This window comes from Natator depressus, chromosome 4 (genome assembly GCF_965152275.1).
Source record: "Natator depressus isolate rNatDep1 chromosome 4, rNatDep2.hap1, whole genome shotgun sequence".
Taxonomy (NCBI): Eukaryota; Metazoa; Chordata; order Testudines; family Cheloniidae; genus Natator; species Natator depressus.
This window is the reverse complement of record NC_134237.1, coordinates 90,262,005-90,322,952: the sequence shown is the minus strand read 5'-3', so window position 1 is coordinate 90,322,952 and position 60,948 is coordinate 90,262,005. Positions and strand designations below refer to the sequence as shown.

Sequence of the window (60,948 nt, the reverse complement as noted above, 5' to 3'; positions counted from 1 at the left end):
TTGTCTTTCTAAAGCTATGTCTACACTACCACAGTAAGTCAACCTACACTACACAACTCCAGCTACGTGCCTTAGGTCGAGTTACCGCAGGGGGTCAACAGGAGAAAAATCTCCCGTCGACTTACCTTGCTCTTCTCGTCGGGGGCAGAGTACAGGGGTCAACTGGAGAGCAATCTGCAGTCAATTTGGCGGGTCTTTACTAGACCTGCTAAATTGACCTTGGGTGGATCAATCTCAGAAAGTCGATTCCTGCCGTAGTGTAGACCTGCCCTCCCCAACAGTAGTTGGTCCAATAACAGATATTACCTCGCCCACCTTGTCTCTTTGTATACAATATTCCATAGACAATTCTCTAGATAGGTTTTTGTGTGCGTTTGTTCTGAAAACTTTATTTTAGAGGCAAAGTGTTAAACTGATTGAAATTTCACAAGATTAACATTATTGCTTAAAGTGCTTGGATCAATTTAAAAAAATCAAAGTATATAATTAAAACATAAGGCTAAGCAATATTAGCTACACAAATAATTATAGAAATACAGTAAATAGTACAGTTACTGAGAAATAGAAGACAAATAAATTAAAACAACACTGATAAAAGGTACTAGAGTAAAATAGGTATAAAGAATCCCCTAACATTCTAATACACATTAAATTGTAAAAGATAGTGCTCAAACTCGTTGGCCACAAAACAGAAAACAAGAGACAAAACATTAAGGACCTGTTGCCGAGTGGTGCAGAGTCACTGGAAGTTGCAAGTGGTCAGCACCACTCAGGATCAAGGCCCCGGTGCACAATATCATAACACATAGGGGTGCAAATGTATATGAAATGAACAGTTTGAAGATAAAAGCCATGTGTAATAAAATGCTAGAATCCATTGTAACCTTGCATAAACTCCAGTTACATCTTCATTCAAGTCTTATGCTACGGCTACACTGCACCACAGGACGGTCTGTGGGGATATGTATTGTAAAAGCATAGCATTTTGATGCAATCAACTGATCCTTGTGGACACTGCTGGTGCAAACTAAAAGGTACCGAGTTTGCATAAACGTAGTCGTCTTTCAAACAGGACTACATTAATGCAAACTAGCCTTTTAGTTTGCACCTACAGCATCCACACAGGGCGGTTAGACTGTAACGTTTTGGTGCACTCTACAATTAACACCCCTGTCGGCAGCACTGCAGTGCAGCAGCATAGACAAGCCCTTAATGTCTTTGTTAAATTCAATGCATAGGAAACATCTTCTGCTTTTTAATTTTAACTGCTAAGGGAGTCAGACGTTAAAATGTTAGTTTATTGAACCACATCTGTACCCTATTGAAATTGGATGAGTATTGGGGTGGTTGTGCACATCTTATTTTCAACTAGATATTCTGCTTTCATTGATCCTTCTTCCTCACTGATCCCTTCTTTTGTCCCCATCTATTATGTTCCAAAAATAGAAAATGTATAATATGCTGACAGCTTGTTCTGTGATACATAAAATTTGGGTCTGAGCTTATCCTCCAAGATACCTAATTTACACAGTGCACAGTAACAGTTCCTTGGGTTTAGCGGAATACCAACAGAGAGTAAAAATGTTCTTTTCTATCAGTAAGAACATGTAATAAATTGTGGAGATGAACAAGTAACAATGTTACACAGAAAATACATCTCATGCAATGGCACACAAAACAAGTAATGAACTTAAATTATTCTTGGGACTAATCCAGTTAGAGCTCAATAAACTAAAGATCACATTATACAGGAGCACAGATGATCTGCTACAATTTTTTTCTAAAACTGCTGGCTAGAAAAGTCTTGATTGTCCCAGATTTTCTCCATTCTTTTCATGATGCACTGGAAGTAAAAAATATAAGTATATAAAATGTCTGAAAAATGTACCATGCATATATTAAAAATCCAGGTAAAATAAATTTACATCATCCTGCAAGGCGCTGAGCACCTTGGCCCCAATCCAGCAAATCACTTACAAATGTGCTTAACTTTAACCAAGTGTATAGCTTTATGGACTTCAGTGGGGCAACTCAGATGTTAAAGTTGAGCACATGGTTAAGAGTTTTGCTGGCTTGGAGACAGGGTGGTGGATGGAGTCTGAACTGACAATTAGGACTGCATCACGATTGCAATTTTTTTGATTGACAGACAAAACAAATACACAGTAATTTAACTGGTGCTAAAATATAGTTCATGTTGACATATGTACTTTGTAGTCTTTCCATGATTTCTCCTAAGTTGAAATCCAGCCATTGATTTTCTACTTGTGTTACATCATTACTGTAAATCTCTTCTTGAGTTAGCAAAACCCTCTGATTTAACAACCCTGCAGCACTTTCATATAACTCCTCTGGGTCCCCCTAATGTATCACAGAAATGTTGATGGGCATTTTTTTTAACCCATAAAGTATGAAAAAAGCCTGCCATAATAATTGTACTGTCAAGGAATAAATTGTAATTATCTGAATTTATTATCCAACGTAAAGTCTTGTCTTCCAGCCTGGGAAAAACAAAAATGTGCATATGCTGAATCTTAGATGTTAGTGTTTAACTATTGCTGCAATACCCAAACCTTATTAACATAAAAACCATTTCCTAGAATCCGACTCATTTTAAAATAATCTCTTTATGTACAATTGTTCTTTATACAAACATCAGTCCCGAACACTCAAGTTATACATTGCTGTTTTGATTTGTTGTAAAGTTTCTCACACATCCTAAAAATGTATGGCAGCAAATTGCAAAGTACAGAATGTTTGTCTGACCTTGGTTAACTTTGATCTAAAAAGTGCATTTATTCACAACCAGAACACCGTCTCACTTGCCAGGGAAAAGATGGCCACATTTATTAAATGGAAAGATGTGAATGTTCAGAAATATTCCATTAAAGAAGACAAGTGATTTTACTGAATTTAGGGCCTGATCCAGGCTCCATTAAAGTCAATGGACTTCAGAGATTATTGAAACCTCTTATTAGGCCAGTCTAAAATTAAGAAACATCATAGTCCTCAATGGTGAAACTTCCATCCCACTGTGAGTAAAAGAAAAAAGTGCACTTGTTTGGACTCCAATCCTCCAACCTTTACTCATGTGAATGATCCCATTGGAAACACTTGGACTACTCGCATAAGAAGAGTTGTAGGATTAGATCCTGTGTCTGATCTGTTGGATCAATACAATAGCATGATAAATTCACAAATCTTTGAAGATGAAAAATCCGGTTTTGTTTTTCTTCCAAGGTAAAGTGCTATACTCCTTAGGTTTCAAAACGGTCACCGATAATTCCAAATAAATTTCAAACCATGTTATACCAGAGGCTAACATTGCATGCTCACTAAAATGTAACAAAAACAATTTCACTTTCACAATAGATTGTAACACAAGTAAGTCGTTCCCCCCCCGCCCCCGCTCTCCCAGGAGAAACGGAGCTATCATATTCAACATTGGTTTTAAACAATATTTGTTGAAATAAAAGTGACAAAACTACAGTTGGACTTCTAAAAAAGTACTGAAAGTGACACTTTCTAATAAATATACAAAGTTAAAAACACGTAACAGTAAATATTGTGAGATGATAATGCTTCTTTCTAGAATTCCTCCCCCTCTCTTTCTCTCCTCTCCCCCTAATAGGGCCAAATCCTGGTTCTATTGAAGATAACAGTAGTTTTACCAATTGTCTTCAGCGAGATCAAGATTTGATCCTTAAAGTCCATACGCTAAATGGTGAAATATTATTGTCAAATCCACCAAGTCAGCTGTCAGACAGAAAATTACTCTCAACACACTATCAATCCCTTCTCATGCCCTACTGATACTTCCTCCTACCCTCCTTCCTTGCCAAGTATTTCCAGTATTCCTTGTATAGCAATTTATTAGCTAGAACACGACCAGTTGCCAACCAAGTTTGAAAATTAAAACATTAAAACAAGTCACATTTTGCCTTTTGATATCTCTAGAACCATGTACTTTTTAACCTTTCTGATATCACAGTGATTGAGATGTTGACAAACATGACTACTGATGCTGAGCATGGTCAACACATCACTGCAGGTGTAAACTATGGATTATTACATAACAAGTGTTCTACCTTGATAAGCAATGGGCCTTGTCCTAGGTGCCAAGTACCTACCATTGCCACTGATGTCATTTGGAGCTGTGGGTGCTCAGCACATTGGGGATTGAGCCCAATGATAGTTGTTGTATCAATAACATTACTTAACTAGACTATGTAATGCTCGCCCTGATGAAGGAGATGTTTTGTATGCACAATATTGGAATATATGCAAACTCAATAAGCATACACACACATTCTGTTCTTTTTGGCAGAAACATATGATTACTCCTTAGAAAAGTACCTCATATGAGGAACCTCTCCCTCCACTTTTCCCCACAAAACCCTCAATGCCTCTGTAGCTTTTAGAATCAAAATGACAAGCTCAGCTTATCTGTGCTTTCTCATCAGGATAAACAGGAAGACTGGACGCATTGTATCATCTTGCTCCAAAGTGATTTAAATCTCCTTATGTGAATTGTAGTCTTGAAGTTACCCATTTAAAGTTTTTAATAACCCAAAGCTCAAAGGATTTGGGAAGAATAGCTTTCTAGTGGTGGAGAGTAACATGTGACAAAATCCCCGATGAAACCACAATTCCAATGGATATAAAATAGATTTTTTTTCTACACCTAAAACGGATAACAATACATATTAGTACATATTTAAAGGAATGCTTCATAAAGAGATATCCCAAAGCTATTTAGAAAGTTTAAACAATTTGTCCTAAATGTAATGCACACTTCCATAGAAAATACTATTCTAACTCAGCTGGATTTCACAGATGACCCCAAATCCTATTATCTGTAAATGTTAGTCCATATAAATTTTACTAAGAGCTGACTGCAATTCATTCTGAGTCATACTAAAAAATCAAAGTGCTGAATGTCAGAAATGAAGGGTTATAGTCAAGAACACAGAAACCATTTAGTAGAAGAGAAGACATATCATTGTTCGACTATTCAGGATGTGCTCTGTGTAAAAGTCATAGTTGACAGTGCTGATCAGTTTTCTCCACTTGCAACATTTCACAGTTCTCCAAGTCACTCTCTTGACTGATAGAATAAAATATAACCAGATTCTGAATTTTTTGATATATCAGAGGTCAGACCATAGAATTCTTCAATAGCTTGAGCATCTATTTTCTGCAAAAACAAACAGAGTTGTTTAAAATGTTTGCTAAGAAAAAAAATTAAGCTTGGATTAAAGGAATATAAAAATGCGAAAACACGTATGTAGTTATTTGCCTCAGGGTAATGATTAGCAAGTTTCGTTAGTGATTCAAGAAGTGAATAGGCAGTTTAATAGTTTAGGAGCCAAATCCTGCTTGCTTCACTCATTGAAGTCAATGGGACTACTTCTCTGAGTAATCCAAGCAGGATTTGCCACAGGTAAATGGAGAGAATCTTTTCTCTGTTACATAATAGCAAACACAGGTAAGATGTGATTTTAATTTTCTAGAAATGTAATGGTAGAACGGTGCTAAAATAGCGATACTGCACTTAACTTTTGCCTTCCTCTAGGGGTCCTCTACTCCCCTCCTTTTATTTTCCTCATCATTGTGTCTTTGGGGACAGATTCTGCTACCCTTATATTTAAGAAGTACCATGCTCTCTCCTTCCAAACAACTGGCCTGATTCTGATCTCACACCAGTTTTACTCTGCTATAACTGCAATGAATTTACTCCTGACTCTCACTAGTGTGAGATCAGAATCAGCCCCTAGTCTTGGCAACATACTGCAGCGATTTTTAGTGTCTGCTTGAGACACTACTGCACTATGAGCAGAAGGCATCTGCACCAACTGTAGGCCAGATTCTGCTCTGATTTATAGACAATAGGTTGTGCTGAAAGGTGAACTTTCAGACTGGCGGGAGGTTACTAATGGAGTTGTGAGGCACCATCAACACAAAGGAGGATCTGAATATTGTACAGGAAGATCTGGATGACCTTGAAGATTGGAATAACAAAAGGGATAAAATTCAATAGTACAAAGAGCACAGTCACACAATTAGGGTCTAATAATAAGAATTTCTGCTACAAGCCAGAGATTCATCAGTTGGAAGTGACAGAGGACGAGAGAGAACTGGGTGTGTAGGTCAATCATTGGATAACTATTAGCCACCAATGTGATGCAGCTGTGAAAAAAGTAAATATGATCCTAGGATGCATCAGGGGAGGCATTTCCATTAGAGATAGAGAAGTATTAATGCCATTGTACAAGGCACTGGTCAGACCTCATTTGGAATACTGTGCACAGGTCTGATAAGCCATGTTCAAGAAAGATTAATTCAAACTGGAACAGGTGCAGAGAAGGGCTATTAGGATGATCAGGGGACTGAAGGGCCTAGCTGATGAGAGGAGACTGAAAGAGCTTGGTTTGTTTATCTTTTCTTAAACTGGGGGGAAAGGGAAGGGGGAAATCAAGTCACTACCAAAAGCTGATGGTCTCTGAATGGTAAGCCACACCAAATGGACATGGGAACTTATACACCAATAATCTTCTCATGATCATCAGCATACTGACCTCTACAATGTCATCATCAAACAAAAGCCAAAATCCGTGACTTTTCACAATGGTAATATAATGCCCACGATTAGGTCCACTAGAAAAAAAAGTAATTAAAAAAGAATCAGATATAAATGGGCTGGTTTTGATAAGTCATATGTTAAATAGATATTATATTTCCACTGAAGTCCCTTGTAAGCCAGCTTGCAGTGTTAAGTAGACATGTGCATTCTTCTTTCTCCTATACTGGGTTATCTAAAATGGGTGGTCAACTGAAAATTGAATGCCCTCTCATTATCTGCATTATGGTAGTTTATAAATCTAACTAAAAAGTAATTGACAATTAGTTGGTGGCAGACATAAACGATGACATATTTTCAAAATTGCTCAATGGAATTTAAATAGGGAGAAAACAGGCTGATATTAAACATGGAAATGCAATTATGTATCTTCTTCCGGGTGGGGAGAACAATTGTTCATTCTTTTTGAGCTTTAAGAATTCTTCCAGTTTTTTCTATGCTTGACAATCCCTCACATCCAAGAACTCCTATTATAGCTACGATTCTTCATTCTAACCAATCATTACCAGTCCTTAAAATCAGCCAGCTGAAGCAATCACCAGTTAGTACAGAAAAAAAAAAAAAAACCATTGCCTCCTGCTAGGGGCTGAATACGCTGTCTCCACATACTTCCAGCCCAACAGAAGTAAGACACAGAGGGCCAGATTCTAATCTTCGTCACACTGGTATATAAACAGAGTAACTCAGTTTAAATTACTTGGATTTACACCAGCTTACAAAAATCTGAGTGAGATATAGGTATTTCATATGGCAATGCAGAATATTACTGCTATGAGTCTGGGCTGGCCTATAATTATATATTTTTTTGTCCTAAGTATTTCATCATAATCCAATTTTAGGTAATCTAAAGTTGGTCTCAACTATGTAAACAACTTGGCACAGGCAGACCCTGGCTTTCATATGCTATCCCATTGACTTCAATGTGACTTTGCACAGTGGTAACGGTCTGTTTGTTCAAATGTGTTGCAAGATCAGGCCCAGAGTCAGCATTCTAGATATACATGTATTGGCAGATAGCTGAATTAGACAGCTTGATTGATCCTTTTCCATGTCTCATTTCTGTAGTCCTATGATACCAGTTTCAAGCAGAGGTGGTCAGGAAACGGAATTTGACATCCATGAAGAATTTGAGGTTTTTCAGAAATTGTGTTGTCTTAAATTAGGGCGAAAAGTCAAAACGTTGAAATTTTTTTGCAGAATTGAAATTTTGTTAAATCTTGTTTTGGAAACAATGAAATGTTCCTAGGAACCTTTTTGGTGTTTCCCAAACAAGTTTCCTTCCTGGCTCCCGGGGAGCCCTGCCTCTACAGTAGTTTGTAAACTCCTCACCAGGTGGGCTGGCTGGCTGAGGAGCCTGGGTAAAAAGCTCCAAAGACAAAAGAACCCAAAATGCATTTTTAAAATCTTACGATTTTTAAACCAATCTCAATAGATTTTGAAGCCTGACAGATGATTTTTGAGTGTTCGGAATTGGCAATACCACTGGTCTAATAATAGGTTAAATACACCGGAATGCACTTTACCTGCCACAGTGAACGACAACAGCCACCAAGTCATACATGCGATCCAAGTTGACAGCATCGCTGGATGTGTTGAAGAGACGCAGCTCCAGAGGAAATACCACACGGTAAGAGAGTTTGGTGTACCTGTGTAACTGCTCCATGTACTTGAATCTCTTGAGGTGCAATGCAAGGATCATTGGCAGCTTTTTTACTCTCATCCTGTGAAATCATTAATAAGGGTGTATATTATGAAGTGCTGCTCAGATCAGTGTCATTCTTTTCTTGCAATCCTAGGCCTGCACATTAGAAATGCACTTTGTAAACAGAGGTATTCTATCAGCAGTAACTGGAGACCTAAGAGATGTATGAAGCAGCTGTTGTGCCACCTCTAGGTTTCAAGGTCCATATGGAGGGTACGTGTGTGGGAGAGGGTTGCAGCCACCAGAGGCCAAGAAGCTGCAAAGAGGTTCAGAAGGAGGTTCACTGCAGCGACAGGGGTATCATAGGCAGGAGACCGGGAACGTTGTACAAACACAGAAGTTGGAGGACTGGACTGTAGTTTAATGTATCAGTAACACACTGAGTGAAGCTACACTTCAGCAGTCATTTAAATTTCTACTAAAAATAGGTCTACGCTATGATTAAAAAAAGCAACCCATGCCCCAGAGAGCCTCAGACCTTCGCCCTTGTGGGATCTCAGAGCCCAGGCTCCAGACCAAGCCCGAATGGCTACACTGCAATTTTATAGCCCCATGAGCCCAAGTCAGCTGACCCAGGGCAGCTGTGTCCATGCTGCAGGTCTTTTATCGCAGGGTAGATGTATCCTAAGAGCTCAGTTTACCTGAACAGTGATTGAACTGCATTATTCTTTACCCACCTTTTCTGTGCCTCTTGTTTACTGCAGCAAGTTTCACAGTAGTACTTCTGTTCACTACATAATGTTTCTGTGTTGCTGAAGTCTCTGTAAATAAATATAACTATCAGTTCTTAGGTTTCAGAGTAACAGCCGTGTTAGTCTGTATTGGCAAAAAGAAAAGGAGTACTTGTGGCACCTTAGAGACTAACCAATTTATTTGAGCATAAGCTTTCGTGAGCTACAGCTCACTTCATCGGATGCATACTGTGGAAAGTACAGAAGACGTTTTTATACACACAAACCATGAAAAAATGGGTGATTATCACTACAAAAGGTTTTCTCTCCCCCCCACCCCACTCTCCTGCTGGTAATAGCTTATGTAAAGTGTGAGCATAAGCTTTTGTGAGCTACAGCTCACTTCATCGGATGCATACTGTGGAAAATTCTTAACGTTTCTTGAAACTTCCTCCAATATCACACTTGGACTGATGAGCTGAAAAGCCAGTAAGACACAATGGGTGAAACACTGGTCCCACTGAAATCAATAGGAGTTTCATCCAATTTCTAAAACATGCTGTTTACATCACAGCTTATACTTAGAAAGGCCCTGACCCAGCAAAGCCCTTAAACCGTACTTAAATACCTGAGTAGTCCCATTGACTTGAGTGTGACTGCTGGTGCTTAAACCTGAGCATGTGTTAAAGTGCTTTGCTGGTGGAATGTTAAGAATTACTTTTCTTTGTGAGTACGAAGAGTTTTGTGCTGCTACTTGCTTCACTCTGGCAATTACTTCACCAAACGAGACTTTTCAACATTATTCAATTCAACATGCATGCTTCCATCCCATACATGTAACTCACACTGAAGTTCATGCCAGATGTGTGTGCATAAGGCACTCCTGAGGGAATTCCCTGCCAAAAAACATAAAAATTCTGTGCACAAATTTTATTTGTCAATAAATAAATGTGGAGGCTACAGCATGGCAATGGGGAGCAGAGGCCTCTGACTGTGCAAGGTGGGAGATCAACCTCTGCCTCTCCCCCCAACCCTGGGACACGGACAAGGACCCTGACACAGCGCAAGGGCTGGGCCTGACCTAGGTGCACCACGTGTGGGCAGGCAGGATCTAAGTGGGGAGGGGCTTAGTCTGGGGGGGGGGGATCCAAGTGTGGGCTCAAAAAGGTACTGTGTGGGGCAATCTGGGTCTGAGCAGCTCAGTGGGGGGTCCGAGTGCGGGGGCATCTGGCTGCACAGGAGTTTGTTGTGGGGGTTCCAGCTGCAGCAGCAACTCTGCAGGGGGGTCCAGGTGAAGGTGTCTCAGCAGGGCGAGGGGATGGGTGTGGGGGGATGAAGCTTGGCGGGGGGTGTCTGGGAGAGTGGGGCTCAGTGTGGTGGGGGTCCAGGTGTGGGGGGCTCATCGGGGTTGGGGGCTCAATGGATGGTAGTCTGGGTGTCCAGATGTAGGGGGGTGGGACTCAGTGGGGCGGTCTGGGTGCAGGAAGGTTCCAATGCAGGTGGTCGGTGTGGGGGTTGGGTGGATGGGGGAGCAACTCCCCATACAGTGACCCCTCTCCCTGCGGAGGAGGAGAGATGGGGGCAGGAAGGGGGGAGCAGAACTTCCTGCAGCCGGGGGAGGTTTCTAGGGGTGGGTCTGACCCAGCCAGGCTGCTCCTTGCAGGGGAAGAGAAAGTCCTGTCCTCTGACACCTCCAGCCAATCTGGGACTAGCAGCTGAGCCTGGTGCATGGTAGGAGCCACCAGCCAGGGCATCCCCAGCCTCCGCTTGATTTACCTCTCTGCTGGCTGCTACGGGTGCCCAAAACAATGCACCTGCACTGCTGGGGAGGGATATGTGACCGCTCTTGCGGCTTTCCTTTGCTTCCCCATCAGAAAGTCATTTTTCTGTGGGGAAGTTAAGAAATCTGCAGGGGACATGAATTCTGTATGTGCACAGTGGTGCAGAATTCCCCCCAGGATTAAAGAGCTCCAGGACTGGGTAAGGTATTCCCAACAGATGCAGCACTTAAGACACTCCTAATTCTCCCTCATGTGACTGAACCAAAAAAGACTTTGAATTCTCTTTGTGTGGTTTTTCATAGGGAGCAGAGGGGAATTTTTAGATACCTACACATGCACACTCCCCACTCCAAACTATTTCCGGATTAGCCCCATCTGGATAATTTAAAAAAAAAAAAAACCTACAGGTCTCTCTGCAAGATTTATCCAACGGTCAGAGAAGTGCCTTCTAAAATAGAAAGTGTGTTGGTGTTATTTAGTCATGTAACCAATATAAATAATATCTTTTAATGGGATAAAAAAATTATAACAAAGAGACTGGAGTTGAAAGTTGGGATCAAATGGACTGAGTCAACTGGCCTTTATAACTTGGAATGGAAATAAAAATAATTGATACATAATTCATTTTGTTGTTAGATGAATTCCTCTCCTGCTCTTTGCCAGACCTTATACTCAGGAGAGAAAGATTATGCTGGAGGCATGTATTTTTTGGAGCACTTAAAACACATAAAGACCTTTTCATCTGACCAAAGACAGAAATAACTAGAAAAGTTTCATCTGCAGTGGTGAAGAAATACGTTTTATTGAAATACTGAACAATTTCTATTTACTTGTTCCTCTTTTCAACATTACAGTATCTACATCATGAAGATGCAGAAAAAGCAGTTATTGTTATAGAAAACAGGCAGTGAAATTTAGTAACATAATTTGAAGTTCCCTGCTGAAAAAGGCTGCCAGAGGCGTTTGTCCATTTTATCATGAGTGACACAGTATAATAAAAGCGTCAAAGAGTCCTGTGGCACCTTATAGACTAACAGACTTTTTGGAGCATAAGCTTTCGTGGGTGAATACCCACTTTGTCGGATGCATGTGGGTAAATACCCACTTCGCCGGATGCATGTACATGCATCTGACGAAGTGGGTATTCACCCACGAAAGCTTATGCTCCAATACGTCTGTTAGTCTATAAGGTGCCACAGGACTCTTTGATGCTTTTACAGATCCAGACTAACACGGCTACCTCTCTGATATGTAACAGTATAATAATGCAGCTATGTAAGGCCTGTGTTCTAGCTTTACAAATGTTTAATTAAAATAGGGTTTCTCTTTCTTCCAAGGAGGGAGTTGTGGTCCTTCTAAAAGGCCATCACAAAGGATGACAACTGTGGGTTCTCTGCCTTGTGTGTTTTGTAGGTAACTATCTGTAGCCACCTTCTCAAAGATTTGGAGTATTTTCATCCTATTATGTTTCTGCAATGGAGGATGAAAAGGCTACTTAAAAGCATGTGGCTGTTATACATACGCTGCTGGGGTTTTAGTTATGTCAGTACTGTAAACTACTGTATGTGTATGGGAGGTTGTCCAGCAGGGCTACTAAACTTTCTAACTTTCTGTTCTAGCTGAAAGACATATGATACTGGCAAAGTGTAGAAGGAAAGGAATGGATTGCACAGATTCAAATCACAGCATTAGGAAGGTTCTCAGTTCCAGACTGTACCCTTTATTGAAGAACTATGTAGCCTGGAAGACGAGGGGTCCTTTTAAACAATATATTTCTTATGAGTTTAACAACCAAGAGGTTAGATAAAATATTAAGCTGTTTAGAATATCTAGTATAACTTATTTGTGCAATTTGTTTTTTTACATATGGTTGATTGTGATACAATTTTTTGTTTAAATCTCACAGGCAGGCACTCAGAAGTATAGTTTAGGGTACTTTCACATACAGGTATTAGATAGTTTTCTAGAACAGCAGTTCCTAACAGGTTTTCCAGATTTTGGCTGCAGAAGTCAGTGCTGCCTGCCTCCTATTTACAGTCTTTGTATACTCTTCTATTTGGAGAATCCTAAGTGCTATTGGGAGTTTGAAAGCATACAGCTGAAGGAGAGATGATCAATGGTGGCACATTTGGGCCCAAACCAGTGACGATGGTCAGGAGCCTAAAGTATCAGTGACAAAAGACTGAAGTACCAATACCAGTGTGATTACCAGTGGTCAAGAACACTGCTCTAAAAGAATAGAAAAAAAGACATCCTGTTTTCCAAGGCAAAGTCCTTTATGGTCACAAACTAGCTCTACTGGTGCAGACATATTATGTTGATGAGCATCAGTACAAAACCCTAAAATAAACTGGCCTGAAACTGAAAGGGAGAATTCTCCAGAATCCCGAGTTTTGAAATGAAATGGTAGTTACTGAGCAAAGCAAAGCATAAGTAACATTCCAAAATGCAATAACAATCCCACATCTCCAATAGTCTGTGGAATGGTTCACTTGCATCTGATTCAGGAATCTGTTTATATCCTAGTTGCTGCTCTTTCGGTGTGTTTTTAGGTGTGGTATACTATGTAAGGAGGTCTCTCCGACACTTAGACTTCATTTGAAATGTATTTTTAAAACTTCTAAGTAACTTTAGACCCTGAAAGACTATTTTGGCCTTCTGATATTATTTAATTAAAATAACATTGTTTTGAACATAGATACCTATCTATCGTAGTTGGTGCCAGGACTCATGATATTTTAAATCCATCCAGTGCAGTCAGTCCATGTGAACCTGGAAATGGTATTTTTTTAAAAATCTTTCAGGAATAATGGTTTAAAAATTGTCGGTTTCTGGTGCACTGCAGCTTCCCTACACAATTGGAACTTGCAATAAAAGTCAAGATTCCTTTCCCTCTATAATTTTAAGATTACAAGCAGAGTAGCAGATTGCAATTTACAAAGCAGAAAATTAGATTTTTAAAACGCCTTGTTTCTAAGGTCTCTGGGACCAATTAAGCAAAGCATACGCTTAACTTTTAGTATGTTTAGGACATAAGTCCTAAAGCACTTGAGCATGGGCTTAAAGTTAAACACATACTTAAATCCCACAGAAGCAAACGGGTATTCAGCAGCAACTCTTCCAAGTGAACCAGATGATCAATTTTTTACCCCAATAGGGAACTGTATTTTCTCTCTCTCTCTCTCACTCACACACACACTGAATTTAAAGTAAATTTCTTATTAAAGGTTCCATTGCAGCATGAACATCCAAATTATTCCCTTTTCCTTTTGCTCAGCAAAAGCTCAGTTAACACTGAACAGTTTGTCTTGCATCTCATCACTCAGGGATATTCCTAGAACTTTTACTTTCAATCTTTACTGGACTTAGAGAATCAGAAAGAAAACATGATTTAGGAGAGTGGTAGAAATGTTTCCCAAACAGATACATTTATGAATCTTCCATTCATTTACCTTAGACAGTGCGTAATAGATGTGTTCTGCTCCACGTCAACAGAGAGGTCAAGAAAATCCTCATCTTTGCTACTAACCTATAGGAAAAAATACATATGTAAAAGATAAACACACGTCTAAATGCACCTGAATCCCATATACAAATTTTCCACTTTAATCAATTACTACAAATACAAATTGTACAAAATAATTAATTTTAATATTTTACAGACAGATTTCTGGCTTTGTATAAATAGATTCCCCATGTCAGTCAGCAAGTCCATTAATCCACCTTTCACACGATTTCAGTTCAGTTTCTGGCACTTATCCCAACTCACTGACCATGACCAAGTGACCATCTATCTCTAGTCCTCAAAATGGCATGGCTTTTCACCACCATATATTTGGAGAAGCCAAATTTTAGTTCATTTGTGGTTTTCAGATGCTCATGCAAGGAAAAATAACTGATGTAAATATAAAGAATAAGGGTATGTCTACACGACAAACCTAAGTTGACCTATATTAGTAATTACTGCAGTGGTGCATGTCTACGCTACCCTCCTTGCATAGGCTCCGGGGCTGGAGCACCCACAGGAAAAAAAAATTAGTGGGTGCTCTGCACCTACCGACAGCTAAGCTCCCTTCCCCACCCTGCCTCACCTCTTCCTCTGCCTCCTCCCCTGAGCACCCACTGGCGCCAGTAGAAGTCAGCGCCTATGCCTCCTTGGGTCAGTGGTGTGCATGCTCACCAGGAGCGCTTTCACCAACCTAAGAGGGGCAGTGTCAGGGGCGGAGAGACCAGCCCCACAGGCTCCCACTAGGCTCCCCTCCCGCCCCATCATTCCCTGCACAGAGCATGGGGGAAGCCGCCCGGGACTTCTCGCACCCTCCCCGCCCTTCCCCAGTGGGAGCTGAGGGAAGCCACCTGGGGCTTTCCTGCTGTGAAATTGACAAGGCAGCCGATGTAAGGGGGACAGTGTCGATGCAGACATTGTGTTGATTTCACTACACTGACATAAGCCTTATGCCTCTTGTGGCAGTGGAGTTAGGATGTCGGTGCAGTAGGGCACTTACATTGGTGGCAGCAAGGCTGTAGTGTAGACACTGACATAATTAGGTTGAAATAAGCTGCCTTACGTCGACCTAACTGTGTAGTGTAGACCAGCCCTAAGTGTTTCACCTCTTTCCCCTTAAGATGCTCCTATAATTTATACACATTGTTCTTCAGAGTAACAGCCATGTTAGTCTGTATTCGCAAAAAGAAAAGGAGGACTTGTGGCACCTTAGAGACTAACCAATTTATTTGAGCATGAGCTTTCGTGAGCTACAGCTCACTTCATCCGATGAAGTGAGCTGTAGCTCACGAAAGCTCATGCTCAAATAAATTGGTTAGTCTCTAAGGTGCCACAAGTCCTCCTTTTCTTTTTACACATTGTTCTGTGATGAATTTTAAAACAATATGAAATGACTTTAGCCGGTTTTAAATTTTTTAATTGTACATTGTACCAGAGCTTACTTGCATCTTTTACATATAATATACTGCATTATATGCACACAGCTAAAGATCTACATAATTATATTCACCTCCTGTGGACAGGACTGAAATGAAAGTGCAGTGGTTGGTATAAATCAAGAATGGGCATGCATGGAGAAATATCGTGTCCACCAAAATGGATACTATGTGATTTTGTGTTCTTTCATCTTCAGGGACAATCACAGAGGTAAGCATAGCATGTTTGTTCCAGATTTCTAGTTGCTATTTTTTAATCTTTAGTCTTGCAGCAAGATCTGGTTGGAAAAAATTCAGTAGAATAGTTTTCCCTCAGAAAATGCAGTTCCATAGAAAGTGAAATGCTTTGCAAAATCATGCCTATTTCATCAAAATTTTATTTCAGACAAAAAAAAGGGGGAAGGAGGGAGTTCTAATAATATTGAAATGTCCCATTTAATTTCAATATTTTTAATGAAAAATTTCAATTTTTCCTTTAAAACAACTTTGTTTTGAATTTTTTAAATTTTGCATTATACCATACAGTGACATTAAAATTGAAATGAAATGAATCCTGTAATTGCGCTAACATTTTTGATCAAGCTCAAACAATTTTTCCCCTGTCATTTTCTTTCATGCATAATTTTATATGTTCAGGTTTCATTCCAAGCCAAATGAAAACAAAAATTGAAATCTCACAATGCTCTGCAAAATGGAATTTCTGTTCTCTGCCCTGCTCTGTTCAGGTCCTTTATAGGCCACCTTAAAGAATTTCAGTCAATTACAGGATTCAAATTTGGGGCAGTTGTTGGAGTGGGAGGTGTTTAGGGTCATGGTTTTAGTTTAGCCTATTTTAGAATTGCCAGCTGAGAAATCTGGATTGGGATTCAGACTTCTCCAAAATTCAGGAATGGTCAGGTCTTAGGTTTTAATTGGGACCCATCACCAATCAACACAGAATATGCCTTAGAAGAGTCTTGAGAATGACAGACATGAATAAATCTTCCTAGGATCTAAGTTTATTGCAAATAAGAGAAAGACCCCCCGGCCTTTGATTCATCCCAGATCAGCAACCACAGAGGTTCTTCAGTATATAAATACATATCACATGTTTAAGATTGAAAATATGCTCTTTTCAACTGTCTCCAATATTCATGTGTTAGCCTCTTATTTCATTATAAGTACAAGAGGTTTAGGCTGGTGGCTGAGGGAAAACTTCAAAATCCAGAAATGCAGCCATGTATTCGGCAGCTCTGAAAAACACTGAGTTTGAAGCAACATTGCCACATGAACTGATTTTGGGCATCTTCATGAAAATCAAATCCTGTTTATTCAAAAAAAAAAAAAAGTAGTACACACTGATTGAATACTCTAAACTGTTAGTAATACCACGTGTGTCTGCATCTCATTAGAATAACTTGAGATGGGACTGAGAAGCAAAGTTCAAATCTAGATCTGGATCCAAACTTCTCCAAAGGTGGAGAGGGTTGGATCCTGTATTCTGCTGTGGATCCATATCACAGAGTTGGATCTGAGCTTGGATTCAGATCCCCAAAATTCAAGGGGTTCTGGAATTAATGTTCTGGTCTGGGTCCATCTTTAAAGTAACCACCAACCCCTGAACCCATGGGAACATGTTTTGGGATGAATTTTAATATTCTCAAAGATGTGGGTAGCCATAAAATATGTCCAAATAAAACTAACAGCAACTCTTCAAACAAAAATCCCCTCTGTGACCAACTCCATGCAAAATGACAGGAAACAACAGGACTTTTCAACAATTGTCTCTAGTGTAAACACACAGCTAGAATTAAAAAAACCAGAGGAACAAAACTTTAGAGAACATTTTGTCTCTGCTGCTGAAACTAAGAGCCAACTAAAGTCTGTCTGGCTTATCAAATTTTAAAAATTCACGTAGATACCCAGTCTTTTGGCTTGATTCTGTTACCACTGAAGTCACTGGGAATTTTGCCATTGGTTTCAATGGTGCAGTTTCAAACGATTAGAGAGCCTGGGAGGAAAAAGCCTGTTGATCTGGAAGCAGAGTGATATATACTGTACTAAAATTAACTGGAAAAGTGGATTCAGTCTGCATTCATAAGTAAGAATAAGACTGCCTGTATCTGAATAACTCTGTGTAGATTGTATACTTGTACCACATCTTTTAATCCATTCTATTGCTTTCCAAAAAGTATGAGAGACAGTAAATAAATAAAAAAAATACATAATCAAACTAGAAAAGTGTATGAATATGTTTTTCCTGTAGTCACAGGAAGCTATAGGATCAACCTTCCTATAACAACAACAGGAATCCTCGGAAGTTAATTTTTCCACCAAATCTTGGACCAACTGCAGGGCTGACAACAGGAATGAGGGAAAGGGGGAAAATTGTACCAGGATCCCAAGCTCAGGGGGCCCTTCAAAACATCTGTGTAAATAAAATGAAATGGGAGTGAGTGGGACCCCAGTGAACATGATGTTCCAGGGCCCCAGATTTCTCTCAGTGGCCTGACCCACTGTAAGATTTTACAAATAGGGTATTTTGTAGTTCTGCTCAGCTAGTTAGGGCAAAATCCTGGCCTAAGTGGGAATTTCCCTGAGTAAACACTGAATATAAATTTAGGATTTCATCTCAAAAGTTTAAAGGGACATTGTCAATTTAAAAACCAGCCTTTGGTATTTTTTTTTAACCTACTATTGTTACTAGGGTTATTATAACTGAAATACATTAGAGCAAAACACTGTTTTTCAGTTTTTCCCATTGTTTCTTCACTTTGGGCAAGATTCTGATATTGTTACTCTGCAAGTAATCTTATTTAGTTCAAGGAGACTTTTTGTGGAGTACAATGCTACTCCACATGAGCAGGGGCAGCTGAATCTGGTCCTCTATGCATTTGACAGCACTTTATACCAATTTCCACTGTTCTCCCAGAATAGCCAGTTTCCCTGTTGTTTGCATGGGTCTTTCACACAACAACAAGGGAGAGCAAAACATTTTTTAAATAGGAAAGTGTGATTGAAAAACTACAAAAATTGGCAGGGAACTCACTCTCAGGTATATTAGGTGGAACTATTTTACTCATTTTTCAAACTGACTAGTTTTCAAGTTGACATCCTTTTAAAATACTGAAAAAAAGCCTGATAATGTACAGTGTGTTGTTAGCAAATACTTTGACCGTTAATGACATTCTTAGGGATGCATTAGCACTATTTGATCTTAACTTTGCCACTTGTGAGTTATGCAGTTATCCCTAACTCATGGAATAATGAGGCAAATTCACTGTCCACAGTTGCAGCAGCCTCTATATATACTTAACTGTTTATAAATACGATGGCTTGAATGAAAAGGGTGTAAGATTAGTTAATGAGGTGTCTAACTATATATAATAACTGCAAAGTTTGGGACAGGTTAGTCATGTTTACAAAAATGTATTTTTGGAAAATAATATACTCAGTCCAAGAAGTGAAATTATACAGGAATATCCACATTTCTCAGGTGGCAGAACAGATTCACATATTTATACATATCTATCGATCTATTAGCGTGTAAAAATATCAACCACCCCAATGCTTACGGTTTCACAGTTCAAACATCTAGTTTCGTTAGTCAGTGTTCCCTGAAAAATCTCATGCACCCAGGTGAGTTCTTGTTTATTGTTCTCTTCAGCTTCATTCATGATGCCATTTTTTAGTTTCCCATTTTGCTTTTCCTGCTTCTTCTCCTCCTGCAGGATGTCTGCAATGGTGTTTAGCAAGTAATTTAAAAATTCATGTGCATCTTGCTGCATGTAGTTGTCAAAGAGATCTGCAAAGGAGAGAGGCAGAATTGTCTCTTTCTAAAGTCCCTTTGCTCCGTGCAGGAAAGGATATACTGACATTCAGGTTTTGCTCCCAAATACAATTACAAGCCCCAATTCAGGAACGTACTTACAAACGTGCCTAATTTAAACTTGTGAATAATCCCACTGAGTTCGTGCTCTATGTTAGGAACGTGCTTAATTGGGGCGATAACAAACATGGGTGAGGATTGAGGGTGGGAGAGTCTGAAAGATGGGGGGGCTTTTTCAAAGAGATATTGTTTTCCCACAGTAATTTGGTGAGTGCATTGCTCCTAAAAACATTTCCTGAATCTTTGTTTCTGTCAGTAAAGCTCAATAAATCATGGGCCAGATGGTGCGGCTCACATGCCCAGTCACAAACCAGAAGGAAACTCATGGGAGGCATCTCTGTGGTGATGTCATATGAGATGTTCCTATTTCAGAATTTCCTTTGAATTTTTCCATCAGCAACTTGGTTTGCCCCTATCCCGCTCTCTGCTGAAGAAGCAGGAACTTCTGTTCCCCAAATATATGTATTTTTATCTCCTACAACCCCCTCCAGCCAAGATACATGTGAATCCCTTCCCAGGGGGTTCCCTCAGAGGCACAGGGCTATCTGTGTGTAGACCCTTTGCATTGGCTCTTGGGCCACACCCACTGATATGGCGCCCGTGCAGAATGAAGCTGTGTTACCAGGACTGCCTCCGCCTCTGGTGCCCTTGAACCCGCTTAGAAGGGAATCTCCCCAGAAAGAGTGGGCACTGTTTCTCCTGTGAAGTCACTATTTCTGGGAATGGGAGGAGCAGCAGATGCAGCTCACTGCATGCGTGCACATACTGAACCCCAGGATGTTTTGGGCTAGTGGATCTGTACTATCCACAAACCTACTGGTCACACCACATTCATTCTTCCAGCTGCCCAAAATATCCATCTCCATCGTACTGTATAGAAAGCCACTGCAGAGCACTCCTCTGCAATGTGCAGAGCCCCTCATCCATACCCAACTGTCTGTTGCTGACTTTCTACAGCCTGCCCCTCCGTGCAGTGGAAATATCAATAGGGCAGCTGTGCACCCATGGAAGATTTGGCCCTTAATTGCAAATCCTAGTATGGTTATTGCCAACTACAACATTACAGACACACACACACGCACACGTATATGTATACACTAAATAATTAATATTTAAGAAACAGAGAATTAAAAGCTTATTACAAATCTAACCTGATTGATTGATTAATTTGACCACACTGCTAGGCATTACATGAGTCTCTGAAAAGAATCAGAGTTTGCACTCACCGTTCTCCTTTCGTAACCTTGAAATGAACTTCTTTGGTGGAATCACTCCAACTTTTTTCTTCTGAGTAGCAATACTGTGGAAAAGGTCTGCCAGGCATGTCAAGAGGTTTTCCTTCTTTTTCTGTTGGGCCTTGTATGCCAACACATTCTCCCGAAATGGCCGGCAAAAATACAATGCCTGCAGCACAGAGTTACAGTAGCAGGTGTTCCCAAACTGCCAATGTAAAAGCAAAAATGCCCTGAATCTCTGTGCAAGGTAATATAAACTAATCACTTCATTCAGCCTCCGCAATCTGCACCCCAGTAGAATACCCCATCAATTACCACGCAGCTGTTGCCTGAATATAGGTTCAGTACCATTTACTGGTTGTCATGCAGCAAAAACAAACTATAAATATTAAAAATTCTTAACTCGCTAGGACTGACCATAAAAGCTCCAAATGTAGGGCATCGGTTAGATGGTATTCACTGCAACGAGAGTATCTTTGATAAGAGTTCCTATAAACCAATATGCTCTGGAATGGCCCACTCCTGTTCCCGCTGAAATCAATGGCAGAACTCCCAGTGACTGCAGTAGGAGCAGAACTTAAATCAGTTTCATTTGGGACATGAAAAACCCCCTTTAGACTGGATGCTTTCATCAGGTGAATAATGCTTTCTGACAGATACACCTAAGCATATGCCAAATTTTAACTCCATTCCCATTGACTTCATGCATCCTGATTTTAAAAAGTAAATATCAAAGTGGGGTTTTATAGCTAGAAAAAGGTATTATTTAACTTTACTTGGGGTCAGGGAAAGAAGTGGTTTATAAAATGTTAAAACTACTCGGATTTCACTAAGCTGTTCTCCTCAAAGGGTAGATGTCCTAAAATGTTTGACTTAGCAGCAACCAACTTTCAACATATTAGCTAAAATTTCCCCTGGAACACTAGGAGCACCCTCCCAAATTCTAACCTTAAATCAGTGTTGCACTGGAGATCATTGAAATTAAAGCAGCATCAAACCATAAAAGAGTCTGTATGGTTCTCATCACAACCGCTCAATATAAAACAGGAAGTATATGGTTCACCTCACAGAAATGGTACTTACATTGACCAACCCAAAGTAGTGTTCATTGATTGGAAACTGCTCTGGACCAATGTCTTTTTCCAGAGCAGAGGCATTGGTGCCCTAAAAGGGGGGGGAAAAAGCCAATTATCCTCCATTTCAGATTCCAAAATAAAAGTTATGAATAATCATCAGATGGAAACCATTTCCCCTTTCCTGGGAAAAACTAATCAAGCTAAAGCTGGCAGTAGGAATGGACAATCTGGGAGCTGCTCAGGCCAACAAAGATATTTGCATTTCTAGATAATTGCCTGGCTGGCCTGATCCTGTAGTCTCAAGTAATGGTTGATTTCAGGCGAGCAGGACACTGTATTGATAGCCTCCCCACCATAACTTCCCTGCATGAAGGAGTTCATGTGGTTTGAGGAGAGGCAGAGGAAACAATGTTCATTAGTTATATTCCCACTAAGACAAGTAAATGAAAAGCAGAGTGCAGGATCCTTCCTTTCTGAGTTGGAACTGACAACCATATAGTTCCCTTTACCCTTATCTATTGATCATTCTATCATCCAAAAGCCCAGTCTATCTCCCTGCTGTATATAACATGCCAATATTTTAAGGCCAGGAGGAACCACTGTGACTGCCTCATCTACCTGCATAGCACAGGCCATGGAATTTCACCAAGTGAATTCTGCATCAAGCCCATAACTACAGCATATCTTTAAGACATCCAGTCTTGATTTAAAGACTTTGAGTGATGGAGAATCCACCACATCCCTAGGCAACCTGCTGCAACACATAATAACCCTCACGGTTTAAAAATTGCACCTTATTTCTAGCCTGAATTTGTCTAGTTTCAGCTTCCAGCCATTAGATCTCATTGTGTCTTTTTCTGCTAGATTAAGCAGCCCTTTATTAGATACAGTCCTCTAATATCAGGTACTTAAAGATTGTGATCCGTCACTTTTCAACTTTCTTGTGATTAAACTAGTCTCACTATAAGGTAGATTTTTGTAATTATTATTGTAGTTCTTTTCTGAATCCTTTCTAATTTGTCAACATCTTTTTTGAAAGTGTGGACGCCAGAACTGGACACAGTTATTCCAGCAGTGATCTTATTAATGCCATATGGAGTCGTAATGGCACCTCCCTTTTTCTATTCGATATTCCTGGGTTTATAAATCCAAGGATTATGTTAGGTCTCTCAACCACTGCTTGGCACGTGGAGCTCATGTTCAACTAGTTATCCACCATGGTCCCCGAGTTACTTTCAGAGTCACTGCTTTGCAAAGTACAGTCCCTGATTCTAAGGGTGACCTCCATGGATCTATCTTGCCTGGGATCAGTGTCAGGCTAATCAGCCTATATTTCCCCAGGTCATTCCTTTTACCCTTTTTAAATGTTGGCACATTAGCTTTTTTCCAGGCCTCTGGAGCTTGCGCAGGGTTCCAAGATTTGTTCAGTACAAATATTACTGCCTTAGAGAGCTCTTCGGCCAATATCTTTAAATATGCCGATAATAGGTTTCAGTGATTTTTTTAATGTTACTTTTTTTTTCTAAGTCTGATCTAAATTTCTGTACTACTCCCGTCATCAGCCAATTCCTTGTCATACTGGATTATTATCTCCTGTCACTCACTGAAAGAAGCTGTTTCTTTTCAGATGAATCAGCGGTCTGAAAATTGACACAGATGTTGTTGGTGACCCTGAAACCTTCCAAGTAAAACAACTTGCTTGAAGTTAGTAGCTTCCAATACAGTTTCAAATAACTTGCATGTCATATCCCTTTTTCAGACCCTTCTACCTCCCACACCCTTCATCTTAACTCCCAGGGGGCAAGTACATGTTTGAGTGTGTTAATATTTCCCAAATGTGCCACCTGAAAACAAAATACTTTACTTCATTTCTGTCAAGCCACAATGGGGCTCAGTTCTCCAGTTCGTTCTAGCAGAGCTCAGATGTAGAGGGGGTGTGGGTGGAGGAACAGGGAGCCAATTGTGGTTCCTTGATTGTCAGCCACCTTGCCGCAGCAGAAGTTAGAGCAATAGGGGGTGCACTCCAACTTCTGCCACTAGCATGCAGTCACATTACACCAGTAGAGGAACAAGAGAAGTGGCCCCCTTTTGCCCCCCGCAATTCCAGCCATGCCTTTGTATTCTCCCTATACTGTGGGGTGTTAAGAGAAGCTGGCACAGGAAATATCAAAATGAATTAAGTAGCTGCAGTTAAAGTTGCAGTTTAAGTTCATCTTATTGTCCAATAGACTTTCTTCTGTTATGTGACTAGCATTCAAATCACCCCTCGACAAAGACAGTTCAGAACATTTTTTTAGCTTTGCAGAAAGTTTCTTGACCTATAAAAAAAAAGTCTAAAAGGCCTTAGGAAATAAAGACCTGTAACATCCCACTTTTTTTGTAACCCACTGTGTAGAGGGTAGGTGTATCATTAAACCTGTAGAGGGCAAATGCTATGCTTATAAATTACTCCTGTAGTGCCCACTTGTCAATTCTCAAAGACCTGACTCCATGGTTTCTTATTTGAGAGAATGCCCAATGGCATGGACAGATCTTTCTATTATTTAAAATATCTCCTAAACATTGTGAGAAACTGCAAGAATCAGGATTTAATAGATGAACCACCACTGAAAATCAAGTAGTCCATGATGTGCACTAGCCAGCTGTGTATTGTGCAATCTGAGCTACCCCCTTCTGTTTCAAAAGTAGGCCTTGAACATGGCAATTATACACTATACTCTACATCATCTTTGGAGAAAATAAAACAGGGAGAGCCAAATTTAGCCATCGGGTAAGCTAACACAACATCCACTGATTTCATGGGGAGTTGTGGCACCTTACATCAAGGGTGAATTCAGTTTGGTAGCTACTACTTTAAGGTGCCTGAGAAGGTACTGTCAAAATTACATAGAGAGTTTGGAAGCTGTAAACTGCTGAAAAGTCTAGAGAACTGATTTTTAATAGCAGATGCACTTCCCATACAGAGGAAGAAAGATCTATATAGCATACATTAAAAAGAAAAAAAACAAACTCCGACTTTACATTGTAAATGTTTAGGATAGGAAGGCTCCCCAATAAGCAATGGAGCTCAGAGAAGAAGGGAAAAGTTTTGACATATCCCACGTAGGCCATGTCTACACTAGGAACATGTATCATATTACAAGCATTTAACCAATGTTTCAACTAACATGATGTTAAACATGATTTCACCCCAGTGTAGAAATAGACAAATCATGTTTAAAAAAACATGTTAGTCATTGTGATTAACCTACCCTAGAGTTATCCATGACCAATTAATAATTTTTTAAATCATTACTGTCCTGGTTACATAGGGTTGCCAACTTTGGTTGGACAAATTCATGGAGATTTCTTTAATTAAAGATTAATCTTTAATTCTTGGAGACTCCAAGAAAATCCTGGAGGGTTGGCAACCCTATGGTTATACTCAAAGCAAAATCATATTTATTAATATACTAATTAAACTGTATAATACATTTTCCCACCGTAAACATGATCCTATTCTGTATCTCCACCAGGAATTTTGGCAAAGTTTTCCTAGTATTGCTAATCCAATTCAGTTCCATCAGAAGTAGCAACGGTGGGAGTCCTAATTATAGACCAGGATCCTGCATTGAGGAGGCCCTACAGAGACAGACACAGGACTGGGATTTTAGGGTGTTAATTCCCAGACAGGATTCAGAGGCAACAGATTTGGTGAGCTGAACCTATTTAGCTTAAAAGAAGAGCATGTTGCTAAAGGGGGCTGTGGTGACCAGAACTCAGGGCATGGAGCTCTTGGGAAACAGACAAAGTACGCTTATAGTTTGTAGTCTGGATGAAATCCTGGCCCCACTGAAGTCAATGGGAGTTTTGCCATTGACTTCACTAGAGTCAGGAGTTCACCTTTAGCATTTTGAAATTTACTGCTCATAAACCAGCATGGAAGGAACACAACTAGAGACTTTTGTCAAGTTTGTGTCAGTTTGGGTTAAACCAAGACTTCTGCAATAGAACCATAGCCAATGAATGTGCTTTAATCTTTTCTCTTGTTTTGTCCCTGGCCCTATTGCACTTGAGTTTGCTAAATATCATCTCAACTCAAATGGCTGATAATGATTTTTGCACTGGAGGGCCACGTGAAACAAGAAAGAATAGAAGATTTACTAAATTATGATTGTTCATTCTCAAAATTATTGTGGAAATAATGAAGCAAAGACCAATATTTAGTTTATTGCATACATAAACCAACAGCCCCAAAAAACCCCAAACTGATGAACATGATTAAATCAGATTAGATTGTAAACTCTGCAAGGCAAGGAGAGAATCTTCTCATTTGTTTGCAAATACCTAGCATAGTTTTGAGAACTGTATAGTTAATTAGTTGTAATTACTTTGCCTCCTATTTTGATTATGAGTCTTCACATTCTATCCCTTATTTTATAGACTACCCTGGAACACTATCCAAGTATGGCAAATTTTTGATATGTACTCTTTGGGAGAAGGGCTTATCAGCTACCTCCAAGGCACAAAATACTGCCTTTTGGACAATGTAGTCTAGGTCATTACTGTACATAAGTGCAAGAGGCCAATTAGTTGAGAATCTCAAGAACAAGACTAAAATCTGAATTCTTCTCATGGAAGTATGTGCATAGCTCCCACTGACTTAAATGGCAAAGAACAGCTGTCTACGGAGATACTGCAAGATTTGTGTTATGTCTGGTCTGATTTCTTCATTAATCATTTAGAATAGAGTAATACCAGTCATGATACAAAAATGATATAAAGAATCTGATATTAAAAATATGGGCAAAAATATAACAAAATATTTGTTTTTGAAAAATATAAACTAATGTATCTTGGGTAAAATAATTAAAACCCAGATATTTATTGGGAGTTAAAAAATGGAAACCAGTGAATCTGAAAAACTAGGGACAACAGAGGATGCAAATTAGATATGATTTTGCAGTGTGATAAAGTTAAGCACATGCACGTTTGCTCTAAATACATGAATAGTTCTACTAAAGTCAATCCAGAGGGAAAATTAAAAGTTTTTTTAATGTTCACTTCAGGGAGCCCAACAAATAGATATTCTTCTGAGAAAATAATATATTAGAACTGTAAACTCAATATTAATGACCATGGAGAAATAAAAGGGAAGATGAGAAATAGTAATAGGGTTGCTACTGCAAGAGAAATGAAAAGTACAAGAACATAAGAAAATGATCATGAAAGACACAGATAAAAGTAAACTGTGAAAACAAACATTTAACAAATAAATATATAAGGAGCAAGAGATTAATGAAAAGAAACTGCCACTGAGAGGAACTAAGGGTCAGACATGGCTGGGAACGAAACAACACCTTTTTGCCTTACTGTTCATTAGGGAAAGTGAGCAAAACATGCTAGAAGTCAAGAAGTTTCCAGGGGGAAGAACATGAAAGCTTAAAACAAATGAAGGGTGACACTAGAACTGGTAAAAGAGAAATTATAATAAAACTAGAAATGGCTGCAGGGCCAGGCAGCCCTCATCTCAGAATTTTGAAAATGGTAGTCTATAAGAGGGGAGGAGAAAGAAAGAAAGAGATGTAGACCTTTCTTTCTGTGTGTAGCAAGCCAGCCTTGCCTGCTAACAGCAGTGCAATGTAATAGGGAGGAGAAAGAGCTATTGTGTGTAAAATCAGAGCTCAGCTCCCAGAGTCAACATGAGCAGAAGGGGAGTGCAGACAAGAGAGAGTACACCTTACATCCCACTCAAGGTATTCCTCCTAACAGACACACAAAGTAGCACTGACAAGAGTTAGGCCTCATCTACACTCAGGAACAACTCACTTTCACCCATCAGTGACCAGCAATCGGTATAGCAGTAGTAGCACCGACAAGGGCAGGCTGGAGTTTAGCTGTTTGAAAAACAGAATTCCCGTACCACAGGAAATTCCAAGAGTTCCAGATTTTATTTCATCCCAAAATGGAATGGAAAGTTGAAATTCAGAAATTTTCATTGAACAAAATATTTCAAAAAATTTCTTTTCAACTTCAGAGCAATGTTTCATAAGATCCAAAGGTTTTGTTTTGACTTTCACTTTGACTTTTATTATACGATATTATAAAATATAAGATAAACGTCAAAATTATCAAATTGAAATGAAACATTTTGATAATTTCCCATATAATATTTTGATGAAATCAACACATTCAAACAAAAGTTTTTATTTAATCAAATTGGCATTTTCTGATGGGAAAACACTCCAATGGAAAATTTTCAACCAACTCTACAACTGAGTGATTTGGGGTTTGCCCCGGCTGGGAGAATGAAAAGGGATGAGCCAAACATATTTCAAATGGGTGCAAGGAAGGAAGAAGTGAACTACAGATCTATAAGGCGGGAGAGCTGCAGAAGGAGCTTGATCCCAGTTGGTCACAGGCAGCTGAACCGTCTCCTGAGCAGCTGTCACTGCCTGGGCTCCCCCAGCTCTGGTTCCAACAGGAGGCTGCTTCCCAATGTCTCCTTCCCCATCCTTGATGCCTCTGAGCCCAGCACAAGCAGGTTCAGCTGCCTCTCCCCTCAATCACTGCTCTCTGATGCTCTGAGATCAGAGGAGAGAGTCTCCTTCTCCACTGCCTACTGCCACTGCTGAGCCTGCAGCACCAACACCCCAGAGGATAGGTAGCAAGCAAGCTCAGAGAGGAAAGCCAACTGCCTAAAACTGGGTGGGGAAAAGGGGTGGAGAAAGAAGAGGAGTGTAAGTGTCCATAAGGAGAAGGCAAGAAATTCACAAGACAGGACAGGGAGGGAAGGTGGTCATAGTGGGAATGCACATGCACAGAAAGGTAAGTTAATGAACAGACTGACTGACAAGGTAATTCAGCCCTCGTCACCCAATGAGTTTGACACCCCTGTTTTAAACTAACTGATTAGGGACAACATAGAACAATTGCAGAGGAAAAGTATGGATAGTCTTCTTATCATATGCACAACATGCCTCAGGTGGCACATGACCAGGATTCATCACCAAATTTGATCCGCTGGTTGGCTCATTAGCTTCCCCAGCCTGCGCTGGGTACTGACAGGGAATGTGACGTGAACGCTGATCCATGCCCCCCAGTATAGATAGTGAAAATTATTAACATGGAATTATACAAGGTCTCTTATTTTTCCCTCACCAGCATCCTTCAAAAATTTACCAGTTTTTCCTTTCAGTATCTCCGAACTATGTCTCTACCTAAAATGAAGGGGCTGGAGAGGGAAAAGTAAGTTTTTAAAATAAAGTTGTGTCAAAATTGAGGCCAAAGTTTCTAAATCCGGTTGCCTAAAATTAGGGACCTACTACATATGGTTTGATTTCTCATAGGCGATGAGCATATGCAGGTAAGGGTGTGTGTGGTGTGTGAGAGACCAAAAACTTGGGCAAGGAAGAAAAGATGCTTAATTATTTGTACTGTACTCTCATTTATAGAGATGGCATTCAGAATAGTGGCAGTAGAAGTATATGAGGAGTTTTTCTATCTCAGAATCAGAATTCATGACAGAGTAAAGTGGACTGTATTATTTACAGTCCAGAAAAGAATATAGCAGATAGTGAAAAGAAGTTAATCAACCTTCAAAGTATATCAGCCTGCTTTTTTCTAATTTTATAATAAGTGCCATAAAATGCACTTACTATAATAGCTGCAGCAGCAAAACAACTAACCAAAATAATGTAATTTCTTTTGGCTGAGCAAAGCTCATCAGAAGAAACAAGTTGTATGTATAAAAATGATGCACACTGGAGACCGCACTTCTAAAAACTGGAATCTAAATTGTGCCTGCAACTATATTTTCACAACTAAATGTTCACAGTGCTTCATTAATCTACCCATAAATAATTTCAGATAGCTAGTTTATTGCCTAGACAGCGAGAGACTGCCCAAAGTTTTTCTTGTTAGAAGAAATTTCCAAAATTAAAATGGTCACATAATCTGTTCTATAATAATTTTAACCACTATCAAGTATAATGTCAATTTAAAACTCATGGTACTAACCTCTGCACCTCAAGTATACTTGTGTTGCAGAGAGCAGAATCTGGCTCAGAACCTGTGTTTATAGAAATAACTAGAATTTACATCGTTTCCAGAATCTAACATTTTTCAAACTTGTCTCTGTAGCTAAGATCCTGATATTGCTAACTCCCATCATTCAAACAATCCTGAGACTTTTAAAAATAATAAAATATTGAGTTATTTTTAATCTGACTTCTGGGTTTTGAACTTTTCATGGTTTCACGCTTTCCTCCACAACCACAAGGGCTAGAAGCTTAGTTTTTTAATGAAAACTGGGATTCTCATGCATTCACATAACTCCTGGAGCTGGCCTGGGACTTTAAGAAAAGCACCAGTTATTGTGAGACTTGATAAAATCTTGAGCTGGAAAAACTAAAGCCATGCTTATATAGAGTAGAGAACCAAATTAACTTGAAGGGGTTTTTTTGTACTGTAACTTGTTACTGAACTCATATTTATACATTGTATAGGATTACCAAACAAACATGTCAGAGTCTACTGTAACTACAATGTATGTGACATCTGTGATACATTGTATGACAAGAGATCCTCACAAGTTGTGTCATTATACCACTGCATGAAACTGACACATATCATCTTTCAATGGAGATCAGGTGGTTTCAAACACTATTGAAAAATGTTGGGAAGGGGATATAAAACCTGCTTTTAGCAGGACAACACAAAGGTGTATTTCTCTTGTTCAGAGCAGAACAGAGCTTGTCAGGTCTCGCTACACAAAAAACAAACAAACATATACATTTAATAAATGATTAGATGTAGTTCTTACACAAGACAGCAACATTCTCTATGCTGCAACCTGAGCTGAACTCAGAGTCCTAGGCCGAATCAGAAGGCCCTCAACAGAGAAACGCACTGCAGGGGATTTCAGTAACAGTCTAAAAATTCCAACATGCTTATTCACCTCTGGACCAAACATTCGATGCTCTAATCACACTGGTTGTCTTCAAGGAGCTTTACAGAAGAGGATTACAATGCAACTTTAATATGGGTACAATATGAGTAAATACAGGTACTAAAAATAAAAGTCCCTAATTTCACCTGGACTCCCTTCAGCTGGGGTATCATTAAGGCATGGACATTCCCTAGAACCGAGTTTCTCAAATATATCATACTATTCTTCCCCAAGCAATATTGCTAATAAACACTTTTATATCACCTAACATGATTAGAGCACTGTACACACATTTGACTAACAACTGTTCATAGCATCTGTCAGGCATGTAAGAAGAGAGAGTTGGACTCCCCTACAATACATCTGAGCAGAGCGGGTGGATCCCACCAGTCACACAAGAATCCCATTCACTTCACTGCAGCACCATGTGAATGCAGGGGTACACCTGTGCAGAACAAGTTGCAAAATCAGGGCTTTAGACCTCACCTACCAGTGATGACAATTTTGTTTCTAATTGTGGGGACAGTACAAAGAGAAAGCACGTGGCCTTTATTGGTCTGTTTTGGAAGTTGTGGGTTTATTTGTTTAACACCTGGACAGGGATATCTGCTAAGTTCTTTTACTGGGTCACTTCTGCTCAGTTAGTGTTGCCAACTCTTTTGCTTTGGGCTCAATAAATGAGGACTCATCTATTGAATATGCAGTACTAGATTTTTATTTTTTATTTTTAACAAGTTAAAATAGTCTCCTTCACACACTTGTTTCCCTACACCTGTTTTGGCCTTCCTGGAAGAGGTCAGTGCCTCGCCATAACCAGGAGACCAGACTTACAATTTGACATACTATACCCTCAGGCAGCCAATTAAATCATAACAAGCATTCTTCCTGCGACTCTGACTAACCCAGTTAGATCCAGCCAATTTCACGCTGTTAATTCTCACTGTATTCGTTTAATCTAGAGACCAGCATTTAAAAATTTCCAAACAAAAAATCCTTGATTAATAGAGGACTACAATCCAAAACCTATAATCCATCATTACATGACAAATATTTATAGCAGTGTAGGTGAGCAAACACCAAGTAAGCAAGGGTTTTTATTCCATGCATTCTGTGTACACACCTTTAAATGGAAGGGGAACTAGAAGGATAAAGGGAAAAGAACAGAGTGAGTTTTTAAAACTCCTTTCAACTAGGTAATGAACTCTAAATATATTTCTCCTTTAACTGGTTAATTCTTAGGCCAAAGAAGAATTGAGCCATTTGGTGTCAAACACTGAGATATGGTCTGGGATTAAGACCTGGGCATTAATAGTTCTAGCTGGAATTTATAATAACCGATCTCTAGGGTTGACTTAAATCAATCTTCATTCACCCTTCTCCAATCCCACTCTTAGTGCCTTTTTCTCTCCTTTGGATTTTATGTATTTTGTTCTTGTCTTCCCTCCATTTTATTTGTGTCAGTCTCTCTCCTCCCTACTTCTTACTTCTCTTGCCCCTCTGTTTTGGAAGCCTTTTATGATCCACTTGCCTCCCCCTGCAACAGGCCACCCACTGCAGCAGCCCTCCCATATAGGGTTGACATAGCTTCCTCTGGAGTCCATTGATAGAGCTCCTTCGTTCAGCTGAAAGTCATTGGTAGAGAAACAAAGCATTGTTGCAACCCCAATACCATGAAGGGAGCAAGAAACCAAACTTGGTCCTGAACATGAGGCTTCACTAGACCATCCCCTTCTTCTGTTCTTGTGACTCTTTCCTGTTTGAGAGTCTAATTCTCCTCTTTAGTCCTACATTCGTAGGATGCTATTTGTACAGCTGCCTACTGATGGTGGCAAGAGCAAGTAAAACTGATGCAAGCCTAGTTGGTTTTGCTCTGTGGTTCTTCTAGACCTTGGGGAAAGCACAAATGCATCCCTCTAAAATAATGTGGGTAGGTGAGGGTGGAAACATAGGATTCTTAAGACATCATGCCAATGTTAAACTCTTGTAGCCCTCTAACAATCTCCAGCTTTATTTCATGCGGTGCTGTAGCATGCAGTCTAGGCGTGATCGCACCCACCATTCATCAAACACTGAAAACTGAAGCCTGCCTATAGGGTAAGGTAAGTAACTCCAGGTTTTCTCCCCAAATACTGTATGGTTTCCTATATATTTCTTTGTAGTATACTTGCCTCCTATTCCACAGGGTTAAAAAAACAAGAACAATGAAAACTTTAGGAAACCACATTGGGGAGGGGAGGCAAGAACCCAGATTATTTTACCCTAGGGATTCTCAACCTTTTTCATAATGTGACACCTAAATTCAATCCTCCAGTGATGCACCTCAGAACAGGTGCTCCAAAGGTGGCAATGAGGACCTTCGAAAAGTGGGGGCGGGGACATTCCTAGCATCCAAGAATGACTGGTTGCAAGTGACTTATCAAACCGACTTCAGCATAAGACTGGAGACATTGAATGGGAGCAGACTTACAACCCTCACCCCCTTGGACAACTGCTGGTGACCCCCAAGGGAATCATGAGTCACAGGTTGAGAACCACTGCCTTACCCTATAGGCAGGCTCCATTCTCCAGTGCTGATGAATGGTGGGTGTGACATCACCAGCAAAGGGCATGCTGGGGCACCACATGGAAGGAAGCTCGCAACTGCATGTAACTGTTCTTGCAGAACCTGAAAACAAGGGGGGAAAACATAAACTACAACAACAAAGGGTGTTGAAATGTGTTCTTACCCTATTTATTTTGGGCATTTATCACCTACCCCATAAATTGCTTTCTTTTGCAGCAGGTCCATTAAAACCTTTGAGCCCTTAAACTATAACCAAACGAATCTTAAAAATCCAAAGGCAATGTGGTCTAATAAGCAAACCCCAAAATCTGTAGAGTCAAAATGAAAACCATATTCAAATGTGTAAAGAAATCTTCCTGTCATATCTTATTGGGGCTAAAAGCAGCAAGACCCAACACAAACTGAAATGAAACAATGTTTTAAATTTATTTTTCTTACCTTTTAGACTGGGGGGGCTGAAGTGTTTCGAAAATATAACAGAAATATCTTGGGCCAATGCCAATTCTCATTTACTGTATATCCCCTGCAATCCCCATTGGTGTATAAAATCAACACAGATTCTGATCCTGTGGCCATTTTCAAAAATGGGTGCCTACGGCTAGGCTCCTAAATCCACAGTCATAAGCCTAAATAAGTGGCTTGATTTTCAAAACAGCTGAGCACCACCTGCTCCTGTTGACTTCAGCAGGAGTCTTTGGGTGCTCAGTGGATTTTAAAATCAGGCCACTTTTTTTGGAGCCTCAGTATGGATTTAGGAACCTACTTTTAGGAATCCAGTTTTAGAAATATTGGCTCAAGTGTTTAATTGGGGCCACAAGGTGGGGACACAAGCTGCAAAGTTGTCAGCCCGTGTCAATGTCACAGGACAAAGGATGAGACCCTCCACTGTTCTGAACTCCTTGCCATACCTAGATCCAGTGGGGTGGCTGGACAGCTGAGCTCTGAACTCTCCCATCGTTGGGGTTTGGGGAAACAGGATGAATGTCTCCATTCAATGCAAGGAGTCAGTAGAAGCTCTTCAAGCCATTGACTACCCTGTTTTGAATTAAATCTCATGCTTATCTTTACATGGCCTTCACCCACTCCCAGATCTCACCAGCCTCCAGCGAGGGGATTAGACAGGAATAGCCATAACTTGACTCCCCGGTGCACCTGGAGAGGAGTCTCCTCCCCGCCCCTTCCCTCCGCCCATTCTGATGCTGCGCCCCTGGGGGTTGTTGAGTTGCGACCCCCGCCCCTGAAGCCAGCCCGCAGGTCAGCGAGTACTCACCATATTACAGATGGAGGCGATGTTTCTGACAGTCATTAGTCTAAAGGTTGCAGTGATCCCACACCGCCATCTTTATAAGGTAAAAACAGACATGCTCATGGTTGGAAGATCGCGGGGAGGGGAGGAGGAGGACCCGAGGTTACGCTGGGGGGCTGGGAGAAAAGTCGGCGGAGGGGGGTAAACACCCGCTAAACCCCCCTCTGCAGCAGGGAGGCAACTAGCGGAAAGCGCCTCGACTCCTCCCGCTCCTGCCTCGAAGCCCAAGAGCCGCCGGCGGGCGGCGGCTGCTCCTCCGAAGGGCTGGCCAGCAGATTTAACAGCGCTGCCCTAGCAGCCGCAGCCGCATCCCTCCCGCCCCCGCTCCGCTCGCTCCCCCTTTACTGCATGGGGAGATCAGCCGCGCCGCTGTGCCAGCCAGGGCCGTGTTAATCGCCCCCTTCCTCCGCCTTCCCTGGCGGCCGCTGCTGCCGCTCTTCGCTCCATTGCCGCGCGGCGCCCGGCGATCAACTTTGACAGCGCCGGCGACGGGCAGGTCGGCGCTGGTAATTGGCGTGCCCCGGCACCAACCGGCAGAGCGCGTCCCGCGGAGGCGGCTGGTGCAGCAGCCAATGCGGTGCATGGGCGGAGAAGGCGATCGCTCCCTCCTCGCTCCCCGCGGCTCAGGCGGGGCTTCCGGGCGTTCTGCACTCCCCAGGCTGAAGGGGACTTGGGCCCGGATCCGTAGGTGCTGGAAGTAGGGGTGGGGTGCGGGAGGTGCTGCAGCACCCCCTGACTTGAAGGGGTGTCCATTACATACAGGATTTACAGTTTGGTTCAATGGCGCAGAGCACTCCAACTATACACATTGTTCCAGCGCCCCGCCCAGATCCTTTAGTTCTGACAAGTGCAAAAGGAAATTCCCGCTGAATTGAAAGGGACGAAAGGATCTGGCTGGGAGCCCCAGGAAGGGGAAGTGCGCCCCAGTCCCCATTTGCGTCTATGATGTAACAACATAAAAGCACAAGGCAGAGCTGCTGAGGGGTGTTAGCTGGGGAAAGGTCGTTTGCTTTTAGATTTATTTGCTGCTTCAGTTGAGTTGTTTGTGATGTGTGCTAAGAGAAATACAAATTTTATTAAAGCTAATGTTAAAAAATATATATATATAATACATAGGTTGGGAAAAGTGTCTGTACATCTGGGTATAGTGCTTAGATTATCCACAAATATAAAGTTAGTTTTTAAAAGTCATACAATACATAGAGTACATAATCAGCAACAACCCAAATTTTAGGTGACTAGATTTAACTATACAGTTTAGATATTATAATCTGAATACTCGGGTACATCACTCATGAGAAGTTGTACAGAGATTTGCTTGTGGAAAGCAAAATATATCAATGAGTGGAGATTGTCCCTCCGTAATTGAGAATTAGATTAGTTGTCTATTTAGAAAATACAATCCGTGCCTACTTAGCTGACCTATACAGTCCACAGATATTTGTGTGAAATACAGTAATATGTACCAATGTTTTGAAGGCTTAGGGGGCAAATGTACAGATTGCAATATATAGATGTATAATGATAATTATTAGGGCTGTCAGTCGCAGTTAATTTATGCCATCAATGCAAAAATATTAATCGCAGTTTTAATCACACTGTTAATAGAATACCAGTTGAAATTTATTAAATATTTTTGGATGTTTTCTACATTTTAAAATATATTGATTTCAGTTGCAACACAGAATGCAAAGTGTGCAGTGTCTACTTTATATTATTATTTTTATTGCAGATATTTGCACTGTAAAAGTGATAAACAAAAGAAATAGTATTTTTCAGTTCACCTCATACAATACCATAATCCAATCTCTTTATTGTGAAAGTGCAACATACAAATGTAGATTTTTTTGTTATGTAACTGCACTCAAAAACAAAACAAAGTAAAACTTTAGAGCCTACAAGTCCACTCAGTCCTCCTTCTTGTTCAGCCAATCACTAAGACGAACAAGTTTGTTTACATTTATGGGAGATAATTCTGCCAGCTTCTTCTTTAAAATGTAACCTGAAAGTAAGAACAGGCGTTCACATGGCACTTTTGTAGCTGGCATTGCAAGGTATTTACGTGCCAGAAGTGCTAAACATCCGTATACCCCTTAATGCTTCAGCCACCATTCCAGAGGACATGCTTCCATTCTTATGACGCTCATTAAAAAAACAATGCATTAATTAAATTTGTGACTGAACTCCTTGAGGGAGGATAGTATGTCTCCTGCTCTGTTTACCCACATTCTGCCATATATTTCATGTTACAGCAGTCTCGGATGATGTCCCAGCACCGGTCGTTCGTTTTAAGAACACTTTCATTGCAGATAGGACAAAATTCAAAGAAGGTACCAATGTGAGATTTCTAAAGATAGCTACAGCACTCGACCCAAGGTTTACAAATCTGAAGTGCCTTCCAAAATCTGAGAGGGATGAGGTGTGGAGCATGCTTTCAGAAGTCTTAAAAGAGCAATACTCCAATTCGGAAACTACAGAACCCAAACCACCAAAAAAGAAAATCAACCTTCTGCTGGTGGCATCTGACTCAGATGATGAAAGTGAACATGCATCGGTCTGCACTGCTTTGGATCATTATCGAGCAGAGCCCCTCATTAGCATGAATGCATGTCCTCTAGAATGGTGGTTGAAGCATGAAGGGACATATAAATCTTTAACCCATCTGGCACATAAATATCTTGCAATGCAGGCTACAACAATGCCATGTGAACACCTGTTCTCAGTTTCAGGTGACACTGTAAACAAGAAGCAGGCAGCATTATCTCCTGCAAATGTAAACAAACTTGTTTGAGTGATTGACTGAACAAGAAGTAGGACTGAGTGGACTTGTAAGCTCTAATGTTTTACATTGTTTTATTTTTGAATGCAGTTATTTTTTCTACATAATTCTATATACAATGTACAGTCAATCTGTGGATCTCCTTGCCAGAGGATGTTGTGAAGGCCATGACCATAACAGGGTTCAAAAAAGAACTATATAAATTCATGGAGGATAGGTCCATCAATGGCTATTAGCCAGAATGGGCAGGAATGGTGTCCCTAGCCTCTGTTTGCCAGAAGCTGGGAATGAGCGACAGGGGATGGATCACTTAATGATTACCTGTTCTGTTCATTCCCTCTGGGGCACCTGGCACTGGCCATTGTCAGAAGACAGGATACTGGGCTAGATGGACCTTTGGTCTGACCCAGCAGGGCCATTCTTATGTTCTTATATCTGAAAGTTCAACTTTCATAATAAAGAGATTGTATTACAGTACTTGTATGAGGTGAATTGAAAAATACATTTCTTTTGTTTTTTATAGAACAAATATTTGAAATCAAAAATAAATATAAAGTGAGCACTGTACACTGTGTTCTGTGTTGTAACTGAAATCAATATATTTGAAAATGTAGAAAACATCAAAAAATATTTAAATAAATGGTATTCTATTATTGTTTAACAGTGCAATTAATCATGATTAATTTTTTGAATAATGCGATTTATCGAGATTAATTTTTAAAATTTCTTGACACCCCTAATAATTATACATTCATTGTACTATAAGTATAACATTTAGCTTTACAAATATTAACATTTGGTGAGCATGTATGTATATACACATTCATATTTATATAGATATAGATAGATAGATATAAATGAAGATTAATATACAGGCTCACATACTTTATAGCACCTTCTATCCAAGGATCTCAGATCACTTTACAAGCATCAATAAATTAAGGCTCACAACACTCTGTGAGGGAGATTAGCACTGGTATAACAACTTTGCAGATGAGATAACAGGTACAGGATGTTAAATTACTTGCCTAAGTCCGCACATTAAGTCTGTAGGAGAAGCAAGAATGGAATTCAGTTATACAGACTCCACATCTTGGGCTTTAACTCTCATTGCCTTCCTCTCCACTTTTTTAATTAACACACATTGTATAAACGATCACCTGAAACGTATTACCATCTTATTGTTCCTCCTCTCTGTCAAGGGAGTGGTTCAAATGAAGAAAGAGAACTTTAAAAAAGAAACCATGCACTGCAAACATCACTATGCAGATGTGAGGACATGTTTTCCCTATGCCCTCATTCTCAATGATAAAGAAATAAAAATCAGGAAATTAAGTATGGCAAATTTGCACTAGGGTGCCTTTTCGACCACAGCTTGATACTGGAGTATAGCACCTTCAATCTGTAGAGGCCTGAACCCGGCAGACCTTGCTTAGGCAAAACATTCTGAAGTCAAAAGGAGTTTTTCCAGAGTAATGACTTCAAGCATAGCAAGATCAGGCCTTAGATCATTAATTAAAATCTGACACCAGTCAATAGTGACTGAAAAATTAAATCTTACCATCAACATGCCATTAGGTGGCCTAAGTAAAATAAGTTGCTGGCCTTAGTCCAGTTTCTAGTGGACAGGTGCCCACGTTACAAACGTCACCATCAAAACTGGCATAAATTGTCAGTCTTAGCCTAGGCCAAGGATTGAGTAATTGTGGAGACAGAACTACGTTTTTATCCATGGTATCTTGAATTAGTCATTCCAAATCATGGTGGATTTACATTTGAAGGGCAGCGTGAGGAAACCTGCACTTCTAATGTCCACTCTGTGGATAAAGAGCCAAGGTTTTCAGGCCACCTTCTTCCACAAGCACTAAATTAACCTCATAAAGAACGTAACATAAAGAAACACTGAAACAAATTCATCTTAAGTGTAATTCCATTGACTTCATGGAGTTACACTACTGATGAATTTGGCCCCATGTCTTGAAGTCCATTAAACTTTGAGGGCTGGATTCTCAGTTGCACCAGGCTCTGCTTGGCACAGCTAAGGGGAAGTGGAGGAGAAGCAGAGGTAGCATTCTACAACCCACACCTCAATCCTAGGGCAGTTGAAGCCTGAGTTAGCCTCCAACTCACACTAGAGCAGCCAGTGAGAAGTTCTAATACATACTAGCTACATAGGGGTCATTTCAGCAGCCCAGGATCATTTGTATGCTCTATGCTTTGGCCATGCCTTCCTTCCCCAAACCCCTTTTCCCCCAAGCTGATTGAGGTAATTAGATAGTCAGGCTTGAAAGCAGGGTGAGACAGAACCAATTAGCCCATCTGCTCAGAAGGATAAAGAGACACAGGAAGGGAGTGCTGGGTGAGAGGAACAGGGCTAGCTAGTCTCAAAGGCCTCCGGGAAGAGACTTCTGCTTATCTCAGCTCCTGATGTGTGGGCCAAAAGTACATAGGCTATATTAAATAGACTGTTGTGTGGGGACTGTAGTGGTGTTGGTGGAGGGAACTCAAATAAGTGGTACTGTGAATGCACAATCAGTGGAGTCTGTGCAGTTTCTGTGGGGCAAGATGACAGGCGCAAAGGTGCACCCTATTACACACACACACATGCAAATAAAGTGCTGATTGCCACAAACATAAGCCCAGATAGAATGAAATGTCTTTAAAAACAGAAACTACTAGATACCTGTGCAATTACAGTCATATTGAGCTTAGGTTTCAGAGTAGTAGCTGTGTTAGTCTGTATCAGCAAAAAGAATGAGGAGTCCTTGTGGCACCTTAGAGACTAACAAATTTATTTGGGCATAAGCTTTCGTGGGCTAAAATCCACTTCATCAGATGCATGCAGTGGAAAATACACTAGGAAGATATATATATACAGAGAACATGAAAAAATGGCTGTTGCCATACCAACTCTAACTAGACTAATCAATTAAGGGCTATTATCAGCAGGAGAAAAAAAACTTTTGTAGTGATCATCAGGATGGCCCATTTCAAACAGTTGACAGGAAGGTGTAAGTAACAGTAGGGGAAAAATTAGCTTGGGGAAATAGTTTTTAGTTTGTGTAATGACCAGGGGTGAAAGTAAGTTGAGTGACTTACCGGTACGCTGGGGCCAGCTCTGGCCCCCGCAAGGGGCAGGGCCTAGGGAGGAAGGGGCGGGGTTGAGGGGGAGTCAGAGCCAGCCCCAGCCCACCCTGTAAGGTAAGTGCTCCTCCCCCCTTCTCCTCCTCCTCCTCCTCCTCCCCCACCGGGGTAGCAGCAGCAGCCCCCCGGCCTTCCGGGGGTTATTTAAAGGGCCTGGGGCGCCCCTGCTTCTACTGCCCCGGTCCTTTAATTAGCTGTCGGAGGCCTGGGGAAGTGGCTATTTAAAGGACTGGGGTGGCAGAGGCAGCTGGAGCCCCAGTCCTTTAAATAGCCCCTGCTACCCCAGGGCTCTGGGGGCTATTTAAAGGGCCTGTGGCTCCCCTGCTTCTACTGCCCCAGTCCTTTAAATAGCCCCCGGAGCCCTGGAGTAGTGGCGGCGGGGCTCCAGCGGCTATTTAAAGGGCCGGGGCGGTAGAAGCAGGGGAGCCCTGGGCCCTTTAAATAGCCGCCGGAGCCCCGCAGCCGTTACCCCAGGGTTCCAGCAGTGGGGCTCTGGAGGCAATTTAAAGGGCCTGGGGCTCCAGCCACTGGGGCTCCAGCCACAGGCCCTTTAAATTGCCCCCTGGGGAAGCCGGGCTGCCCCAGTATGGTGCACTGGCTCTTGCCGGTACGCCGTACCGGGGTGTACCGGCTTACTTTCACCTCTGGTAATGACTCATCCACTCCCAGTCTTTATTCAAGCCTAATTTAATGGTGTCCAGTTTGCAAATTAATTCCAGGTCCGCAGTTTCTCGTTGGAGTCTGTTTCTGAAGTTTTTTTGTTGAAGAATTGCGACATTTAGGTCTATAATTGAGTGTCCAGGGAGGTTTGTGTTCTCCGACTGGTTTTTGAATGTTACAATTCTTGACAGCTCCTTTAAAAAAACAAAGCAAAACCACAAAGCTGAATAACAGCATTCCACAACTCTTGATTTAGCTTTTAACATTCAAAAGAAAAATCCAAAGCCTGCCTCATGTTTCTCCCAATCAGAATTGTTCAGGTGAGGGGTGCTTTTCAGGAACAGGAATTAAGATGGAAATTAATATGAAACATTTCAAAATAAAAGATACTATATTGAGATAGGGCCAGTTTTATCTGAAGGTAAAGCAAGAAACATGAAAGAAATCAACCTTTAAAACTTTATATAACAGAAATAATGGGGTGAGGGAGCAGAAGGCTTGAATGAAAGATGAAAAGATCATCTAAAAACCATTTATATGACTGTAGTTGGTACCAGAGAAAAAATCACGGGGTGGCAGGACTGTGAAAGGAATGAGTGAAATGTTTATCGTTTACTAAGAAGTGATACCACAAAATGGAAGTCCTCGTTATATCTGTAAATTCCTCTCAAACCAAGGCTTCCAATCAAATTCCCCTTTTTAACCTACAAGGCATATTGTTATCTGCAGTGCAGATCTCTATCGGATATTGTATAATCATTCTGTGCACCAAACTTGCAGTGACATCAAAGAGAGTCCTATGGACAGGATATAAGCAGAAAAATAAATAGCAACATCTGGAATATGATTCAGAGAGAATTGTCATGCAGTTGACTATCTCAAAGATTTTAAACAGACATTTCACCCCACGCTCGTTTCAGAGTGTAGGGTATTTATTTATTTATTGGTGGATTTAAGAAAATAAAAGAATAGTGCAGATGCTCTTGCTCCACTTTAGTTGCAGGGTATCACTGACTTTATTGCTTTTCAGCTAGAGATAATTTTAAACAAGAAAAAAGCAAGACAATATAGTAGTTAGAATGGTGTTTTTCTGGCAGATCTAGAAAAAATTATTCTTGTGGCTTTTTAATGATAAAAAAATGATGTGAAAAGCAGCCAAAACTAGTTCCTTAACAGTTTCGGAACAGTACAAATAAAGAACAATGAACAATTGTTTCCACCGTATTAAAAATCAAAGTGCAAACTGCTCTATCTCTTCATAATGAAAAACTAGCTGTGTTTCCTTTCTGTAGTAAAACAAAGAACTATTTATAACCCAATAGTGCTTACATAATTTATGAACCTCTGCATTTCCTTTAGATCAATCTTGGTCATTTGGCTACAAAACTACTAACAAAAATGCTACTTGAAGCCTCTTTTCTGTATAAAAATAAATGCCAATAGCAAATATTCCACCAGGCTAACAATGCTTTGGACTTATGTAACACTCTCCAGATGACATTTGAAAGGTGTGTTTTACAAACATTACATTAATCTCACAACACCCATGTGTACCAAGTATTAGTCTATTTTACAACAAGGGAAAGTGTGGAACAGAGAGATTAGTGACTTGCCCAAGATCACACAGGAAAGTCTGTGATGACGGCAGGAAAAGAACCCAGATTTCATCCTGTGCTACAATCACAAGATTATCCTTATCCTCTAGAACAGTGGTTTTCAACCTTTGGAAATCTCAGACAGAGTCTGCAGAACCCCAGAGGTCCGCAGACTACAGGTTGAAAACCACTGTTCTATGGTAATGACAACCTTTTGTGGACCCCTTGGACTTGGTCTGTGGACCAAAGGTTGAAAACCACTCCTCTAGAAATATTTGAATCTTCTACTGAAGGATTTTTTTTAATTTTTATTACAACAAAACATGGTTCAGGAATGGGTCAGCTGCTAAAAACGTGCTAAACAAGAAGCAAAATTAGCCCCTTTCATACTAAAGGATTTGTTTTTAAGCTGTTAAAAGAGCATTCATTAGGAGTTAGCAGCCAAAATCATGTACAATATTTACAAATTTAAGAGTAAGAGAAAGTGGACATTGACTCGTTACACTAACAATACTGAACGTGTGTTTGGATTTTTTAAAGTTTTCAGGTTTCATATCTTCTATAGAACATCAATGTAATTTCAGTTAAAATAGTCAGGGTTTGTTGGAAGGAGGGGAAATATGTATACTAACTGAAGTACCAGAAGGACTAAGAATACATACATAAGATGAATTCTTTGGAATACAAAGGTTATTTATATTGGAGGCTGACTTTTTTTGCTGGGTGAGATTTTTCCAAAATCCATCTATTACTTTACCACTAATGTTCATAAAATTTGTGTCAGAGGGACCATCACTGTCAGTGGGGTCTGAGTTGGGTGTGGCTCCTATCACTCAGAGCATCAGTTGAGGGAAGTGGGAGAGGCACACTTCAGCAACACAAGCCATTCACTTATGTCCTCAAATCTAGATTTTTGTCTTGAAATAGAGAAGTATCTAATAGTCTCTTACTAGTCCAAATTAAAACAATCAAAACATAAACCTATATGTTACATAAATATCGGACCAAATCCTTTATTGCCTCTTATTCAGGGCTGTATTATGCCATCAGTTTTTAAGTACATTTCATCATTAATTTCAATCGGAAAGACTACTTAAAAATTATTGGTATGATATAGCTCATACTACTCAGTTTTTAGTCCTCCTAAAGTCAGTGGGAATTTGAGTAAAGGCTAATATAAAAACAGCAGGTGGAAAAATATATGATGTTTTCTTCATGATGTTTCCAACAGATTGTTTTTGGGTATTTAGTCCCACCATGGAGCAGGCCAGGAATCCATTGGAGGATAGGGTCAACTTTATGGCAGTTCCTAATCTCAACTGCCTTTCTTAAAGGGTCTGAAAAGAGAATAGATATTTTCCCAGATGCAAAGGGTGGTTATCTGCTAGTGTTACATTGTCTCTCCAGCTATTGCTACAAAAAAGTAGTAAGTCTTACCACCACCTCTTATAGCTGAATATGATGCACAGAGAATTAAACTCTACTGTTAGAAATATTGGCCCAAATTCATCTCCGAACATGGCCACCTTGGTTAACTGGTGCCATTAAAATTACACTGGGTTGTAGTGAGAAAGTATTGACAGTCTTTTGAAACAAATGTTCTTTTTATTCTTTCCTTTGAGACTGCTATTTCAGTAAGAAAACAAAACAAAGCCGAAGCACCTTAGTTTTTTGTAGTTAAAATATAACAAGATTTTTTAAAAAATGAAAGATTACAAAATGAAATAGATGCAAATATATTCACGCCAAATATAACCCGGCCTGGCTAAGTCAATAAAATGGATTTATATTTTTATGGCAGTAGCAGTTATCAGGTTTATTCAATAAACAGTCTGTTTTGAACAGCCTTTACAATCAGTTTGGTGCAATACCCTAGGGGTGCGATTATCTCATAATATACCTACTCCTGCTTCTACTCTTCTGCTTAATTACATGTCATAAATCTTTGTTCCTTATGTAAATTAGTAATTTTGTACAAAACATAACAACAAGGCACCTTTTGCATATGGAACTACGCTTCATCTGTTTACATAATATTTATCTTTAGTGGTGCTCCACTCAATTAAAAATATTCCCTGGCTTCTACCAGGTGGAAGCTTGCATACTGTTGCAAAAACAGTCTCTTCACCAGGTAGTTTATTCAGCAAAGAAAAGCACTGGTGAATTTTACAAGTTTGTTTCTTAGATATGCAAAATGTGCTTTATAAGTGCTAATTATTAGGCATTTTGCACAAAAATCTGAGCCAAACCCTTCAAAGTCATTAAAATATGCAATTTACCAAACAAGAACAAACATAACATAAAATTAAAGTTTGTAACAAAACTGCAAAATGCTGTTTGTCTCTGGCAAGGCCATCCGATGAAGTGAGTTATAGCTCACGAAAGCTTATGCTCAAATAAATTTGTTAGTCTCTAAGGTGCCACAAGTACTCCTTTTCTTTTTGCGAATACAGACTAACACGGCTGCTACTCTGAATACTAATGTTGTTTGCCCTCTTCTCCTCCTCCAGATTTTTTTTTACTCTAATCTATATATGCTAATTGTAGGGAATATAACTTCTGGAAACAAAATTAAGAGGATATATTGACAGTATGTGGGCTGTAAATGGAACCTGATCTATTTTCAGCATGATTTTAAAATAACCCTGTAGTTGCATGCAAATTGTAATATAAATTCATGAAATCATTTTTTATTACAGTAGCATCTAAGGGTTCAAATCAAAATCAGGGTCCCATTGTGCTAGATCAGGGGTGGGCAAACTTTTTGGCCCAAGGGCCACGTCTGAGTATGGAAATGGTATGGTGGGCCATGAATGCTCATGAAATTGGGTTTGGGGTGCAGGAGGGGGTGAGGGCTCTGGCTGGGGGTGAGGGCTCTGAGGTGGGGCCAAAAATGAGGTGTTCAGGGTGCAGCAGGGGTCTCTGGGCTGGGGCAGGAGGAGGAGGAGCAGGATGAGGGACATGCCGCTGCTCCTGGGAGTGCGTGTACGCATGGAGCGGTCCCCGACCCTGCTCTCTGGCTGGACCACGGGAGCAGCTGCAGCTCCACTCCCCAGCGGGAGCTCAAGGGCCGGATTAATTCGGCTGGCAGGCCAGATGTGGCCCACGGGCTGTAGTTTGCCCACCCCTGTGCTAGATACTGTACAAACGCATATGTAATAGACAAGGTTCCTACAATGAATGTCCCAGTCCTACAAATTATTCCATGTGGGTATATCCCTGCAGTCATCTATCTGAGCATAAGGTTTGCTCACATGGTGCACCTGCCGAGACTAGGCCTAATTTGAAAAAAGATGTAACAAATGACCATGACAAAGTAAGGAAGTAGGGAGATAATGAATATAATATCAAATAGTGGCATAGTTCTTGCACAACTTGGTGGTTCCAACTCATCTGAAAGACTTTTTTTTAAATACATAAAAGTCTGCAGCACTTTCTAATCATCATTTCATGTCAGCAATTAGGACATATATGGGTAACTTTCTAATCTATCTAACTTTTTATACCGTCACTGTAATATCTGAGTGCCTTCCAGTACTGCATTAAGCTACATGACTGCAAATCTGTCACATTGTTTGTGCTCCCAGTGGAATAGAGTTTCTTGTTTTGGTAGTGGTTTTTTAAAAATACACCTGTTTCTATGTGTTATATTAGAGAAGGTAAGGTCAAAGAAATGTACTTTGCACCTGGAGCAGAAAGTGATGCAGTTTATGATAGTCCTTAATTCCCAGAAGAAGGTTGTTTCCCACAGATAAGCTTTACTCTTACTACTAAGGTTAAGATTTTGTCATAGTTATTTTTAGTAAAAGTCACGGACAGGTCACGGGCAATAAACAAAAATTCACAGAAGCCCACGACCTGTCCATGACTTTTACTAAAAGTAACGGGAAGGACTTCCCTGAGGGGGATGGGACTGGAGCCCAAGCCCTGCAGGGGGGATAGGACTGACAGCCCGAGCCCCACCACCCACAGGGGACTCCAGCCACCGCTGCAGCCACTGATAGCTCCAGCCCTGCCATTGCAATAGGGGCTGAAGCCAAAGAAGTCATGGAGGTTCGTTATGGAATCCCTGACCTCTGTGCCTAAACCATATCCTTACTTATTACTGTTCCTTCGTGCCAGAGGAACAAAGTTTTCAACTGTCTTCATCTCAGAGCTTTAAATAACCTTTTAGGCATCCTGAGCCCAGGCCACAGAGTGCTTTGAAGATAAGGACTGAGACCTTAAAGTTGATTCAAAATTCTATGGGAAGTCCATGTAGAGTAGAGAACAGGTGTGATGTGCTCATGGTAGCCTGTGTTGCTGAAGAGACGCGCTGCAGCATTTTGTGCTAATCATAGTTGTGCAAATTTGAGTTTTCTAAGTGCTAAAGGTTTCATGCCCGCATCTATTGCATTGTGGTAGTCCAGCTGAGAAGTGACAGCATGAATAACTGAGGCCAAATCCTTGTCCTCCAGGATGAGATGGAGTCTCCTAGCTAACCGGAGATGGTAGAAAGTGTTATTTGTGGCTGTTGTAGGGTGAGAGCTCAGCTTCAGCAAATCCACGAGTACACCTGACCATGGACTGACCTGACCAATTGTGGATGTGAAAACTTCAGTCACAAGGGACTGCAGGATGGCTGCAGACTCCTCAAAATACTTTCCTCTGCTGACCAGCATCACTTCCTTCAGTACTATTCAGCTGGATTCAAATCAGTGACTTAAAGGTGAAAGGTTGCAGAGTAGCAACCATGTTACTCTGTATCCACAAAAAGAAAAGGAGGACTTGTGGCACCTTAGTGACTAACCAATTTATTTGAGCATAAGCTTTCGTGAGCTACGGCTCACTTCATCGGATGCATTCAGCTGTAGCTCACGAAAGCTTATGCTCAAATAAATTGGTTAGTCTCTAAGGTGCCACAAGTACTCCTTTTCTTTTTGCGAATACAGACTAACATGGCTGCTACTCTGAAACCTGTCATTAGACTGGTTTCAGAGTAACAGCCGTGTTAGTCTGTATTCGTAAAAAGAAAAAAGAAAAGGAGTACTTGTGGCACCTTAGAGACTAACCAGTTTATTTGAGCATGAGCTTTCGTGAGCTACAGCTCACTTCATCGGATGCATAGCATATCGTGGAAACTGCAGAAGACATTATATACACACAGAGACCATGAAACAAAACTTCCTCCCACCCCACTGTCCTGCTGCTAACAGCTTATCTAAAGTGATCATCAAGTGATCATCAAGGAAGGCCATTTCCAGCACAAATCAAGGTTTTCTCACTCTTCCCCCCCCACACACACACACACAGACACACCTACAAACTCACTCTCCTGCTGGTAATAGCCCATCCCTCTTTGAAACCTCTCTTTATAATGCGCATGATAATCAAGGTGACAGACACCGATCCCCAGCTCGTTTTCAGAGCTCTTACAACCCCGGCGAGCCTGGGGCGAGCCTGGCGGCAGCTGTGACCACACCGAGGTCTCTTCCTCAGCGGCTACCCTCTGGCTGTTTGCTGCCAGCTCCCTCTCGGCGGGGAAGGGGGAAGTCCTGTTTTCCCGCCCCTGGCGATCCCCCAACGCCCGACGTTTGTGTCACGCCATTGATGATCTGGTACGTCCCAGGCCGAGGCCCGGCCCCTGGCCGCAGCCAGCCCCGAGCAGCATCAGCTAGCGGCCTAGCCCAGCCCCCCGCTCGGCGGTTAGTGCCGGGGGGCCCGAGTCTTCGCGCGCGCGCCCTCTGCAGCGGCTGCCGGGCGGGGCGATGAGTCTGGCGCCAACTAACCCCGCCCCCCTCGGGTCTCGGCCGCTCAGGCTCAGCCAGCCCCGCACTCGCAGCAGCCTGAGACTCGCGTCGGGCGGGGAGGGGGCAGGACCACACTCGCCGGGTTGGCTTAGGTCACGTGCCTCCTCTCCACCAATAGTTGCGCACTAGTGGACGGCGTCTCCCTGTGCCACTTGACTGTTCCCCTAATGGTTGCCCCGCCCTCAAAGCGCAAAGATGAGCGTGCGAGATCTCGCGGTAACTGCCCGCCAGTATTTAAGCTCTGAGGGGGCAGGGGCTCGGTCTCTGTCCTCGCTCCTCGTCCTGCTGGGTGAGGTGACTCCTCAGTCCTGCTGAGGGCCGCGCCGGCTGGGCAGCAGGGACCGTGCGGCCTGACTCCTCCATGGGCAGCTGGGTCCGGGCCGGGGGCGGAGCGCTCCTCGCCCCAGCCTGGCGGGGCCGTTCCGCCCGGTGGGGGCGGGGGACGCCGCTCCGGGGACTCGCGCGCGCCTCTCCGACTCTGCCCCGCCGCCCCAGGTCGCCGGTGGATGCGGGAGCCGGGTGAGGCTAGCCCTGCGGGTGGCCGCTCCGGAAGCGCGTCCGACGCGGTGGCAGAAAGGACGAGCTCTGCGCAGGTAGAGACGGGCCGGCTCGCGTGTGCCGGCGCCTTGCCGCGGGGGGCTGGCGGGTGTCGGGGCTGGCGGCGAGAGGCCTCCACCCCAGGCCGGCTCGGGCTGACCGATGCGTCCTGCGCCTCGGATCGCTCCCTGAAAGCGGGGGGCTGGCTTGTGCGCTGGGCGTTGTTAGCGGGACTGTGCTGCCCAGCAGGGCCGTGGTCTTTCTCCTAGCAAACACTGGCGATATTACTGTAACAAACTAAAAATCTTCATCCACTGATCTCGCCCTCCGCTTGGCTCCTTGAACAATTAGTTTACAAACTGCGGAGCTAACTGTTATGGCAAAGTATTTAGCATCTTTTTTTAACGGAGTCTAGTCCTATGTCTCACTTCAGAGAGACACTGGCACATTGAAATTAACATTTTGATAGATTACTGTGTTGTAAACACTTAAAAATCACGGGGGAAGCAGCTTGCACAATTAATGTTCATTTAACAAATTGCATTTTTTCTCCATGTGGACAATTAAAATTGAGTACGGTAACCCGTTTCGTTTACTGGTTCTTGTCCATCACACCGTGGATAAATTCTTTAGTAAAGCTCTCCATTGATCCTTTTTTTAAAAAAGGAAACATTTCTGCTGTGTATTGGGTGGGGGTTTTGGTTTTTTACTCCGTTTAAAATAGTGTCCCTGAAACCTTTAACAGCGTTGATTCTTATGTGTAACTATTGCCACATGCTTTAATCGTTACACTGCTTGAGTACCTCATGTATGCTGTTACAATATGTATCTATGATTACAGTGAAAAGTTACTAAGTTTTGAAAGGTGAACTTCCACTTTTTAGATATTTAATAGCCACATTAAGTATGAATTAAATACAAAATTATCTTTAGAATAAAAAATCTATTGCAGAAACATGGCTATGATTTTTTAACTTACTAGGGCTGACCATGGATTAAATGGCTACCAGTTTAGGAAAGCAAATATTTTTTCCTAAACTTGAACCATTGACTTTTTGCTTTAGAATCTGAATTGATTATTAATAGTTGGATTGTATACAAGGGATTCTATAGAATAAAACCTAAATTATGGCTGGCTGTTATCACTAATTTTAAAAAGTGAACTTACATTCATTATTGAAAATGTTGAACTTTAAATGTTTTAAACATAACATAGCAACGTGTCCTTTAAAATATTGTGCAGATAAATGGTCACACGTGACTGAAATGCTCATGAAGACACCTCTTAGGAATGAAGAAGTTCCTCTGCTGGAAAGTAAGGGATTCTAATTGAATGAAAGTTAGTAGTTTGCCTTGATGGTTACTTTGTGGTAGATGGTTGGTTGATAAATTGTAGGAATTTTTATGAAATACCTACAAATCAACACTAAATTACAATGAGTTTGTTGAGAATAATATGTTAAAGGAATTTTATGATTAGTAATATTTCCCCTTTTTTGCTTTGCCCTCTTAAGGCAGACTGTGCTTTAAGTGGCCAACACAGAGGGGTATAGTAATTCTCTCTAAAACCCAGAGGTGAGATTAAAACTCTTCTCTGGATCCTGTCGGGAGGAACAAACTCATGAGAAATCCATGTAATGTGTTTCAATTCCTTTTGAATAAAATTGTATCTGTTTTCTTCAGGTTCATTGACTTGAACCATGGGTGCTAGCATCAGATTATCATGCTTAGCTTTACTTTTTGGTGTTAGGGAATTACTTGTGATCACATGAAGTTTTTCCTGGTTTCAGAGTCCTCCAGAATATATTTACAATTATCAGGTGCCTAGATGTACTTCATAGAACTTGCAAGACACTAACACGAATCTCCTTGAATGTGAAACTACCCTTAAAGAGTGACAAATTCCCAGGTATGTAATGTAAATAGGAGCATCAGACTGAGGTGGGTGGGGACATATTTGTCACCAGTTGAAGTAAATTTGTGTACCTAGCCAACTTTCCAAGGCGCTTTCATGGAAACTTAACTGTGCCTCAAGAAAATAAACATTTCAGTGTAAGATTGTCTGGGAGTCCTCTGCATCATAACTTTCTTTTGCAATGAACATTTACTAGTAATAGCTGACAGTGTAATTCACTTTAGAGGTATAATTCATGTCACATGACTACTCAATTCAATTTATTGGTGTAAAGTAAGCTATAAACTTGGTAGCTTGACTTTCATTCTTGGCTCTCTGAATGTTGTCATAGCACTAAAAGGCCTTGTCTACATTACAGCTAGATTTGCTGATTTGGCTCAATTTTAACATACCTTATAGTTTAAATCCTAGTGTGAACACTCTAAAATTGAAACCTGGCTTAAATTGATTTAGCTGACCTCCACTTTAATTGGAAATGGCTGAGGAAAGCTGGAGGCATGATGACAAATATATTGCAATTGTGAATTATTTTGCTGGTGATGAAACTTTTTTCTTCCACAGGGAAAAACGAACAAAATATAAGGGATTCAAACTTGCAGCTCCTGCTTTGGTGAAAGTGTGGTAGTGATTACAGACAACAATTAAATGATTATGGATGAAATCAGTAATGTATAATATGTAGAAAAACAGTAAGATAAGTAATGGCTAGAAAAGCACAACAGTTGATCACTTCAGTTTGCATGGTTAAATTTTTGACTCGGCTCATGTTTCAGTTCTGAAATGGAATAAAACTAGTCATTCATCTTTGAATAAGTTGTCTTATTTTTTGATTTTGAGACAAAATTAGTGTTTGGGGAATATTTTTTACACTATATTCAACTAATAAAGAATTTTGAAGTACAATGTACCTGGGCATTTTTGCATACAAATGCAGCAGAGCATTTGAAGCATGAAGAGGAGGAAGTGGATGAACCTGAAACATTAGATACAGTTCCTATCCCAGCATCTCATTGCAGATGACTCAGACCTTTTCAGGCATGAGTATTTCTGCTTACACCTTGCATATCTGGGTTACAATCTAGTCAATAGGCCACTTACACACTGAGACAAACAGGTCACTTGTGGTCCACAGATTGAAGCTGAAGTAATTTATCAGGTGGGGCAGATTCCACCAATTAATGACTTGGGGAAACCCTGTGTAGTCAAAATATAAAACAAATTACAAAACATAATTTACCCTAAGACACTAAAATTAACCTTTGTTTTAGGGTAGAAAGACACACCAACCTTAGTCACCTTTTGTGAAAAGTCAGTCTTCATAAAACTTGAACACACCTTAATGTTTTCGTAAGAGTGGTTTCCTACAGACATTTACGTAGTAAAATAGAAAAGTTTGCGAAGTGCTGTCCTTAAACTTACTCCAATTGGCAAATGAAGATAACCTGTGCTTCAATCCTGTGTTCTTTGTAGTGGCAGGCCATAGAAGAGTGAGTTACAAGCCTACTCTGTCACTCTATAAAGAAAGGGGTGGAGCATGCTGTTGTATATTGTCTTCCTTAGTCTCAAAACTCATCTAATGGCCTTGCAATTGTCCACTGAATTAACTAGATAAAGTAGTATAACCAGGCATTTGCCTATGACCAACAGCTTGGGATAAGGGGTTCAGGTTGTGGGAGGGAGCTTACCTTGGGTGGCTTCCAGTAAGCGGCATAGTGGGGGTGCTAAGGCAGGCTTCCTGTGCCCTGGAAGTGGCCTGCAGCAGGTCTAGCTCCTAGGCACAGGGCCCATAGGCATAGGAAAAACTATTCTCCCCCCTACTGTTACTTGCACCTGCCTGTCAGTGGTTTGAAATAGGCCACCCTGACTACTGCTACAGAAGTGATTTTTTTTCCTCCTGTTGATAATAGCCCACTGTAATTGAATTGTCTCATTAGAACTGATCCCCCCCACTTGATAAGGCAACTCCCATCTTTTCATATATTGTGTGTGTGTGTGTATATATATCTTCCTACTATTTTTTCCACTCCATGCATCTGATGAAGTGGGGTTTTAGCCTACAAAAGCTTATGCCCAAATAAATTTGTTAGTGTCTAAGGTGCCACACGTACTCCTTGTTTTTGCTGATACAGGTTAACACAGCTACCACTCTGAAACTTGTATTGGTGACCCCTTTCACACAGCAAGCCTCTCAGTGTGACCTTCCCTACTCCCTCCCCTTATAAATTAAAAACATTTTTTATATTTAACACTATAAATGATGGACACAAAGCAGCATTTGGAAGTGGAGACAGAGCTCATGATCCCTTGAGGGGTCGCCATCCCCAGTTTGAGAGCCCATGCTATAGAGCAAACACATCATTTAGATATGCAGTCTTGACTTAAAGGAATGGGAAAGCCACCATATCCCTTAGATAAATTGTTTCAATGACTAATTAAGCCAGTTTATAAAAATTCATCTCAGATTTGTTGTGCACAGTACAGTTTTGGAGGGCTTGGCTGGATTATGTATATTTTTTCTTTTGGGCACGTGTTCCACTTTAGCTTCTTATATGGAGTTTCAGAAGAGGCTGTGCACCTGATGAATAAACTGTTAATGAGGGGATAGTGCATTTTCTTTTCATGTCCACATTACATCCTAGGTAATATGCAAAAAGAAAAGACAAATCTTGAATAGTACTTCAAAAAAAAATTGGGGGGGAGGAGAAAGGACCATTAGTAGATGGAGACCATACTAGAAAAAATGTAAATTGTTGAAAGCAGTGTAGGAGAATCACCAAAACGTAACACTTGAGAATTAAGACCTAAATGCTCAAAAATAAGTTTAATTTTTAAGTTTCAGAGTAGCAGCCGTGTTAGTCTGTATTCGCAAAAAGAAAAGGGGTACTTGTGGCACCTTAGAGACTAACAAATTTATTTGAGCATAAGCTTTTGTGAGCTATAGCTTGCTTCATTGGATGATGTAGCTCACAAAAGTTTATGCTCAAATACATTTGTTAGTCTCTAAGGTGCCACAAGTACTCCTTTTCTCTTTAAGTTTTTGGGCCCAAAATCCAGACCCCTTCCCTACAGTACTGCTGGGAGCTTTTGGAGTAAGTATTCAGCACATTAGCTAGCGCTGCCATATTGTGCTATAGATTACCTTTGCTAGCTATAATGAGAACTAAAAAGGGAGCTCTAAAATATCTTGTAATATTGGGTTTTACCAGCTTGAATTAATGTCTTCTAGCATAAGATCCAACAATCATGCAAGTAGTTAGAGTTGGACTTTGGAAAAAATGCCTTTTAAATGTTAAATTCTAAGATACCAACTCCTTAACTATCTATAAAACCAGGGTGAGGAGGTTGGCCGATGGAGTCTCCTGCGACTGCGGGGCCTATTTCCGATCCTCCGTCTGTTCACGCCTCCGGGCAGAGTTCCTCTGGGCGGTGTCCACCGACTCCCTTGACGCCTTTGAGGAGCGGTGGGCGCTGTCCGGGGTCCTCTGCTTGGTGTCCCCGTCCGGTTCCCTTTTTTTGACCCTTTGACCGCACTCCCGTTCCTGTTCTTCATTAGTTGTCCCACGTAATCATTTGGCTTCCAGGTCCTGTGGATCCCCCCCTTAGGCTGGGGGGGGATCCTTTAGCAGTGGGTGAGCTTTGCCCGCCCACTTCCTGGATCCCAATAGGACCAACTCCTTAACTGAATGTATATAGACTTAAAATGCAAGTATTTTAAAACATATTCCTCTCTCTTTATTTACCTACCAAGACCAGAGTCTTCACCTTTTACAAATGTTTATTCTTTTACTGTGGTGAAAGCATTTTCCACCCCCAGTTATCTGCCTCCTTTGAACCTTTTTTGCTCTCGCTATAGGACTTCATTGCTACTTCACTAATGTACAAATTTCTACACACTAATGGAATACTTACAGCAGGTGTTTCTCAGTAAGCTCCACTCTACCACTAGCTAACTCTTAACTTTTCAGTAATTACAAATGTCAAATGCAGATGATGTGGCATGAGAGGGGTGTGCAGAGGAATAGTAATCCAATGAAGTGAGCTGTAGCTCACGAAAGCGTATGCTCAAATAAATTTGTTAATCTCTAAGGTTCCACAAGTCCTCCTTTTCTTTTTGCAGATAAAAGGAAAACCTTTGTTTCAGAACATACTCTTTCTAGAGGGGATTGTAAGGATAAGAGTAGACAAATATTCCTTTGTAACCAAGAGAACTATTGTTCAGAGAATGTAGTCACCCACAACTTAGTTTATTGCTCCAAAGTCTTCAGTGCAAATGAGTATTGACTATTCTTGGAACTAATGCACATGTAAGTTAAATGAAACTGGCCACTTTCTATATACGGAAAATATCTGCCAACATTTGTTTACATGGAAACTAGAGTTTTTTAGTGCACAGCTTTTAGAATGGTTGACAAGTTTTACAGTAAAATTGGTTTTACTACAAAATCAAAATAGTTTTAGATTTTAAACATCAAACAGAAATGTCAATTATACAGTGAGCACTTTTAGTGTTCTGGAAAATGAATACTTTACAATACGTTAATATAATTATGAGATAAATCTGTTAGTGGCCTTTCTATGTTACATGCATATAGTTTATATTTTGTAAGAAGTGCTGTGCATAGATTGTGGTTTTGAATTGGTGATGTTTAAAAGTATAATACAAATTGATTGAAAAAACAGCTGACTTCAGTGAACATCCAGTGTCTTAGACAATTTACTCATTTAATTTTGGAGTAATTGAGATTCATGGAAAGCTGCAAAAAATATTGTATTAAAAATAATGGAATGAACAGACTTTGTTTAATTTTTAGGTACATTTACACAAACAGAAGGAGTCAATGACTTATTCCTATTAATACAAAATTATAACCCCCACTCTGATTAACTGATTGGGATTAATTATATTTGTATGGCAACTTTAACATGTAGAGCAACAAAGTATGATATTACATGGATATTGTGACTTGACATCCGGGAATAAGCTGGAGCAAATGCAATCAGTGAGGAAACATAAAAACTGTTGGACTACGTAGGCTGTGATTCTGCAGGCAGATCCTTCCAGCTGTATAGTGTGCCAGTGACTAACTGGATAGTGTCTTTTTAAACTTTTTTTTATATATATAGTTATATTTTATATATTTATAAAAACTTTCCCAGGCACTATGGTAATACAAAAAATTTCATTTTTCTCTAAGTTCACTGGAAGAGATCTAAAGGAGAGGTGGAAGGCATACATTCTCAGGTGGCACTGGAAAATAGTTACTCTAAATCACAAAGAGCCAAATACTATTATCAGTCACACAGATATAAATTTGAAGTAATTCAGCTGAACTTAGTAAAGTTACGCTGGTGTAACTAATGGCAGATTTGGGCTTGATATGTGTTTTCTTACATCTTGTAGACTTTGCTAGAATGTATAGCTTGTGCACCTGAGATCGCTACTGCTCCTCTCCCTCCCCCCATTTTCTCTGCACTCTGCGTGTCTCCTGTTTTGAATCTGGTTGGTGACTGCAAATTTAGGTTAGCCCTGACTGACTGCTCAAGCATCAGCTCCTGCTTTGAGTGGAATTGACTGAACATACAAGATTGCTGTGAAATTTATTTAGCAGGTGTTTCTCCAAGTCCAGTTTTAGGAGCTAATTGTCAATCAAATAGACATTGAGAAAATGATAGCTGAACATCCATTCATTTGTTTTTTGTGCTGGCAGCCCATTAATGAATGAAAGCTACTGTGTCATCTGGCCCACTTTCTTTAAATCAGTGGCTGTTACCACCAGTTTGAGAACCACTGATCAAAAACAAAAAGGGTAGATTAAGAAATTACATTTCTTTAGCCTGATTAACAATGCTCGTAATCTCTGCAGCAAACATATGGGGCAATTAAAGAACTTTTTAAAGGAGGTAACCTAAATGGTAGTTCATCCATGCCAGAGGTTTTTGCTTAATCTGGCAGTATACTCGATATTGTCTTTTGATCAACAAAAAAAATACAAAACTTTTGAACAACTTATTTATCAGACTAACCATTCAGGCAACCATTTAATTTGGGGCTGTGACAAATACTGTATTGACAACTCAGTTCCATAACTGGGCTCAACCTGTTTTTATTAGAGATGGCCAGAGCTGAGAAACTCAGATACAAACTTCCTGAAATGTGAGCTGGCTTAGGTATGGTGTCCTGGTTAAAGTCTGTCATTAGTGTTGTTTTTTAATGACTGTATGAAAGTAGTAAAATATTTTAAATAATATATTCAGTTTGTTTAGTTTTAAACTTGTATAACATACTGAGAAGGATGTTCCAGTTCCTCCTACAGATGTATAAATGTTGCATGAATGTGAATTGTCTTTTTTAGACCTGTAATATACAAAACTACAGGCATGCTTTCAAAAGGAAAGTATACCCCTACATACTGCATATTATGGTGTTTGTGATTTAGTCCTTACAATAATACTTTAATTAGTCCACCAGTTAGTTTTCTTCACGTTGGATACTTTTTGAATTCTGGATAATGGATATAATAGGGAACTGGTTTCCCCAAAATATCAAATCATTCGATACATCTCAGTCCAGACTCTGCTTCTTGGCTTCTTTTTTGCACTAAGGAAAAAGATACAAAGCCATGAGGCTTATGATTGTTGATGACACTATGATCATTTGGGTTTCTCACTGTCCGCATATAAACCCTCTTCAAAGCTAATGTTTTGGGGTGTTGTTGGCATCTTGATGTCAAGTGCCTATATTGACTCACTTTTGCTCCTGACCCTGATGTCAAGTTATTCTGGATGTTTTCAAAATCTGTTGCCTATACACCAGCTGCTTTGGCAATGGGTGTGTCAGCCATGAGCTTTTCTGTGTTATTGCCTGGGCATCGGGTATGTGAGCCTCAGGCACTGAGGAGTTTGGGTCCAAGTGTTGACAACTACCCATGTCATCTCTACCATTAAGATAAGCACTGGCCATGGATTGAGCCCCATTGGAAGTGGCTCTTTCTGTACCTCTTCTTAGTCCTATTCTTCCTTAGGCCTGAGTAGAGGAACCTCTCATGTTAAAAGTGCCTAACGCCTGTTGACTTTCAGTGAGGCTTAGGCTCCTAAGTCACTTCTGAAAATTTAGCCTATACCTGAGTCCTGCAGTCTTTATTAAAGTAAGATTCCTCAGACTTTAGGTCCTGGGACTGCTTATTAATTACCTAAAGCAGGGAGCCTTGCAGGCAATGCTTGAGGAAGAATGAGTGGTTACTTACCATAGTAACTCTTTATTCTTTGAGATGGTAGGGAGAATCCATGCAACCAACCTGCCATGCTTCCCCACTATTTTCTAATCTTTCAAGAGATGCTTGAGTTTGTAGAAGGAACAGAGTGGTGGTTGGGCTGTGAAGACATAGGCAGTTGTGCAAGAGTTGTACACTTGTCTGGCCTGTACCATGGCAAGGCCTGTAGAACCACTGTTTCTGTGGTTGGAAAATGTTCCTTTTGCATACATATTAGATTTTAAAAAAATGTATAATGCTTTGTTCTACATCTTTTTACATCTCATTTCAGAAGCAGCTAACAGTTGATGCTTTAACAAGTCAGTCCTTCACTTTTCTTTGTATAGACAAGCAAAGGCTAGAGGCTGAATGACATTAACTGAAATGTACTGCTTTGAAGGTTTTTCTGTTTAGAGGTCTTTGAAGTAAAGATCAGAAATTATTCTCTCTCACACATATGCTTCTGATGTTTTCAAATGGTACTGCTCTGATATAACATACGTAAACACTGAACATAAAAAGTACGATTGTTTTCAGCATTATCTAATTAAATGAGAAATCTCTAGAGAATGAACAGAATGATTTGCTACTTCCAGATTAATTATGCATCTAAATATGTATTTTAAAACTCAGACAAGGTTAATTTAGCTGAAACTCATAGCGTTGATCCTAATAAATACCAACTATTTTAACCTGTTTAAAATGTTGCTCATAAAGAACTTGCCCTGCTGTACCTATTGAAAAGCCGGGAGGCGGGCAGGTGCAAGCCCACCTTGCCCTGCTATAGTTGAAGGTAACATAACTATTGAAAATGCAATTTAATGGAAACTGTTAAATTAAGATACGCAAATCCTGAAGTAAGTGAAACTAACTATAGTTATATATTCCATCCAAAAGTCTATGTTAAGAATGAGAGACATATTAATAATTTGAGTAACTGACATCCTTGGCAATGAAAGTCTGCAGATCTATTACAATGGGTTTTTCACCTGCTTGCAGTTCCTTAGAGGCAGAACCAGACCTGTAAATCAGTGCAGACTGGGATTACCCACACCCCTGAAGACTTCATCAGTTCTGTCTGCCTCCAGCAGCTGCAGGCAGGCCTAACTCACCCTCCTGCTCAGAGCATCACCAAAAGGAGATCTTATTCATAAATTTCAGCTCATTGGTTCCAAGTTTGCGACTGTGCAGCAAGCTTATTGGGAACACCTCTTCAGCTACTAAAGTTGCTGGCTGCAGCAGTTTCTAGCCCAGCATGTCTAGGCAAACCTCTCTGATGTCAGCCAGGAAACCAGAGGAATAGAGAGGTAATCAGGAAAGGCCCTAGAAACACCCAGGCTACCTTCACCCTGCCAATTACTTACCAGATTATCTAACATACACAAGCCACCATGTCCGCCTACTATGCTATCCACCTCAGCTGCTTACCCCACAAGCCACCACATCCCCTTGACTGCCAACTAGACTACCTGGCCTCTGCTCACCCTGTGAGCCACGATGCCCTTCTGACTGAGCTATCCACTGCACAATCCCACTGTGCCCTGCTAATGGAGCCATCCAGCCTATGCACACTGTGTAAGCCACTACACGCCACCATTGGCCATAGAGAGAGGAGAGTGAGAGTAGCCCAGAGCTGGAGAAACAAGCAGATGGTAAGGGACCTCTTCGTCCACCATTTACTTCCATAATAGGGGTGGGGGAACTGGGTAGAGGTCTGGGTTAGCTTTTATGTAATCTGTTTTGCTTTCTGTGGGATTCAGTGAGACAAAATAGCTGCTCAGTGTGAAGGCTTCCGCTGCCCATCACTCTACCAAGGCCTCTGGAAGCATCTTTAAAATTCAAAGAGCCAACTAGGGTTCATCTCAAAGACTGAATGCTCTCAAGTGTTACATTTTACTGGACAAGCAAAGCAAGGGCCTACGCTTAACTTGATTCCATTTGTCTGTAGGTATCCGGATGCCTAACTCCCACCTACCTGCACACAGGTGTAAATCATGCTTATCAATAATTTCTCAATTCAAGGGTAGCTAGCATGTTTCTAGCACAGTTTCTTCTCCAATGAGTGTGTGGGTATATTTTTAATACCTAAGTGTGTCTGCGAAAACACTGTTGGAACCTGATTTGTAAGTGTGCTGGGTCGGGACTCAAGCCTTCTTACAAGTATATAACTATAACTGTTTGAAAACTGTTTCAGACAGGATTACAAGCCCCACCATGGATAGATTCTAAAACACCTGGACACCTTCTCTTGCTTGGTGATTGATCTGTGTTTGCTAACCTACAACCCTCCGGGATGCTTCCCAACTCCCAGTGGATTCTCACCCAGGCACCAACATCCCCATACTACATTACCATGCCTACTGGTGATCTTGTCGCCCAGTGTTGGTGTATACTCCACCCATCTAGTGGCCTGGGTGACTCTAGGTGCATGCTTCCCAGCACCTGGTAGCCTTATGGACCCCTGGTTGCAGGCATTTCACCCTCAGATGCTCCCCAACCAGTTATGGCAGGTGCCCCACCTGTACAGTGGCCTCTGCTTCCACAAAAGAAGAATGCTTCACCCCCTC

At 40.8% G+C, this 60,948-nt stretch overlaps 1 protein-coding gene, 1 long non-coding RNA gene and 1 other non-coding gene across 5 annotated transcripts; 2 read left to right on the top strand and 1 right to left on the bottom strand.

The window, feature by feature from the left end:
- Nucleotides 1-347: 347 nt before the first annotated feature.
- USP46 (ubiquitin specific peptidase 46) lies at nt 348-35,089 on the bottom strand. Of its 3 annotated transcripts, none has more exons than XM_074951413.1 (10): nt 35,058-35,089; nt 34,677-34,746; nt 21,922-22,002; nt 20,830-21,043; nt 19,290-19,519; nt 14,247-14,323; nt 9,020-9,103; nt 8,164-8,361; nt 6,579-6,657; nt 348-5,197 (listed from the first exon to the last, which is right to left on the bottom strand). In XM_074951413.1, exons 1-10 carry the CDS (start codon nt 35,060-35,062, stop codon nt 5,096-5,098), a joined length of 1,140 nt encoding a protein of 379 aa, XP_074807514.1. In that variant the 5' UTR covers nt 35,063-35,089; the 3' UTR covers nt 348-5,095. The 3 variants fall into 3 exon arrangements, with proteins under 3 accessions (XP_074807514.1, XP_074807513.1, XP_074807515.1); XM_074951412.1 differs by lacking the exon at nt 35,058-35,089 and adding an exon at nt 33,387-33,508 and having other exon boundaries at nt 34,677-35,035; XM_074951414.1 differs by lacking the exons at nt 21,922-22,002; nt 35,058-35,089 and having other exon boundaries at nt 34,677-35,035.
- A 13,954-nt stretch (nt 35,090-49,043) lies between these two features.
- Nucleotides 49,044-51,983, top strand: LOC141985915 (uncharacterized). The gene is made up of 4 exons (XR_012639062.1): nt 49,044-49,272; nt 50,460-50,531; nt 51,007-51,125; nt 51,693-51,983. It is a non-coding gene; the product is annotated as an uncharacterized LOC141985915 (long non-coding RNA).
- On the top strand, nt 50,718-50,835 carry LOC141987028 (small nucleolar RNA SNORA26). Its single transcript, XR_012639424.1, has one exon. It is a non-coding gene; the product is annotated as a small nucleolar RNA SNORA26 (small nucleolar RNA).
- Nucleotides 51,984-60,948: the final 8,965 nt, after the last annotated feature.

What these genes read in the sequence shown, in the direction of transcription:
- USP46 (XM_074951412.1), bottom strand. Translation starts at nt 33,467, where the DNA reads ATGTGGTGCCCCAGCATGCCCTTTGCTGGTGATGTCACACCCACCATT. An exon ending in GAATGGAGCCTGCCTATAGG is followed by an intron (nt 22,003 to 33,386) that starts GTAAGGCAGTGG and finishes CCCCCCTTTTAG; the next exon opens with GGCACCAATGCCTCTGCTCT. An exon ending in GATGTTTGAACTGTGAAACC is followed by an intron (nt 14,324 to 19,289) that starts GTAAGCATTGGG and finishes TTTTTCCTATAG; the next exon opens with GTTAGTAGCAAAGATGAGGA.